Here is a 72,089-nt window from a genome sequence, read left to right on the forward strand (position 1 = left end):
GGGCGCGGGGGGAGACCGTGGGGCTCGGGGGGAGACCGCGGGGCTCGGGGGGAGACCGCGGGGCTCGGGGGGAGACCTCGGGGCTCGGGGGGAGACCGCGGGGCTCGGGGGGAGACCGCGGGGCTCGGGGGGAGACCGCGGGGCTCGGGGGGAGAGACCCCAGGCTCGGGGCGACCGCGGGGTTTGGGGGGACCCCAGGGCTCGGGGGGAGACCGCGGGGCTCGGGGGGGAGAGACCCCAGGCTCGGGGCGGAGACCGCGTGGTTTGGGGGGACCCCAGGGCTCGGGGCGGGGACCCTGGGGTTTGGAGGGACCCCAGGGCTCGAGGGGAGACCACAGGGCTCCGGGGGAGACCGCAGGGCTCCGGGGGAGAGACCCCAGGGCTCGGGGGGAGACCGCAGGGCTCCGGGGGGAGACCCCAGGCTCGGCGGGAGAGACACCAGGCTCGGGGCAGAGACCACGGGGTTTGGGGGGACCCCAGGGCTCGTGGGAGACCGCGGAGCACGGGGGGAGAGACCCAAGGCTCGGGGGGAGACCGCGGGGTTTGGGGTGGAGACCTCGGGGTTTGGGGTGGAGACCGTGGGGCTTGGGGGGAGACCGCGGGGCTCGGGGGGAGACCGTGGGGCTCGGGGTGAGAGACCCCAGGCTCGGGGCGGAGACCGCGGGGCTCGGGGAGAGAGACCCCAGGCTCGGGGCGGAGACCGTGGGGCTCGGGGGGAGACCGTGGGGCTCGGGGTGAGAGACCCCAGGCTCGGGGCGGAGACCGCGGGGCTCGGGGGGAGACCGTGGGGCTCGGGGGGAGAGACCCCAGGCTCGGGGCGGAGACCGCGGGGCTCGGGGGGAGACCGTGGGGCTCGGGGGGAGAGACCCCAGGCTCGGGGCGGAGACCGCGGGGCTCGGGGGGAGACCGTGGGGCTCGGGGGGAGACCGCGGGGCTCGGGGGGAGACCGTGGGGCTCGTGGGGAGACCGCGGGGCTCGGGGGGAGACCGTGGGGCTCGGGGGGAGACCGCGGGGCTCGGGTCGGAGACCGCGGGGCTCGGGGGGAGACCGTGGGGCTCGGGGGGAGAGACCCCAGGCTCGGGGCGGAGACCGCGGGGCTCGGGGGGAGACCATGGGGCTCGGGGGGAGACTGCGGGGCTCGGGGGGAGACCGTGGGGCTCGTGGGGAGACCGCGGGGCTCGGGGGGAGACCGTGGGGCTCGGGGGGAGACCGCGGGGCTCGGGGCGGAGACCGCGGGGCTCGGGGGGAGAGACCCCAGGCTCGGGGCGGAGACCGCGGGGTTTGGGGGGCCCCAGGGCTCGGGGGGAGACCGCGGGGCTCGGGGGGAGACCGCGGGGCTCGGGGGGAGACCGCGGGGCTAGGGGGGGACCGCGGGGCTCGGGGGGAGACCGCGGGGCTCGGGGGGAGACCACGGGGCTCGGGGGGAGACCGCGGGGCTCGGGGGGAGACCGCGGGGCTCGGGGGAGACCGCGGGGCTCGGGGGGAGACCGCGGGGCTCGGGGGGAGACCGCGGGGCTCGGGGGGAGACCGCGGGGCTCGGGGGGAGACCGTGGGGCTCGGGGGAGAGACACCAGGCTCGGGGCGGAGACCGCGGGGCTCGGGGGGAGACTGCGGGGCTCGGGGGGAGACCGCGGGGTTCGGGGGGAGACCCCAGGGCTCGGGCGGAGACCGCGGGGCTCGGGGGAGACCGTGGGGGTCGGGGCGGGGACCCTGGGGCTCGGGGGAGACCGTGGGGCTCGGGGCGGGGACCCTGGGGCTCGGGGCGGAGTCCGCGGGGTTTGGGGTGGAGAGCTCGGGGTTTGGGGTGGAGACCCTGGGGCTCGGGGGGAGACCCCGGGGTTTGGGGTGGAGACCCTGGGGCTCGGGGGAGACCGCGGGGCTCGGGCGGACACCGCGGGGCTCGGTGGAGACCGTGGGGCACGGGGCGGGGACCCTGGGGCTCGGGGGAGACCGTGGGGCTCGGGGCGGGGACCCTGGGGCTCGGGGCGGAGTCCGCGGGGTTTGGGGTGGAGACCTCGGGGTTTTGGGTGGAGAACCCGGGGTTTGGGGTGGAGACCCCGGGGTTTGGGGTGGAGACCCCGGGGTTTGGGGTGGAGACCCCGGGGTTTGGGGTGGAGACCCCGGGGTTTGATGTGGAGACCCCGGGGCTCGGGGAGGAGACCCCGGGGTTTGTGGAGAGACCCCCAGGGCTCGGGTCGGAGGATGACACTGACTTTCTATCCCAGCTGTCTGTAACACCCTCCACCATCCCAGAGACACTCTCCTCAGTCGGCCATGTTAGTGAAGCGGCTCCTGGGACACTCCCTGGTGTGCACCACACAGTTGTTCCGGTATAGCAGATGGAGAAAGAACATTCGAGGAGGCAGATGGTTGGTGGGCAGGCCAACCTGAGGAACTAGCTGCCATCCAGATGGTTCTCGGGCTTCTGGAACAGACAATCCCATCGATTGTGGAGATTCAGTCGCAGAGTCAGGGACTGCACGAGGGGTGGTCGGCGAGCATCCAGCACCTGTAGGCGCAATTGGAGGAGTCCAACCTCATGCAGGAGTAGGAGGTGGTGCCGACCATGCGTGCCACCCAGGCCAACAAGGCATGGGTAGCATTCCCGGTGGAGGCTTTGGGGGGCGGCGATTTTGGTTATGCATGAGCATGTCTAAGCCTTAGGTCATTTTGTGCAGGCGTTGGCCGAGGCCTGTTGCTCATTCTGGTAAGTGTGCTTAACACTCAATTTGGCTCTGTTTCGTTCCTTAGCTCTAGAGTCGCCAGGTATCGTTAAGATACCGCCACAAGTTTCAAGCTCAAGTTCAAACCAATAAATCCATACACCAGTTAGTAAGTTCAAACAAGACACGTTTATTATATTACAGTAATCTACTAATCATGCATATAAAACTATAAGACTAGGCTAATCCTACCACTACTAGGCCAAATACTTATCTGGGTAAGGGGACTGCCAGATCAGGGAACAACGGCCTCTAGCTTTGTCCTGGGTCCGCAGGCGTCCAGTAGTTATGGACTAAAGGGGGTCAGGAGTGTCTACTCTCGTAGCGTGCGTTGTGTGACACTTACTTGTTGGCGGCTGCTGTCCAGACCTCTCCTCCTCAAGGTTCTTCTGCTGCAATGGTGTTCTGCTGGGAGGGCTGGCTTGTCAAGGAGAGGCTAGCAGAGAGAGAGAGCTGGGGTCGCGGTCTCTGTCTTATACTCCTCTCAGGGTCTTGCGCCCACCTGGGCGGACCCTCTGTACACTCGCAATCGATTGGGTCTCTTCCCAATCGATTGATTTGAATTCCCCAATAACGGGGCAATCCCTCGATCACTGGGCGGTTCTTGGGACTTATTGTTTTGGACTTCTCTTGGCGCCGAGAAGTCTGGCCTTCCATTTAATGTATCGATTTGTGTTAACTTGTTTCCATTGTACCTGGGGATCGGCTGGTATCGCCTCATTAGTATGCTAACTTGTTTCCTTTCACAGTGCTGTCTGGTTTCTGCAGCATTCAGAACTGGTTTCTGCAGTAGCCAGAATACACAAGCGCTTTTGCAAGCTGCTTGCTTTTGCAACATGTCCATTTTCCCTGCATTCCTTGTAATCTTCCATTTTGTGTTGGGCAGTGGCCACCCCAGGTGGCTACAGGCCCAGGACATGTCCCACAGTCACCTGCAAGTTCCAGCAGGCTATGGCTGGGAATGTCGGCGGTATTGCCCAGGCACTGGCCGACATGGCACAGACACAGAGGGAGGTGGCCCAGTCCCGGAGGGAGATGGTGCAATCACTGGTTGATGTGCCACAAACACAGAAGGTGGTGGCACAGTGTGATGTGGCGCAGTCCCAGATGGAGATGGTCCACTCCCTGTGCTCCATGGTGCGAGCATGCAGAACTTGGTTGATACCAGAGCAGGCCTCCAGGACTGTCATCACCAGGTGTTGGGGGAGCATCAGGGGAAAGCTCCACCCGCACCCCCGTCTCATGGAATAGCCCGGGGGCCAGCGGGCTCCCCAAGGGAGGATAGGGTGATAGGGTCCATGCTGGTGACCCCATAGGGTAGGTGCTGAGTACCACAAAACTCGGACTCCCCCCTTCCTGTCCCTGGCGCATCTGGTGGGCAGTGGGCAGGACATGGTGGCACCATGCCACCTGGGACACCTGAGCAGCAGCTGAGCCCATCCAGGCCTGGTCAACCCAGAAGACGACCACCAACGGGGACCCATGTCGCAGGGCGGAATCACAGCAGGCCACCTCCACTCCTGCTGTACCTTCTGGGGAACCACCTAGGTATAGTGTTAGGGCCCGTAAGGCCAGAAAAGTAGCCACCAGTTAAGTTGGCACAGGTACAAATAACAGTTTAGTGATAACGGTTCATGCACAAACCTGTATATATTTGTTCACAATAAACACCTGTTAACACCGTTACAACCTGCCTCGGTGCTCAGTTTGATGGATGTGAGAGGTGCGAGGTCTGGACTGACGGGGGGGGGGGATGGGCAGACCCTGTGCGTAGCCCATGCTTCCCTCCCATCGCCAACACCATCACCCCAGGGATCTGTTGAGACTGTGTGATGGAATGGCCAGCTCACATGCAGGGATCTCCCAGGTGGACAGTGGAAAGTGCTACCATGGGCAGGAGTCAGACGTTATCAAACGATGCAGAGCAGCAAAGCTCATCGCAGAGCTGTTTGCCATCATCCTCCATCCCATGGACCAGACCCGGTGTTACTGCCCACCTCCTCGTCGGACAAGGATCCTCCTCCTCCAGTACATTGGCCCTCGATTGTGCGATGTTGTTGAGGACGCAGCAGGCCGCCGCAATGCGGGCGAGCCTCTCAGCATCATACTGGAGGGCCCCTCCAAAGTGGTCCAGGCACCTGAAGCGCATCTTCAGGAGCTCAAGCACCGCTCAATCACAGTCCTGGTCACTGCATGGGCGTCTTTGTATTGGGCATCTGCATCTGTGGCCACCGGACATGCAGCAGCAGCCACGACCGCAGTGGATGACCCCTGTCAGCCAGGAGCCAACCCCTCAGCCGTGGGGGCGGTGGCGGGGGGGGCATCTCGAACATGTCAGGAATCATCGGGTATACCAGGATGAAGTTGTCATGCACACTGCCTGGGTATTGGCACAGGGGTGAATGATGCACAGCTGATGGTCACATATCAGCTGCATGTTAATTAAGTGGAACCCCCTTCGGATGGTGTAGAGTGGCCTGTCATCTGCAGGTGCTCTTAGGGGGATATGCTTCCCGTTGATTACCCTGTGGACGCAGGGCATCCCGTCGTTGCCGGCGGACCCCCACTGCCAAGGCATCCTGGTGGGCTTGGTCCACATTGATATAGATGTATTGATCCGCCTGGGCATATCGGCGGATCAATATGCGGATCAATGGCGCGGATAGGTCCCCACTCGCCGCCTGGACAGACCCTGTCACGTAAAGGTTCAGGGTGACCGTCACCTTGAAGGCCACTGGGAGCGGGTGTCCTCCCCGTACCCCCACGGTGCCAGTTGTGCCATCATCTGGCAGATATGTTGCCCTGTCTCTCTGTTTAGTTGGAGTCCTCGACAGCATGTCTAGTCCTCGAATGACAGGCGGTGGTGGTGGGCGGGGGGGATGGAGAGAGATGAGCACCCATACAGCCAGCGTCACACTGCAGAACCAGGGGTCAAGGTGGGTGGTCAGCAGCATGATGCAGGCAGGTACTGTACTAGTCGATTAAAGCCACAGTTTACATCTACACTCTGTTTCGCATGAATTGATGGTCGCACCAATTTCCACCACAACACCACTATGGAATCTGCCCTCAAACCTGACTGATTGGAACTCGACCCCAGCCAATTTGCCTGTTTCCTCCCCATTCCCCCCCCCCCCCCCCCCCCCCCCCCGCTGCCCCTGGCCCTAGCAAGCCCCCCTCCTACCACAGTCAGTGTCCGGGTCGACAGTCAATCCTCTCTGGGTCCTACCTCCTGTCTCTCTCTCAGCAGCCATCACGCCGCCTCATGATTTTTAAAAGCACAAGTGCACCATGTCATCGGGAACCTGGCCTATCGGAGGCGGAGAATCACAGAGGCCCCAGAGAATACCGGATTGGGCCTGATAATGACATGCAAAAAGGCAGCACGGTGGCGCAGTGGGTTATCCCTGCAGCCTCACGGCGCCGAGGTCCCAGGTTCAATCCCAGCTCTGGGTCACTGTCCGTGTGGAGTTTGCACATTCTCCCCATGTTTGCGTGGGTTTCGCGCCTACAACCCAAAGATGTGCAGGATAGGTGGATTGGCCACGCTAAATTGCCCCTTAATTGGATATTCTAAATTTAAAAAAATAAAATAATGACATGCAAACGGTGTCTACGGTAAGTGCGTTCCGGAACGCATTGACACCGCTGTCAGGGTGTCCGAGAATCGCGATTTGGCGTCAAATTGGTGCCCGTACCAATTCTCCGCCCAATCGCCGTTTCAATTTTGGCGTCGGCCATCAGAGAATCCCGCCCCAGTTGTTTGCTGTAGTCAACGTGAACTCAATGAGAAAGAATCATGGATTGCTTTGTGTGATCTGACTCTTGTCAGATTGTGCAACCTGAGCTCATTAAAAATCAAAGATGATTTTGTGGCTGTTACGACTGATACCTGTGTTTAATATCGCAAAAGAAATTAGAAGAAAAAGCAGCCCATTTGGCCCAAGGTTTCTAACCACGTTTCTTTGTGTGATAGTGCTACACAGATGTTAGGAATGCAGCTGTCTGATCCATCCTGACTGAACTCATAGATTTCAATAGAATAAATAATCAATAATCTGTGCCTCAAAAGGCGATGGGAGTGAGGTCACTGAATATTTTTAAGGCAGAGTTACAGAACAAAGGAGGCCCTTTGGCCCATCATGTCTGCATCAGCCTATCTATTCTAATCCTATTTTACAACATTTGGCTTGTGTGGTGAACGTATTGCAGTAACCATTCACCATGTAACTGTACCACGTTGTTGCCCATGAGGGCTCTACCTGTGGACCATTGTAAGGTATTACCTGTGATGTATCATATTGGTGCCTCTGTGGGCACCGACCCTGGGTCCTCCCCTTGAGGGGAGGTATAAAGAGCCGTAGCCCTGTAGGCTGCTCCCAGTAGCAGAGCAGTCGCAGGCAGGCACTGTTCTCGTCGATTAAAGCCACAGTTTACATCTACACTCTGATTGGCGTGAATTGATGTCACACCAGCTTGTGCACCATGGCATTTCAAGTGCTCATGCAAATGATTGTTAATATTGTGAGGGTTCCTGCCTTTACCACTTTTTCAGGCAGTGAGATCCAGATTCCAACCACCATTCGGGCAAAAAGATTTTCCTCAAATCCCCTCTAAATCTCCTGCCCATTACTTTAAAAACATGCCCCCTGATTATTGACTCCTCTGCTGAGGGGAAAGGTTTCTTCCTATCTCCTCTGTCTTTGTCCTTCATAATTTGATACACCTCAATCAGGCACCCCCATCCTCTCCCACCCCCCCTCCCAGAGCAGCCTTCTCTGCTCTTCGGAAAACAACCACAGGCTAACCAGCCTTTCTTCATAGCTGAAACTCTTCAGCCCTGGCAACATCCTGGTGAATCTCCTCTGCACACGTTCTAGTGCAATCACCTCCTTCCTGTATAGAGTGGTGACCAGAACTGCACACAGGACTCCAGCTGTGGCCTAACGAGCATTTATATAGCTCCATCATAACTTCTCTGCTCTTATATCCTATGCCTCGACTAATATACGATATGTATCACATATAATGGGCAGCACAGTAGCATTGTGGATTGCATAATTGCTTCACAGCTCCAGGGTCCCAGGTTCGATTCCGCCTTGGGTCACTGTCTGTGCGGAGTCTGCACATCCTCCCCGTGTGTGCGTGGGTTTCCTCCGGGTGCTCCGGTTTCCTCCCACAGTCCAAAGATGTGCAGGTTAGGTGGATTGGCCATGATAAATTGCCCTTAGTGTCCAAAATTGCTGTCACTGTTGGGTGGGGTTACTGGGTTATGGGGATAGGGTGGAGGTGTTGACCTCGGGTAGGGTGCTCTTTCCAAGAGCCAGTGCAGACTCGATGTGCCGAGTGGTCTCCTTCTGCACTGTAAATTCTATGACCATATGCCATGTTAACCACCTTATCTAACTGTCCTGTTGTCTTCAGTGACCAATGGGCATGCACCCAAGGTCAAGCTGGTCCTCTGTATTTGCGACAGATAGGTTCTCTGTCAAGGGTAGATGGGAATGTGGAATGCAACACAAACTGACCAGCCATGATCTTATTGAATAGCGGAGCAGGCTGGAGGGGCCAGGTGGCCTACTTCTGCTCTTTTTTGCATGTCTATATGTTTGTATAATGGGAGACATTGGCATCCTCATGCATCAGTCGCTGAAAGTAAGCATGTAGGTACAGAAGGCATTAAAGAAGGCAAATGCTATGTTGGCCTTCATAGCGAGAGGATTTGAGTCTAGGAATAAGGATGTCTTACTGCAATTGTATCGGGAATTAGTGAGGCCACATCTGGAGTATTGTGTGCATATTTGGTGTCCTTATCTGAGGAAGGTTGCTCCTGCTACGGAGGGAGTGCAACGAAGGTTCTCCAGACTGATTCCTGGGATAGCGGGACTGTCATATGAGGAGAGACTAAGCCGGTTAGGATTATATTCATTGGACCTTAGAAGAGTGAGAGGGGATCTCATAGAAACGTATAAAATTCTAACAGGATTAGACAGGGTAGATTGAGAAAGATTGTTCCCGATGGTGGGGGAGCCCAGAACGAGAGGTCGTAGTTCAAAGATAAGGGACAAACCATTTCGGACTGAGGTGAGGAGAAATTTCTTCACCCAGAGAGTGGTGAATCTGTGGTATTCGCTATCACTAAAATTAGTTGAGGCCAAAACATTGTGCCATTTCCAAAAGGAATTCGATATAGTTCTTGGGGCGAAGGGGATCAAGGGTCATGGGAGGGGGAGAGGGGAAACACAGGATCAGGGTGTTGAACTTAATGATCAGCCACGATCGTAATGAATGGTGGATAAGGCTCGAAGGGCCAAATAGCCTCCTCTTAATTCTATTTTCGATGTATGTTTCCATTTATTACGCTGAGCGTGGTTCGTTTATAGAATAATTTACCATGGAGAGCAGGTGAGGCAATTAGCACTTATCAATTAAAAGGGAAGCTGTAAGTACATGGGAGAGGAATAAAAATATATGTTGATGGGGTGAGGAGCAGAGAGTTGGGATGAGGAGCACATGGAGCAGAAATACACTCATGGACCAATTGGTCCGAATGGCCTGGCCTGGTCCTCTGCCACTGGTCCGATATAATTCTATCACCTTCAGTCACGATGACACAGCTCAGGGGAAAAGCAATGCAAGCACTTACTGAGGAAGACAGAAAGAGCCAGTTTGAGAAACAACAATAACCAAAGCCGCAGTGAAAACATCAAACAACAATTCATTTGTCCAAAATGAAAGGCGCTGGCGAACAGTCGGATCAACGGATGGCACTGTCGAGAGTCAGAGCCAGCAGACATTCCACGTTTCTTCTTAAACCAAGACAAATTGGGACAAGTGAATGGCCCTTGGGAAGAAGAAAATTGGCAGGGATTACAAGCATGACAAATACTAAACAGACTGTCAGTCACCGAAAGATTTTATTTCTGTGGATTTACTTTGATCATAAAAATGAAAGGTTTTTTTTTATTGTGTTTTCTGCAAAGAAAATAAAATTGCTGAAAAGGGACAAATCCCTTCATGCCTGGAGATAAGAAATTTTGCTTTGTTACTTGTTAATGTCATTGATCACTCAGCTACCCAAGCTGAACGAGCCAACACAGAAAAATAAATCCCCGAGAAAAGGCTTCTTATAAAGGCACAATCTCCGGAAATGTTCCTCGCGTTGGAATTGAATGAGAGTATTTCCGCAATTTTAAAATGTTAACTATAAAACAGAACTCCGCAGACAAAAGTGAATTGAAATATAGCATAGAAGACAACTATTTACAGTTTTAAACTGCATTTCATGTCACTTGACCGAATGGTTGACATCTCAGGGCTGGTGTCTCTGATGACCCACAATTGGTTACTGCCTGGTGGGATGTGGCTCTCTGAAAGACAGCGCACTTTTTCTAACCAGCTGGGTATTTAGTGAAATGTAAGGTTGCTTCTGAAACAGAGGATGTGATGAAAAGGAATTAAAATTGAAAAAGGCTATTTTGGAGATCAGGGGCGGGATTCTCCGACCCCCCCCGCCAGGTCGGAGAATCGTTGGGGACCGGCGTGAATCCCGCCCCTGCCGTCTCCTGAATTCTCCGGCATCAGAGAATTGGTGGGGGCAGGAATCGCGCCGCGCCAGTCGGCGGGCACCCCCCGGCGATTCTCCGGCCCGCGATGGGCCGCAGTCCCGCTGCTGTCATGCCGGTCCCGCCGGCGGGAATCAAACCACCTACCTTACCGGCGGGACCAGGCGGTGCGAGCGGGATCCGGGGTCGTCGGGGGGGCGCGGGCCGATCTGACGGTGGCCTGGCCCGCGATCGGGGCCCACCGATCGGCGGGCGAACCTGTGCCGTGGGGGCACTCTTTTCCTTCCGCGTTCGCCATAGCCTTCATGGCAGACACGGAAGTGACCCCCTCCCCTGCACAAGCGCGGGGATGGCGTCAGCAGCTGCTGATGCTCCGGCGCATGCGCGGACTTCCGCCGGCCGGCGAAGTCCCTTCGACCCCGGCTGGCATGGCACCAAAGGCCTTTCCCGCCGGTCGGCGGGGCGCCAACCATCCGGCGCAGGCCTAGCCCCTCAAGGTTAGGGCTTGGCCCCTAAAGGTGTGGAGAAATACGGACCTTTGGGGCGGCCCGATGCCGGAGTGGTTCACGCCACTCCATCCCGCCGGGACCCCCCGCCCCGCCGGGTAGGGGAGAATCCCGGCCCTGATGACCACATGGTCAGACGAATGGTTTATCCACCATTATGCCATGACAATAGAGAAAGGAAGAAAGTGTTCTTAAAATGATCCTGGTCATAATATGAGGGCAAGGTATAAGCTCATTTCAGCTGCATGCAGTTAATGGGCAAGTATGTATGGTTAATATAGTTGAAAAATGAAAACACGCATGTTTTCAAAGATTTTTGTCTTGCAGTCAACAGGGCAATTTGCAAGGTTACCAAATTGTAAAGGGGATAACAACTTTTCCATTGTTCGGAATTAAAAACAAATTAAATGAATCTGAATTTATTAAATGGACGAGTGAAATGAATACAAATTCATTAAAAGGGATGATAAGCAATATTCGAGTACAGGAGCAGGGATGTCTTGCTGCAATTATTGCAGTTATTTAGGACTGAGACGAGGAGAAATTTCGGCCTGTGGAATTCAATGCCACAGAATGTAGTTAGAGGCCAGAACACTGTTTTCAAGAAGCAGTTAGATATAGCACTTGGGGGTGAAGGGGATCAAACGATATGGGGGAAGGTGAGATCAGCCTACTGAGTTGGATGATCAGTCTTAATCATAATGAATGATGGAGCAGGCTTGAAGGGCCGAATGGTCTTCACCTGCCCCTATTTTCTGTGTTTCTAGCTGTATGTTTGTGTCAGCAGTCAACATAACATCGTTGAACTTTCAATACACAACAAGCTCATATCAGTAGGATGAGCTTCCCAGATGAACTTTGTACTCTTCACGGTATGAGTAAGAGGAGGTTATTCGGCCCTTTGAGCCTTACCCGCCATTCACTACGATCATGGTTCATTATCAAGTTCAATACCCTGAAGTTAGCGAAACATTCCAATGAAAGGCAGTAGCTGGTTATTGTTGAAGGAACAGATGGTAGATTATTGCAGAAGGAACAGATATCAAGACAGAGATTAGGTGCCGCCTCTGGGAACCTAGGAGACACTCTGCCTGTGAATCATGTGCTACCTGGATCCAGGGATATCTGCTTGGCAGACAGCATTAGAATCTAAACAATGTTCTGTGTATGTGACTGTCAGTGTATAATGGTACTCCAATTCTGTAGAATGGCAGAGTTCTGATTTGGAGATCCCCCTGATGTAATTCTCTCCCAACATATGTTGGAAGAATAAATTATCGTACTGTATCTGTGACATCACCACAAGATCAGCAATACTCAAGTTCTATATATCCAAGTGACTATTTGTTTGGTTAATACATAATTGTGCCAGCAGATGTTTGTATACTTCATCCTCCTGTGCATGTTTACGAGCATTACTAATAGTTTATTGTTCCCTGGGCATTCCTCACCTAAGTGACTTTGCCTTCATATCATTATTTTCTCTCACCATAAAGTCATGAAATAGGAGCCAGAATAGGCCATTCAGCCCATTAAGTCTGCTTTGCCATTCAATACAGTCATGGCTGATCTGAGTGTCGCCTTAACGCCACTTTCCAATCTGTTCCCCATAACCCTTGACCCTCATGTAGATCATAACTTAGTCCACTTAGCCTCCACTCATCTCTGAGGAACAGAACTTCAAAGATGAACCACCTTCTGAGAGAAGAAATTCCTCCTCATCTTTTCCACTACAAAAGGATCCTGAAGGTACGTGCGGTCATAATTTGTTCATTATGAGATAGTAACGGGCGCCTTTGTGGATGAATAGTGAGTGACAATAGATTTGCACGAAAAATATGCTTCCACCTGTATGGAAGCCCAGAGAGGCAGAGAGAAACTAACTTCACTACAGATGCCACCTTTCCACAGGCAATAGGCCTTCTTAAAATGAGGTTCTGAGCTCTGGATGATGCACTATCAATTACGATGAGACGAGAGTAGAATGTAATCGAGGCTTTATTGGACAGAGATGTGTGGCCTCCTACAGCAGCTGATGAAATGGCTGCTGTATGGAGAGCACACACATTTATACTCCGCCTACTGGGCGGAGCCAGCAGGCAGGGATCTACCCCCGTACCTGTAGTGCAGGGGCCTTACCGTAATACCAACATATACAATATCATACAACAGTGGTGACTGCCACACTGGACAGAGCCAGAGCTAGGGCGCCCTGCAATATGCGGCATCAAAAGTCTCACATCTCATTGTGGTACACTGCGCTATGCAGGACCTGGCACTCCAGAAGAGAGTAGCATTGGAGAACAATGACCTTGAGCATGCCACAAGATGGCACAGTAGCATCGTGGTTAGCTCTGCTACTTTACAGCGCCAGGGACCCGGATTTAATTCCAGCCTTGGGCGACGGTGTGGAGTTTGCACTTTCCCCCCCCCCACTGACAATTCTGAAGTTATTACCATCCATCGCCATGGATGAAACAGATGTACCTACGTTGTTTTAAAAAGCCTTGGAGAACATACATTAACACCTCCGTGCAGCGGCATCCGCTGCTTTTGTGCAGTGTCAGCGCACGGAGAATATGTAAAGGAAGTCAGTCAGTTGATAACGATTTTATTTGTCAAGAAATTCGAGAGAGGAAAAGATGGAACAGGAACCCAGTGAGATTGAGGAGGTTAAGGAGACAAAAACCTCAGGAAGATTATTAAAAAAACAGAAACGGGTGCAAAACAACAAGCGACAAATTTGGGCGCATTGAGCCAACCTCTACTAGGCCTTTGGACTCGGGTATACCCAATAAAACAACAATAAGGCTAAAATAATCAGAAAAATACATACCTCTGCCTCAATGGCATACCTGCTGCTTTTTCTGCACTTGTACCTCTTCCTCCTTCCCTCTCCTACGTCGACACTTTTGGCAGCTTTATAATGACTACAGTTCCAGTTTCCAGTCACGTGTTTGCCTCACAAATCCAATTACAAATCATAATTTTCTATTCAATGATGGTGACTGGCTATGACTGGAGCACGTGCGATGTGGGTTGTAAGGATCAGGAAAGAAATAATTATGTTCAGTTGAGTAATGGAGCCAGTGATTGCGAGGGGAGGAATAGAGCCAATGGTCTGGTCACGTGTTCATCGTACATGAAAGAATACATAATAAGACAATTGAATCTCCGCAATCATTTCTCCTTTTGGCATTCAGCAAAAAGCTATAACCCAGTGGGCCACTTTAGCTCAGTTTGAAAGCAGCCTTTGTGCATCTGGGACCATGGTGACTTTACTTTATAACCTAATGAAACCGCACAAATTAGTGGATTTCAGTGAATATTTCTGGCTTCTACTGTATTGTGCTCTCCTAGCGTCTGCAGCTGATGGGGAGACAGGCATCTGCCTTGAGTGCTTTTGTGCATGAAATAGCCCTGGTAGATGGTCTCAGATTGCCTGAGCCCAAGAAAGACCCATCACATTAACAGTCATCTCGATCTGTGCAGGTATTGGTCATCAGAGTTGCATGTAGTCTCAGAGACAGAGGATTCATGATCAATACAAGCAGCACCTTGAAAAGAGTCTCCATAGACTTCAGACAGCACTAGTTTGCCCTTTCAAAGCCCACCTAGCCTCCCCAACTCACCTCAAATGGTTCACCATCTGGCAATGGGTCTGGCAATGGGTGCAGGCATCTCAGCCCCTTCCTGCCTACCCATCGTTAATCATAGGTCATGGATGAGGTCTTTCTGTGGAGATCGACCCTCACTGCATCCACTGGGTGGTCTGTCAAATGTGTCTCTATGAGGACCATCATTCTCTCAGTGGAGGCGGTCATGCCCTCACACGCCAGTGTCATGGCACTACCCATGAACTTCTCTATCCTCTGCGGATGTGTAAGAGCAGCCAGTGAGGACCCTCACTGACACACGTTTTGCACTGCTGCTCCAGGATCTGCCGCTCTGTTGGTGATTCCTGAGACTGGCCACCTGCTTGAAGCTGACCATCGCTGAGTCTTTCCTCAATCCCCTGCTATGCAGTGGCCACAGCTGTCATTACATCTGCTAAGCTTCCTGTCCATGCCTGTCTTCAGAAGAGTTAGAGGCAACTTGATGAAAACCTTTCAGATTCTGAGGTGTTTTGACAGATGAATGTGGGGGCGGATGTTTCCTCTTACGGGAGGGTCACTGTCTAAAAATAAAAGGCCACCCAGTTAAGACTGAGATGAGAAGAAATTCTTCCTCTCAGAGGATGGCGAATCTTTGGAACTCCCTTCAGTTCAACAGCACAAAAAGTAAACAAAGAGCTTATACTGATGCTTACAGCTTTCAAAAACTCTTGTAACGATGCTCAATATACAGCTGATCTTTTCCTATATTATATGAAATGCTGCATTCGATCTCCTGTGGTATAACTAACAGGAACAACTGAAAAGGGGCTGGATTCTCCGAGCCCCCGCCGGGTCGGAGAATCGCCGGGGGCTGGTGTGAATCCCGCTCCCGCCGGCTGCCGAATTCTCCGGCACCGGATATTCGGCGGGGGCAGGAATCGCGCCGTGCCTGTCGGCAGCCACCCCCGGCGATTCTCCAGCTCGCGATGGGCCAAAGTCCCGCAGCTGTTATGCCGGTGCCGCCGGCGTAAATTAAACAAGGTATTTACCGGCGGGACCAGGCGGCGCAGTCGGGTTTCGGGGTCCTGGTGGGGGCGCGGGGCGATCTAGCCCGCGATCGGGGCCCACCGGTCCGCGGGCTGGCCTGTGCCGTGGGGGCACTCTTTTCCTTCCACGTCGGGCATCAGCCTCCGCGATGGCCGACGCGGAGGTGACCACCCCCCTGCGCATGCGCGGGGATGACATCAGCCCCCGCGCATGCGCGGACTTCCGCCGGCCAGCGGCGCGCCAACCACTCCGGCGCGGGCCTAGCCCCTAAAGGTGAGGGCTTGGCCCCTAAAGGTGTGGAGGATTCCTCACCTTTGGGGCGGCCCGATGCCGGAGTGGTTCACGCCACTCCATCCCGCCAGGACCCCCGCCCCGCCGGGTAGGGGAGAATCCAGCCCAAGGTCCTGGTCCTCTCTCCAGGAAAGACACGGTTCAAGGGATCTTTAAAATTGTGAAAGGGTTTGAGAGGGTCGATATCGATAAGACTGTGAGGACCTCAGAACAAAGGGTCATTAACAAAGTGGTGATGTTTTACAGTTCATTCAGGAAGTCTGGGTTGCTGTGGCAACATGCACAGGCATGTTGTAGCCCAGAGCTCTGGATAGTGATGGCAGAGGTTCCTTCACATGGCTGCCCAGGAATCTCTCCCACTCTTATATGTTTGGAAGGATTTGCTGGTTGACACACTCAACCCATTCACGAATGAACCTTCCTTGGCCATCAAGTCCAGGTGTGGGACATGAGCCCAGAGCTTCTGGCTCAGAGACAGGGAAGCTCCCTCACTGCGCCACTCAAGGTCCAAACATAAGGCACTCAGTAGTACATCCAACAAGGAATTCAGGAGAAACTTCCCAGAGAGAGGTTAGAATAAGGAACGCACAATCACATGGCGTAGGTAGTCACTGTGAATAACAGAAATGCATTTAATGAGAGGTTGGTTAAGTACATGATAATAATAATAATCTTTATTAGAGTCACAAGTAGGCTTACATCTTTGGACTGCGGGAGGAAACCGCAGCACCCGGGGGAAACCCACACAGACACGGGGAGAACGTGCAAACTCCTCACAGATAGTGACCCAAGGCTAAAGCTGAGTCTCTGGCGATGTGAAGCAGCAATGCTAACCACTGTGCCACCGTACCACCCATCTTGGGATAGTGCCTTGGGAGTTTTAACATAATAATAATCTTTATTGTTGTCACAAGTAGGCTTACATTGCCACTGCAATGAAGTTACTCTGAAAATCCCCTCGTCGCCACACTCCGGCACCTGTTTGGGTACACAGAGGGAGAATTCAGAATGTCCAATTCACCTAACAGCATGTCTTTCAGGACTAGTGGGAGGAAACCGGAGCATCCGAAGGAAACCACACAGACAGGGAAAAACGTGCAGACTCCGCACAGTGACTGAACCGGGAATCGAACCTGTGACCCTGGCGCTGTGAAGAAACAGTGCTAACCACTGTGCTATCATGCTGTCCTAATGGAGAAAGGAATGGGGGGGGGGATTTGCTGACAGGGATTGATGAGGTGTGATGATTGGAGCATAGACACCCATATTGGTCTGTTGGGCTGAATAACCTATTTCTCTGCCACAAATTCTCTGTAAAAAGCAACGCCAGACTAAAACAGTGCCGAGGAACGACATTAAAAACTCCTGTTTGCCAACACACATCAATGGGATTCCAATTTCAGCTTTCACTGCATATTAATTAGCGTCGTGACATTCAGCTGGTTGAAACGCTGCAAACTACTTCAGAGATGAAAAAGCTGGCAAAATGTGATGATCAGAAACCCTTTGGAACGCAGTTACACAATTGTGGGTCGTAACTTTGAAATCCCGCACTCACTGCAACCTTGAGCCAGAGAATCACAATCAAATGAAGAGATAGAAAGTGGCGACATTCCTTGAGTTGTGAATGAATGAAACGCGAGTTGTAAAGCAGCGAGTGTGCCAAGATCTCTGGCTGAATAAATCACATCCAACACCTCCACTGTTTGCAGTGTATATCCCACCCCCTTTATTATCAGCTTTTGTTTTTAAATATGTCACATGGTCATTAATTAAATATCAAAATTGGCTTCTTGTGCCTGGAGAAGTGTAAAGTGGCATCACTCCAGAGAGGCAGCAAAGTGATTCTATAAATATCCCCAGGAAGGAGGATTTTGGTGTCACATCTCCTGTGTTGTTCACCAAGGCCTGTCAGGATTGTGGAAGAGCTCAACTCCTTCCCTTCCAAACTTTGAATATCACCGCTTTGTTTTGGTTTTGTTTAGCCGCACAAAGGCTGCCCTCAGAAGGCTCCATCGCGCTTTGTTTTGTGATTAAAAAAGGAATTTGAAAATCTTCCAGAATAATTTTCAGCCTGAATAACAAAATGTTCTCTCCTGTCAGAGTTTCCTGATACAAGGTAAGTGATCCTTGTTTTGAATTACATTTACTGAGCCATCTATTCATTGCGTAAGGTGCTCCCATGAAAGTTTTAACTTTCCCTTCCACCATTATTCAATGGTCCCTTTATTTATTTATGCTGCAGGAGATTTTGGTTGAAGGATTTCTTTTGGTTTCATGGATAATTGAAAGAGAGAGTGCCACGTTTGAATTTGGGAAGTTGTTTGGTGTCTGCCGTCTGCTCTATTCCACCTCACTGATGATGAGGAACTTTGCCTGAAAGACAGCACAGTATCAAAAAGGTATGGAGGTGGTGGACGGCTGATTAACTGAGGGGAGTGTTTATGGTGTTTTGAAGGGCTAGCAGTAAGTCTGGGCTCAATATAGAGTCATGGTGACGCACAGAAGGTTTGTAGTGATTTCTGCAGTTGTGCTGCAGATGAGCCATGAACAGAACTGCAAGACATATTTTGAGCGGCTGAATGGCCTATGGTTTCTATTCCGATTGAGACAAATTGAGACAAATTCAAGAGAGCGGTGACTGCTTCAGCATAAGCTGTAGTTCAAGCAGTTCCCTGCAACAGAATCAGTTACATTACAAGGAAGTTAGCCATATAGGCCACAGGTGAAGAATTTACTTTGTACGGTGAGTTTTTGTGTTCTGGAATGCATTGGCAATGGTGGAAGCAGATTCAATTTTGTCAGGGATTCGGGGGATGTCTTCACTATGAACCTTTGAATTCTTTACTCCAGAGGACAGAGAATGCTTCATTATTGAGTAGATTCAAGTCTGAACTTGATGGATATTTAAACACCAAGAGAATCGAGGGATCTGTGGACATGGTGGAAGGGTGTAGCTGAAGTAGAAAATCAGTCATGATCTTATTTAGGGGCTGAATGGTCGACTCCTGCTCCTCTTTCTTCTGTTTCTCGAGAAGAAAAGAGAAGAAAATGCCAGGCTGTTGGATAAATGCAGAGGAGTGGAACTAATTGGAGAGCCAGCATAGATATGATGGGTTGAATGGCCTCCCGGACTCTGATTTGTTAAGTTTCTGCTTTGATAACAAAGTACACCAAATGAAACGTGAGGCCATTTGGCAAAATATTAACGATTAAAGATTTGCAACTGGTTTGGTGCCAGCCTTGTTCTTCTGCCCTTTAAGAATTGAGGTCCTGCTGTTCCGTTAGGTACTGAGGAGAATTCTAAATAATAAGACCCACAGGGATACAGTTAACATCTTGGTATAAAATATTCAGCAATCTCCCAGCCTCGAGCCTCACTTGCTGGCTGCACTCTGGCAAATTTGGTGTGATGTGAATCTTCTACAATTAGGGCACTGCGGCATCTCTGATTCACACAGCCCTGGGAGCCGAGCTTAACCCAGCACTCCTTCTGTGAGGGCCACAAAGAGTCCAGCATGAGTAACTTTTATTTGCAACAATATTTACACAGCACCTGCAGTTCACTACATGTTCTCTCTCTCTCTGCTGCCAGTACCACACTGGCCAACTCGATATGTACAGCTGAAAGTTTAACAATCGCCCCCTCCCCCCTCATTGAGGGAGCTCATATTCTTCAAGCATCCACGGTGGGTGCTGCAGGGGCTGGATTGCTTTATCGACCCTCTAAATCACATTTTGATTTGATGCTTGGCAAGTTCCGTTGCTCTTTGTTTTGTTTGGGCAGTGACCCGACCACGAGTGACTCCTTTTAAGTTATGCCTGAGTTTTTTTCTGTTCATTTATTAAGTTGATCAACCCCAAAAGACCATCGAGGGGTAACCAATTATCCCCAGCCAATAGCATCCAGGCAGGTTATAACAGCTCCTTTGTCAATAACAACAGAACAATGCTGCTTCGTTGGAACCAAGATAGTAACTGATTATCGTTGCAGGGAATGGTGAGTACCCGCTAAGCCATAACTTAAAATCTGTGGAAGAAGTGAGTGCCAGTGTGCTGGCCAAACACGCAAATTTGTTCATGTCAATTTCTGGGACTCGCATTGATCCCATTCTCAATCTTTACATTTGCACTGGCATTCCATAATTTTTAGTATTTACTAAGAGACCATTCAGTCCAATTGCTTTATGCTGGTATTTCTGCTTTGTATGAGCCTCCTACAATGAAACATTAAACTGAAACCTGACTGCTCTCACAGAATTGTTACGGCACAGAAGGAGGCTGTCATTATGTGCAAACATGCAGCTAATGAACACATAGAATAGGACACGACCAATGAGCAGTCAGGACACTCAGGGGTGGTATTTCACTATAAAAGGGATGAGGTACTCACACCCCACCTCTTTCCACAGACCAACATCTACAGAGTGAGACATCGCACCCCAGCACGTGGCTAAGAGCAAGGTTGGTTCAGTTAGACTGAGTTACTACATTATAGATTAGCAGAGAGTCGAACTCATTGAGAACTGTGCTAATAGTTCAATAAACACATTGAACTCAGTTCAAAGTCTGGAGCATCTTTTACTCAAAACTGCATCAAGTGGCAGCTTGTTTTTCCAAATTAAATAGCACATGCCAGGAGTCTGTTCAATCTAGTTAGTTCAATTCAGCAAGATCCGTGACGACCAGCGAATGTATACCGGCACAATGGAAAGGATTCAGGCTCCTCTCCAGCTCAGGACCTCCGGCAATCTCCGTGCCAACTGGCGGACATTCAAGCAGAAATTTTAGCTTTATGTCGAAGCATCAGACCTCAATGATGCATCTGATGCACGGAAGATAGCTCTTTTCCTCACCACAGTGGGTGATCATGCCTCAGAAATATTCAACTCCTTTCACTTTGCCGAAGACCAGGACAAGACGAAGTTTCAGACCATCCTGGACAAGTTTGACAGCCACTGTGAGGTGGACACCAACAAAATCTTAAAGCGCTACATATTCAAGCAGCGATTGCAAGGTAAAGATGAATCCTTCACCTCATATTTAACTAACCTTAGACTGCTAGCGCAATCCTGCAACTTCGGTAATATCACTGACTCTATGATCAGAGACCAAATCATTTTTGGAGTTCACTCTGATCCTCTGAGAGAGCAATTACTGAAGATGAAGCATATGACCCTGCCAGTCATGATTGAAACATGCACCAGTGGGTCTCTGTGGCGCAATCGGTTAGCGCGTTCGGCTGTTAACCGAAAGGTTGGTGGTTCAAGGCCACCCAGGGATGCTTCCTTTATGATTAAAACATGCAGAGTGCATGAGGACGTTAAAAATCGCTGTTCCCAGTACAAGACAGCAGAAAATGATAAACTAGCCTCCCACGAGGCGGAGAATGTGCAGGCCATCTCCCGGATGCAGTGCCTCAACATTGATGAAAGCGGCCATTTTGCGCGCTCTTCCCGGGGCCCGACGCATGTGCGATGCGAATGGGATACAGAAGTGGCCGAAACCCGCACTGTGCAGATGTCTGAGAACCGCACTGCGCATGTGCAATGATACACGGAGCGTCAGGACGCCGATGTCATGACGTGTTTGAACTGTGGTACCGCCCATTTAAAGAAACAATGCCCTGCAAGAGGCAGATGCCGTTTAAGCTGCAGGAAGCCAGGCCACTATGCAGCCCTGTGCAGATCTGCACCACCAATCAGGAGCCAGCGCTCCCAATTCCGACGACGGCACATCCGGAATGTGCAACAACGCCTACTGGGTTCTGATCCTGGCAGTGCAACGGATCCAGGTGATGAATGCCTGGACAACGCCAACCGCGTGGGCATTATTACAACGTGTGAATATGCCACACCAGACACATTGCAAGTCCGATCCATCCTAACTGTAGATTCCGAGGACGAATGGCGAGCAGTGTTGAAGGTCAACCACTGCCTCATTCTGTTTAAGCTGGACCAACCTCCTCTCACAGGCAAACTTCAGATGCATTAAGAAGCCTCCCCATGGTCCTTCCAGCTGTCTGCAAGCTCCTGGATTACAACGGGAATGCCATCACGGCACTGGGATTCTGCCATCTGCACGTATCCAACCGACACACACAAGCACGGTTACACTTTGAAATTGTTAAACCAGACAGGGCATCCCTACTAGGTGTGCACGCCTGCAAGCAGCTGAACCTCATTCAAAGGGTTTACACCAGGGGTGGGCAAACTACGGCCCGCGGGCCGCATGCGGCCCGCCAAAGGTATTTCTGCGGCCCACCAAGTCATTAAAAAAAAAAAAAAAAAATTTTTTTTTTAAAAAAATTTTTTATTTAAAAAAAAACATTTTTTTTTAAGGTTAATGCTTGGGTTACTTACTGGTATAGGGTGGATACGTTGACTTGAGTAGGGTGATCATTGCTCGGCACAACGTCGAGGGCCGAAGGGCATGTTCTGTGCTGTTCTATGTTCTATATGAGGCGCCCAGAATCATAACCGGGTGAAGTAATTATTTTACTTAATATACTATGCGGCCCTTTGTGAATTGTGAATTTCTGAATGTGGCCCTTTCACGGAAAAGTTTGCCCACCCCTGGTTTACACCATGACATCCTCCCATGTGGATCTTCAGGCCGGCATCAGCGACATCCTCGCCTAGTATCCAGATATGTTCAACGGGATGGACATGCTGCCATATCGATACAAGATTCTGCTACGACCTGATGCCAAGCCAGTGGTCCGGCTCAACTCCTGATAAACAGGGACCTGTGGACGACACTTCCAGCCATACACCTGCCCAACCTGGATTACCTCCCGGTGCTGCAGAAGATGCAGCAGCTCAGAGACCGTCAAAAGCAAGGCTATGATGGCCAACAAAACATAAAAAAAGGGAGATGTAATGATATGCAAACATGCAGCTAATGAATACATAGAGTAGGACACGACCAATGAGGAGTCAGTTCACTCAGGGGTAGTATCTCACTGTAAAAGGGATGAGGCACTCACACCCCGCCTCTTTCCACAGACCAACATCTACAGAATGAGACAGGCAGTATCCTCAGCATCACACCCAGCATGTGGCTTAGAGCAAGGCTGGTTCAGTTAGACTGAGTTACTACATTTAGATTAGCAGAGAGTCGAACTCATTGAGAACGGTGCTAATAGTTTAATAAAACACATTGAACTGACTTCAAAGTCTGGAGCATCTTTTACTCAAAGCTGCATCAACTGGCAGCTTGTGCTATTCCAAATTACATAACACAACAGATGCCATTCGGCCCATCGTGACTGCACCGACACTCCAAACGAGCATTGTGACTTAGTGTCATTACCCTGCCTTTTCCCCATACCCCTGCACATTGCTTCTATTCAATAATCATCTAATATCCTCTTGAATGCATCGATTGAACCTGCCTCCACCACACTGCCAGGCAGTTCATTCCTTACCCGAACCAATCACTGTGTGAAAAGGGCTTTTCTCAGATCACATTTACTTCTTTTGAAAATCAAATTAAATCTGTGCCCTCTCGTTCTTGATCCTTTTAGGAGCAGGAACAGTGGGTGGGATTCTCTCAGCCCAGGACCGAGCCGGAAAATCTCCGCGACCAGCGTGAATCGCGCCACGTCGCCCAGACCCAGAGAGCAGAGAATCGGTCTCATTGGCGCCAGCACGGTCAGCGCGGCACCGGCTGGGGGCTGCTCTACAGGGCCCCCCTGGCAATTATCGGCCCTGCATTGGCCAAATGGCCGTGTCAAAAAACCCGAGTCCCGCCAGCGCCGTTCACACCTGCCCTCAGCCGGCGGGGTCACAGCATGGAAGAGTCGGGGGGGCTGCTTGTGGGGGTGGAAGGGGGGTCTGAACCCAGAGGGGGCCTCCGATGTGGTCTGGCCCGCGATCGGGGCCCAACAATCGGCGGGCCGGCCTCTCTGCCTGGGGGCCTCCTTTCTTCCGCACTGGCCCCTGTAGCCCTGCGCCATGTTGCTTCAGGGCCGGCATGGAGAAGGGAAACACTGCGCATGCGTGGGTTGGCGCCGGCCCCACTGCGCATGCGCGGGTTGGCGCTGGCCCCACTATGCATGCGCGGACCCCGCGTCGCCCAGTGCACGTCAGGATCAGCAGCTGGAGCGGCGTGGGCCGCTCCAGTGCCGTGCTGGCCCCATGTAGGGGGTAGAATTGCTGATCCTGAGGCTGTGTTGAAGCCGTCTCCCACAGCACTATTTCGAAGAAGAACATGGGGCGGGATTCTCCAATAATGGGGCTATTTTCACACTCCAGCGTCAAATCGGGGGTGTTTCTTCAAGAAAGTCCAGAGTGATTCTCCCACCTAAAGGGGGCTAGCAGGGCCCCGGAGTACTCCTCGCAGCTCTGCCTGTCGATAGAGGGCCCTGCACTTCTGGTCGGGAGTCCACACATGCACACGGCAGCCACCTTCAGCGGCCACCTCGCGCGATATGGCACACTCACATCGCGGGGTAGCCCCGTAAATATAGCCCCCCCGTGATCGCACACGCCTGTGGATCGGTAGCCCCCGATCGCTAGCCTGGCCATCCCTGAGCCCCCCTCCCAGTGAAGGATCTCCCCATCCCCTACCAGGGCAGCTGTTTCAGGTAGGCAAAACAAACCAAGCCGTTGGGAACTTGGCCAGCTTTCATTGGTGAATCGCGGGGGGCGGCCTCTGTTAATGGCCGTGTAGACAGCGCAGGAGTGGCGTTGCGCCTGTTTTCCGCGTCAACGCCCATTCGCCGCCCGTGCCGATCACGATTTTGGCGCGGAGGTTCAGAGAATCCCGCCCAAGGAAGTTCTCTCTGTTGTCCTGACCAACAATTAGACCCATCAACATCAAAAATGCAGATTATCATGTCGTAATTATGGTCACATTACTTCATTGGCTGGCCATGAAAAGCGTTATAAAAATTCAAGTCATTTTTTCTATTGTTCACCTTCCTTTATCCCATCCGATTAATAGGTTCCAATTTTTCCTATCATATGAACTCATTCAGCTCCCACTCTGCGATGCATTGATGTGATTATATTCACCTACTCTTTGCGATAGCTGGTTCCACATTCAGGATCCTCCACTTTATAAAGAATATGCTCTTTTCATCAACATACATAGGTATTGGAACAATGAAAGTACAGTGCTGCAACCAGGTATTTACACAGTACAGAGATGTGAATGGCACTTACACTCTGACTTCAGGAACATTGGGGCAGCTTGGTGGCACAGTGCCAGGGACTGTGTTCAATTCTGGCCTTGGATGACTGTTTGTGTGGAGTTTGCAAGTTCTCCTCATGTCTGCATGGGGGTGCCCCTGATTACTCCAACAGTCCAAAGATGTGCAGGTTAGGTGGATTGGCCATGATCACTTAGTGTCCAAATGGTTAGGTGAAGTTACGAGGATAGGGTGGGGGCGTGAGCCTATGTAGGGTATCTTTTGGAGGGTTGGTGCAGACTCGATGAGCCGAATGGCCTCCTTTGGCTGTATGATTTCTATTTCTATGTTTCATGCCCCCCTGAATGTACACCTCAACGGGTTCAAGTTTATAAATAGAGGTTTGACGATATGATCAGCCAAGATCTGATTGAATGGCGGAGCAGGCTCGAGGGGCCATATGGCCTACTCCTGCTCCTAGTTCTTATGTTCTTATGTTAACGCTGAAGTCAACAGAAAAACTTCAAGGGATAAAGTCAAATATAGGTGAATATATTTCTAATTTCACCCCTTGACCAACCGACCTTCAGTAGAAAGTTCATGGAAACACAACAGGGTGAACACTGTTTATCCCATTTCTCTGGAGTTCAGGCAAACCGTCCATTGATGTTATGACGGACACAGCAGATGGCTTCAGATTATTTAGGATTTCCCACATCAGCAATCTCAGTGAGATCTGATTGTTTTAATTAGTTTATCAAGTATCTAACTTATCTTAGTGTCTTTATAGCTTTTTTGACCTTACCTTATAAATGTCATTTTACCATGTTAATTTTCTAATATCGACCTTGTAAATAAAAAAATATTTAATACGTCCGCTATTCAGATGTCATTACCTGAAAGTTTGGCGTGTTTACGCACCGTATCCCAATACTGATTTTTCTTTTTCTATTTATGTGTCTGTGGAACAATTTTCCATTTCTTTTAATTTTCCTCGATGATTTACTTATGTAATTTTTCTTTGTTTTTCTTATTGATTTTTTTCCTCTTTTCTTAGGTAAGGACATCAAGGATATGAAGCAAAGGGAATGGTGTTGAGGTGTAAATCAGCCATAGGGAGTGATACCATTCACAGAATCACTCCTTCACCTTATCCCAGCTTCCCGCCCTTCATAAATGTCACATATCCTTCAATATTTAGGTCCCAACCGATGTCATCCTATAGCTATGTCTCTGTCATCCTATAGCTACGTCTCTGTAATGGCTATCAGATCATACTTATTTATTTCGATCTGCGCTGTCAGTTCATCTGAGTTCTTCAGCCGGGAATCTCCCATCTGGTGGGGATGTGAATGTGGAATGTTTCCCGCTGTGGCAGCTGCTGGGAAATCATGCCAAATCTTCCAGTCCCGACCTTATTAATTATCCACTTGGCTGTTTCACGCCATATTCACTGACAGGTGGGGCAGACCTGGGTGTCATTGAGTCCACTGTCCTATCCGGGCACTATATTAAGAAGGCGGCCAAACATCACTGACCCACTATTGAAGAAAGAAGGTGGGCCTCCTGAAAATGAAGGTAGATCTCCAGGAGCTCTCTGAGATTTGCAGGTGGGCCTCCTGAAAATGAAGGTAGATCTCCAGGAGCTCTCTGAGATTAGCAGGTGGGCCTCCTGAAAATGAAGGTCGATCTCCAGGATCTCTCTGAGACTAGAAGGTGGGCCTCCTGAAAATGAAGGTAGATCTCCAGGAGCTCTCTGAGATTAGCAGGTGGGCCTCCTGAAAATGAAGATAGATCTCCGGGAGCTCTCTGAGACTAGAAGATGGCCCTTCCCAGGTCACCTCATGTGGATGGTCCAGCTGTGGATGCTCACCCCACCCAGTGCTGTGATGTTCCAGGTCGAGGGCTTGCAGACTGCCTCCATCCTGAATTCTGGAGACAGCCCAGGCATTGTTCAGATTAGTTCCGATATCTCCACGCTACATCTTCAGAACGCGTTTTCACACTGGTCTCATTGAGAATCTTGCATGGGGAAATTGGACCTTCATCTACATCCCATTAGCGTGAAGGAAATGATGTTCACACTGTCCTCTGGTGGGGTTTCTGACCCGCCATGGGGGGATGGGGAACGGGGGGGGGGGGGGGGGGGGGGGGTCACTAGCAGAAGATCCCGCTGTACATTCACAGCAACATGAATCCAATTTCAGACCATCCTCCCATATTCTCTTCCACCCCTGCCATCGAAAACACTGGCAGGGAATTGGGATGACCGTATCACTAAGGATAACCACAACCCCTCAGAGATTTTAGTTTTGTCATTTTATTATTTTTGGAACATCTAGTCTTAGCTGCTGATTTTCTCTTAGATTTGTCCTCTCTGTCCCTTCCTGTCACGATCTGTTTCTCATTTTGCACATTAGTACCTTTATCCCTTGTGCTGTCTCTACTCTTTGATTTACCACACCTTCCCACATATGATCCTTTGCCCCACTTACTTAATCTACAATGTTCTATATTTCCCTAGTTATAAAACTTGCTGGAACACCAGCCTCAGCACGGTTCAGGTGTGGATTGTTCTAATGGTACAGCCCCAACTTCCCCCAGTGTGATGAATGTAGGAATTTTTATATAGATTGTATTCTATATGTCTGTTATAGTAATGTTATTAAACACCTGGGTTAAAGTATTTTTTTTTCTGTTGCAGCAATATTTTGTTAATATCCTGGTTAATATACAGGCAGACATTGAGTCTGCAAATGTGCAACTAAGCTGTCGTAAAAGTGAGATCATCATTCATTCCAACTATGTATATTGTTTACCTGTATGGGAGGAACTGAACTTTGTTTATACAAAGAAGGTTCCCTGGGGTTTAGATAATTGAGGAGTTGCGATTATCCTCAGTAAGATGGTCATAACTCAGTTAGTGGGATAGACACGATGTTATTAATGGGAGGAGCCAGGTCTGTAGCAGGCTGTTTAGTTTGAATTGTGGCTGGGTGCTTTGAGCTGAGCAACAGTTTTTGCAAATGGCTGTTCTCTCACACAAACGTTTTCTCTATCTCTCTCCTCAAGCAGTATTTCCAAGAAATCTCTATTCAAGTGGATAGCTGGTATCCCTGTGTTTGCTAACTCCATTTACATGTGACCCTTGACCTGTGATGGTTTTACTTAATTGGAGATAGAGAAGGTATCAGTTAGAAGCTAAAGTGTTTCTTTTTATTGTTAAGGATTGTTTTACTGTTAATTGTAAGCTATTTTATGTGATATGACGTACATTAATCCTGTGTTAATAATAATGTTTGTTTAAGATAAGAGGTACCTATTTGTCAGTGGAATCACTGCTGGAGCAAATTATCCTTTCCTCACAATTTAGAAAAAAATAAAGAAGTCTTTGGGGTTCGTATCCTGTTTCCTAAGGAATGTTACGGTCTAGTCTGAGATCATAACACTCTGAGGGTCGTGAGTCTTTGCAACTCGCTTCCTCAAAAGGCGGTGGAAGCAGAGTCTTTGAATATATTTAAGGCAAAGGTAGACAGGTTCTTGATAAGTAAGGGGGTGAAAGGTTATTTGGGGTAGGCAGGAGGTTACAGTCAAATCAGCCATCATCAGTAGAGTGGCCTATACCTGCTCATAATTCTTATATTCATATGTAATAAGTGAATGGTGAAACAGGCTCTGCTGTAATATGCCTTTAAGGGATAGCAGCGTGAGATCGCTTTAAAGACAGAATGTCACATGATCCAGCCTCAATTTCACTGTTGCCTGGAGATAACACACACACCTCTGACGTCATCATGATTTCTGTCCCCGACACTGTTTACATCTCTGGCCCAATTTTTAAGACTTTCTTTTTGTTTGACTTTCCCTCACTTGTTATCGACCCGGTCAACACCCTGGTCACTCGCCCCTCCCCCCGGTCCACACCCTGGTCACTCGCCCCTCCCCCCGGTCCACACCCTGGTCACTCGCCCCTCCCCCCGGCCCACACCCTGGTCACTCGCCTCTCCCCCCGGTCCACACCCTGGTCACTCGCCCCTCCCCCCGGCCCACACCCTGGTCACTCGCCCCTCCCCCCGGTCCACACCCTGATCACTCGCCTCTCCCCCCGGCCCACACCCTGGTCACTCGCCTCTCCCCCCGGTCAACACCCTGGTCACTCGCCCCTCCCCCCGGTCCACACCCTGGTCACTCGCCTCTCCCCCCAGTCCACACCCTGGTCACTCGCCCCTCCCCCCGGTCCACACCCTGGTCACTCGCCCCTCCCCCCGGTCCACACCCTGGTCACTCGCCTCTCCCCCCGGCCCACACCCTGGTCACTCACCTCTCCCCCCGGTCCACACCCTGGTCACTCGCCTCTCCCCCCGGCCCACACCCTGGTCACTCGCCTCTCCCCCCGGTCCACACCCTGGTCACTCGCCTCTCCCCCCGGTCCACACCCTGGTCACTCGCCTCTCCCCCCGGTCCACACCCTGGTCACTCGCCTCTCCCCCCCTGGTCCACACCCTGGTCACTCGCCCCTCCCCCCGGTCCACACCCTGGTCACTCGCCTCTCCCCCCGGCCCACACCCTGGTCACTCGCCTCCCCCCGGTCCACACCCTGGTCACTCACCTCTCCCCCCCTGGTCCACACCCTGGTCACTCGCCTCTCCCCCCGGCCCACACCCTGGTCACTCGCCTCTCCCCCCGGTCCACACCCTGGTCACTCGCCTCTCCCCCCGGTCCACACCCTGGTCACTCGCCTCTCCCCCCGGCCCACACCCTGGTCACTCGCCTCTCTCCCCGGTCCACACCCTGGTCACTCGCCTCTCCCCCCGGTCCACACCCTGGTCACTCGCCTCTCTCCCCGGTCCACACCCTGGTCACTCGCCTCTCCCCCCGGTCCACACCCTGGTCACTCGCCTCTCCCCCCGGTCCACACCCTGGTCACTCGCCTCTCCCCCCGGTCCACACCCTGGTCACTCGCCTCTCCCCCCGGTCCACACCCTGGTCACTCGCCTCTCCCCCCCTGGTCCACACCCTGGTCACTCGCCTCTCCCCCCGGTCCACACCCTGGTCACTCACCTCTCCCCCCCTGGTCCACACCCTGGTCACTCGCCTCTCCCCCCGGTCCACACCCTGGTCACTCGCCTCTCCCCCCGGTCCACACCCTGGTCACTCGCCTCTCCCCCCGGTCCACACCCTGGTCACTCGCCTCTCCCGCCGGTCTACACCCTGGTCACTCGCCTCTCCCCCCGGTCCACACCCTGGTCACTCGCCTCTCCCGCCGGTCTACACCCTGGTCACTCGCCCCTCCCGCCGGTCCACACCCTGGTCACTCGCCTCTCCCCCGGTCTACACCCTGGTCGCTCGCCTCTCCCCCCGGTCCACACCCTGGTCACTCGCCCCTCCCCCCGGTCCACACCCTGGTCACTCGCCCCTCCCCCCGGTCCACACCCTGGTCACTCGCCTCTCCCCCCGGTCTACACCCTGGTCACTCACCTCTCCCGCTGGTCCACACCCTGGTCACTCGCCTCCCCCCCCGGTCCCCACCCTGGTCACTCGCCTCTCCCCCCCTGGTCCACACCCTGGTCACTCGCCTCTCCTCCCGGCCCACACCCTGGTCACTCGCCTCTCCTCCCCGGTCCACACCCTGGTCACTCGCCTCTCCCGCCGGTCTACACCCTGGTCACTCGCCTCTCCCCCCGGTCCACACCCTGGTCACTCGCCTCTCCCCCCCCCGGTCTACACCCTGGTCACTCGCCTCTCCCCCCGGTCCACACCCTGGTCACTCGCCCCACCCGCCGGTCCACACCCTGGTCACTCGCCCCTCCCCCCGGTCCACACCCTGGTCACTCGCCTCTCCTCCCTGGCCCACACCCTGGTCACTCGCCTCTCCTCCCTGGCCCACACCCTGGTCACTCGCCTCTCCCCCCGGTCCACACCCTGGTCACTCACCTCTCCCCCCGGTCCACACCCTGGTCACTCGCCCCTCCCCCCGGTCCACACCCTGGTCACTCACCTCTCCCGCCGGTCCACACCCTGGTCACTCGCCTCTCCCCCCGGTCCACACCCTGGTCACTCGCCTCTCCCCCCGGTCCACACCCTGGTCACTCGCCTCTCCCCCCGGTCCACACCCTGGTCACTCGCCTCTCCCCCTGGTCCACACCCTGGTCACTCGCCTCTCCCCCCCGGCCCACACCCTGGTCACTCGCCTCTCCCCCTGGTCCACACCCTGGTCACTCGCCTCTCCCGCCGGTCCACACCCTGGTCACTCACCTCTCCCGCCGGTCCACACCCTGGTCACTCTCCTCTCCCCCCGGTCCACACCCTGGTCACTCACCTCTCCCCCCGGCCCACACCCTGGTCACTCGCCCCTCCCCCCGGCCCACACCCTGGTCACTCACCTCTCCCCCCGGTCAACACCCTGGTCACTCGCCTCTCCCCCCGGCCCACACACTGGTCACTCGCCCCTCCCCCCAGTCCACACCCTGGTCACTCGCCTCTCCCGCCGGTCCACACCCTGGTCACTCGCCTCTCCCCCCGGTCCACACCCTGGTCACTCGCCTCTCCCCCTGGTCCACACCCTGGTCACTCGCCTCTCCCCCCGGCCCACACCCTGGTCACTCGCCTCTCCCCCTGGTCCACACCCTGGTCACTCGCCTCTCCCGCCGGTCCACACCCTGGTCACTCTCCTCTCCCCCCGGTCCACACCCTGGTCACTCGCCTCTCCCCCCAGTCCACACCCTGGTCACTCGCCTCTCCCGCTGGTCCACACCCTGGTCACTCACCTCTCCCCCGGCCCACACACTGGTCACTCACCTCTCCCCCCCTGGTCCACACCCTGGTCACTCGCCCCTTCCCCCGGTCCACACCCTGGTCACTCGCCTCTCCCCCTGGCCCACACCCTGGTCACTCGCCCCTCCCCCCGGTCCACACCCTGGTCACTCACCTCTCCCGCCGGTCCACACCCTGGTCACTCGCCTCTACCCCCAGCCCACACCCTGGTCACTCGCCTCTACCCCCGGCCCACACCCTGAACACTCGCCCTCCCCCTGGTCCACACCCTGGTCACTCGCCCCTCCCCCCGGTCCACACCCTGGTCACTCGCCCTCCCCCTGGTCCACACCCTGGTCACTCGCCCCTCCCCCCGGTCCACACCCTGGACACTCGCCCTCCCCCTGGTCCACACCCTGGACACTCGCCCTCCCCCTGGTCCACACCCTGGTCACTCGCATCTCCCCCCGGCCCACACCCTGGTCACTCACCTCTCCCCCCGGCCCACATCCTGGTCACTCACCTCTCCCCCCGGCCCACACCCTGGTCACTCACCTCCCCCCGGCCCACACCCTGGTCACTCACCCCTACCCCCGGCGCACACCCTGGTCACTCACCTCTCCCCCCGGCCCACACCCTGGTCACTCCCCTCTCCCCCCGGCCCACACCCTGGTCACTCGCCTCTACCCCCGGCCCACACCCTGGTCACTCGCCTCTCCCGCCGGTCCACACCCTGGTCACTGGCCTCTCCCCCCGGTCCATAAGACCATAAGACATAGGAGCGGAAGTAAGGCCATTCGGCCCATCGAGTCCACTCCACCATTCAATCATGGTTGATTTCAACTCCATTTACCCGCTCTCTCCCCATAGCCCTTAATTCCTCGAGAAATCAAGAATTTATCAATTTCTGTCTTAAAGACACTCAATGTCCCGGCCTCCACCGCCCTCTGTGGCAATGAATTCCACAGACCTACCACTCTCTGGCTGAAGAAATTTCTCCTCATCTCTGTTCTAAAGTGACTCCCTTTTATTCTAAGGCTGTGCCCCCGCGTCCTAGTCTCCCCTACTAATGGAAACAACTTCCCTACGTCCATCCTATCCAAGCCATTCATTATCTTGTACGTTTCTATTAGATCTCCCCTCAACCTCCTAAACTCCAATGAATATAATCCCACGATCCTCAGACGTTCATCGTATGTTAAGCCTACCATTCCTGGGATCATCCGTGTGAATCTCCGCTGGACCCGCTCCAGTGCCAGTATGTCCTTCCTGAGGTGTGGGGCCCAAAATTGCTCACAGTATTCTAAATGGGGCCTAACTAGTGCTTTATAAAGCCTCAGAAGTACATCCCTGCTTTTATATTCCAAGCCTCTTGAGATAAATGACAACATTACATTTGCTTTCTTAATTACGGACTCAACCTGCAAGTTTACCTTTAGAGAATCCTGGACTAGGACTCCCAAGTCCCTTTGCACTTTAGCATTATGAATTTTGTCACCGTTTAGAAAATAGTCCATGCCTCTATTCTTTTTTCCATAGTGCAAGACCTCGCACTTGCCCACGTTGAATTTCATCAGCCACTTCTTGGACCATTCTCCTAAACTGTCTAAATCTTTCTGCAGCCTCCCCACCTCCTCAATACTACCTGCCCCTCCACCTATCTTTGTATCATCGGCAAACTTGGCCAGAATGCCCCCAGTCCCGTCATCTAGATCGTTAATATATAAAGAGAACAGCTGTGGCCCCAACACTGAACCCTGCGGGACACCACTTGTCACCGGTTGCCATTCCGAAAAAGAACCTTTTATCCCAACTCTCTGCCTTCTGTCTGACAGCCTGGTCACTCGCCCCTCCCCCTGGTCCACACCCTGGTCACTCGCCCCTCCCCCCGGTCCACACCCTGGTCACTCGCCCCTCCCCCCGGTCCACACCCTGGTCACTCGCCTCTCCCGCCGGTCCACACCCTGGTCACTCGCCTCTCCTGCCGGTCCACACCCTGGTCACTCGCCTCTCCCGCCGGTCCACACCCTGGTCACTCGCCTCTCCCCCCGGTCCACACCCTGGTCACTCACCTCTCCCCCCGGCCCACACCCTGGTCACTCGCCTCTCCTCCCGGCCCACACCCTGGTCACTCACCTCTCCTGACTGAGCTAAGCCGGTGCTGGTCCGCTCGCTGCGCTGTCCTACTCACAGAATGGCAGGCTCTACGCTGCAGTCTCAACGCCTGAGAACCCTCTGCTTCCTAGCTCTTTCTTTGAACACTATCCAGGCACTGTGCCTTCAAAGCTTTTCCATGCAGCCACCATGTTGTGGCTTCAATGCTCTATGACATTTCAACTCTGCTGCGGACTGACCAGACTGTCGAGGGTTGTCTCGCACCAGTAGCACAATCTAAAACTAGTTGCCATTTGCACCAATAACTAATCCTGGCTGGGCACAGTGCCATTTAGAATGAGCGATTGCTGCACACCATGGTTGCGTGCATTATAATAATATAAAAGGCAATACTGATAGAGATTGTGCAAATGCATTGTGTGTTCATGCATTAAAGAATGGGCACATTGATTGATTGAGTGATTGATTGATGGATATTTATTGTCACTCGTACTGAAGTACAGTGAAAAGTATTTTTCTGCGGCCAAGGGAACGTACACAGTACGTGCAAGATAGACAAAAGAATAATCAACAGAGTACATTGAAAAATGGTACATCGGGCAGCACGGTGGCCTAGTGGTTAGCACAACCGCCTCACGGCGCTGAGGTCCCAGGTTCGATCCCGGCTCTGGGTCACTGTCCGTGTGGAGTTTGCACATTCCCCCCGTGTCTGTGTGGGTTTCGCCCCCACGACCCAAAAACGTGCAAGCTAGGTGGATTGGCCACGCTAAATTGCCCCTTAATTGAAAAAATGATTGGGTACACTAAATTAAAAAAAAAAGAAAAATGGTACATCGACAAAAAATGATTGGTTACAGTGCGAAACAAGGGCAAACAAGAGCAGCATAGGGCGTTGTGAATAGTGTTCTTGCAGAGAACAAATCAGTCCAAGGGGGAGTCGTTGAGGAGTCTTGCAGCTGTGGGGAAGAAACTATTCCTATGTCTGGATGTGCGGGTCTTCAGATTTCTGTACCTTCTGCCTGATGGAAGGGTCTGGAAGAAGGCAATGCCTGTGTGGGAGGGGTCTCTGATAATGCTGTCTGCCTTTCTGAGGCAGCGGGAGGTTTAGACAGAATCAATGTTGGGGTGGCAACCTTGTGTGATACGCTGGGCTGAGTTCACCACAGTCTGCAGTTTCTCGCGACCTTGGACCGAGTAGTTGCCATACCAGGCTGTGATGTAGCCAGATAGGATGCTTTCTGTAGAAGTTTGTGAGAGTCGGTGCAGACATGCTGAATTTCTTTAGCATACGTCGATAGAAAGCTTGAAGGCACCAGAGCTGCAGGGCTGTGTGTGCTGTCTCCTGCTCCAGGCCAAAGTGAACTGAGGCCACATCACATGGCGCACTTCCCGTCAAGTGAGGCCATGTATGAATGGCTACATGTGCCTGTTCTTAATAAGTGATGCCAGAATGTATTTGCACAATCCCTTTTGAATGATTGGTGCCTTTGATATCATTGCAACGCATACAACTAGTCTGCGGGATTGAGTGGCCTCCTCCTGTGCCTAATGTTTCGAAGCTCTTAACGCACACCAAGATCAGAGCCAGTTCTTATCTGCTGAAAATTATACTGCTCGAAAATATCAAACACTTTTTCTGGAAAATCAGTAAAAGCTTTTATCTGACAGTAAGTACAGGATCGTAAGCGATCTGTTTTTGTGCTGCATCGTCCTGTTTCGAATGTAAATTATATATTTCTACCCCTCGCTGACAGGGAGATGTGTTAAATTAGAATGTATGCTTTCAAGATGTCCCTTTATCATTTAGAGTTAATGGGGCCGCTTTTCACCAGGTACTTGTTATCTTGAATTACTTTTCTTCATCAAAGACCAAAAATAACAACAACTTCCTTTTACATAACACCCTTCACACAGAAGGAAAACCAACACAAAGTGCTTCCTGGAGGCATGATAGCAGAAATTCTTTATCCCAGAGGGTTTTTCTCTTATCCGTTTATGGGATGTGGACGTCGCTGGCTGGGGCAGCATTTATGCCCATCCCTGAGAGCATTTAAGAGTCAACCATACTGCTGTGTGTCTGGAGTCACAGCCGCTCCGATGCCGGCTGCCGAATTCTCTAGCGCCTATTTTCGGGTGGGGGCAGGGATCACGCCACGCCAGTCGGGGGCCATTGGCAGCTGCCTCCCAGGCGATTCTCCGGGCCCCGAGGGGCCGAGCAACCACCCGTTTTCGGCCAGTTCTGCCGGCGTGAATAGACATGGTCCATCCCGACGGGACCTGGCTTGGAGGGAGGAGTCCTTGGGGGGCCCCCACAGTGACCTGGCCCGTGATCGGGGCCCACCGATCTGCGGGTGGGCCTGCGCCATGGGGGCACTCTTTTCATCCGCACCGGCCTCTGTAAGGCTCCGCCATGGCCGGTGCGGAGAAGAAACCCCCCTGCGCAGGAAACATGCTGGTGGTTCTGCACATGTGCCAGAACACGTTGGCAGTCCTGTGAATGGGTCAACTTGCGCCAGCCCGCGGCGACCCTTCGGTGCTGGTTGGCGTGGCGCCAACACCTCCTAGGTGTTGGTCCCCGGCCAGCCTAGTCCCCGGAAGGGCAGAGGATTCCGCAACTACCGGGCGGCCCAACGCCAGAGTGGTTCATACTGCTCTTGGCGCTGGTACAGGCCACACCGATTGCGGGAGAATCCTGCCCATGATTCCTGGGGCTGGATTCTCCACACCCCGATGCTAACATCGCGTTCAGCGCTGGGGCAGAGAATCGGCGAACCAGCGCCGGTCCAGATTTCATGCATGAAACTGAATTCTCCACACCCCCCCCCCGAAAAGCGGTGTACTCGGGGAGTATGGCGCGCCGCGTATCCACCACTGGATGCCATTGCCAGAGGCCTGCCCGCTATTTTACGCCCTCGACTGGCCGAATTCCCGACGGCGTGGATCACTCATGGTCCTGCCAGTTGGGATACTAGCATGGCGGCTGCCGACCCAGTCCACGGCCGCCATAGTTGGGGGCGGACCGATCAGAAAGCAGGGGGGCCTCATACGGGACTGGGCCTTCATTGTCCAGGTCAGGCGCACAGCCAATCGGAATCACTATTTCCGCGGTCCAGGTCCGCGGTCTGAGTCCGCCATGGAGTACGGCGCGGCTGCTAGAGGTCGCATCCATGCGCATGCGCGGCCTCTGACCCGGAAGTGCGGGAGGTCGTTTCGGCAGCTGGAGCTGCGAGCTCCACGACAGCTGCCTGCTAGCCGCCCCCCCCCCCCCCCCCCACCCCGTTCTGTGAATCTGTGGCCTTTTGACGCCAGTTTTTCTGGCATAAAAGACTACAGTGTTCACGACGACGTGGGGACATAGTCCCTGAAACGGAGAATCCAGCCCCTGATTTTTTTCATCCTGATTTTTTTCATTGAATTCAATTTTCACTATCTCCCACGGGATTTCAACCTGGGTCCCTGGACCAATGCTCTAGATCTCTGGATTACTAGTCCAGCAAAAATACCACAAAGCCACTGACTCTCCTAATGGATGCTCAATATTTCGATGCATTAAAGTTTGGGATCTTTGGTCTCTCAGGGAATCAAGTAATCTGGGGAGCGGGCAGGAAATTGGAGATCAAACCCAAGATCAACCATGATCGCATTTGTTCATGGGATGTGGGTGTTAAGGGCAACGTCAGCATTTGTTGCCCATCCCTAATTGCCCTGAAGAGCTATTCAGTGTCAACCCCATTGCTGTTGATCTGGAGTTATATCGTCCAGCCTTCTTTGCCTTAAGGACACTCGTGAACCAGATGGGTTTTTAGAACACAGAACATAGAACATTACAGCGCAGTACAGGCCCTTCGGCCCTCGATGTTGTGCAGACCTGTGAAACCACTCTAAAGCCCATCTACACTATTCCCTTATCATCCATATGTTTATCCAATGACAACAATCAATGATAGTTTCATGGTCACCATTACTGAGAATATCTTTCAATTCCAGATTCTTTTTAATTCATTGAATTTATGATATTAATTCAATTTAAGTTCCACCAGCTGCTGTGGTGGGGTTTTAACCCCGCGTCCCCAAAGCATTAGCCTGGGCCTCTGGATTACTCGTCCAGTGACACTGCCACAAGCCTGCTATCTCCTGCTGCTGAATGGCTGAGTAGGCTCAATGAGCTAAATGGCCCTTTCCTGCTCCAATGTTTCTGTCTAATGCAGACAACATTCTCAAAAAGCCACAATAAATAATAGTAGCTTTGACATGACAAGCGAGCCGAAGGAGGGCAAAGGGAATACTTCAAGGGTACCCTCAAATCGTCCTTGAAAAAGTACAACATCCCCAAAGACTCCTGGATATTTCTGGCCCAAGACTGCCTGAGGTGGAGGAAAGGTATCCCGGGAAGGAGCTGAACACCTGGAGCTTCAACGCCAAGAGCAAACTGAAGCCAAGCGTTGCCAGTGAAAGGAGCGGGTAGCAACCTGGGCGCCCCACCCACCCCCACCCACCCACTCCTCCAACCACCATCTGCCCCACCTGTGACAGAGACTGTCGGTCACGCATTGGACCCGTCAGTCGCCTGAGAACTCATTTTTAGTGTGGAAGCAAATCATCCTCGACTCCGAGGGCCTGCCTAAGAAGATAAATATGACTCAAATGCAGCTGTCGTTCTGCCTTCACATCACTGCCACGTCTGATGGATTTACTGCAATGAATCCTGTCCTCTGAATTTATAGATAAAGATTGGTGGAATTTAGGTGACAATATGAATTGAATCGGATTAACATCTTCAAGGAGGACACCTTTAAAAGCCTCCAATTCAGTTTAATAACAGTACAAATCCTTCAACCTCCAGTATCATTATGCTGTTAATGATACTGCTACGTCAAGAGAAACATTGTGTAGTGATATGCATCACTGTATATACACGAGGGGTTAATGCAAATACACTACAACTAAGTAACCACTAGAGGGAGCACCAGAGATGTCATGACATGCAGATGTGCAACCAATGGGTCATTAGAACAGGACACAACCAATGGGTAATCAGGACACCCAGAGGTGGCATTACCACAAGAGGGCACTACACGACCCATATAAAAAGGACAAGGCGCACAGGCTCTGCCTCTTCCACCGGCAGAAACCAAGAGAGCAGGACAGGGTGGATTATCAGCAACATCACATGGTCAAGAGCAAGCTTATATAGTTAGCCGCATAGACTGAGTTACGAGAGGCAGGTTAGTAGAGTGTCGAACTCAATCAAGAGCATTGTTAATTATTCAATAAATACTTTAAACCTATCTCCGAGTCCGAAGCATCTTTCAGCAGAGCCGACATCAAGTGGCAGCTTATGTTACTAGCAATAATATAACACATGGTACAGGAGTGACTGCTCAATCTCCCTAGTTCAACTTAGCAAGGTTAGGGACAACCAGCAACCAAATCCAGGCACGATGGACAAGATTCAGGCTCCTCATCAACTCAGGACCACCTTAGTGCTAGCTGGTGTGCGTTCAAACAAAGATTCCAACTATACATGGAAGCATCCGACCTGAATCGCGTGACCGATGCTCGGAAGATAGCTCTTCTACTCACCATCGCAGGTGAACATGCGATAGAGATCTTCAACTCGTTTCAATACTCAGAAGGGCAGGACAAAACAAAATACCAGACCATCCTGGACAAATTTGACAGCCACTGCGAGGTGGACACTAACAAAATCGGTAAAAATGGTGCGAATACTCACCACGAGGCAGAGGTAGGGTTGAAACAGAAGAAGACGGCAGTTTTGAATGGCAGCCATCTTGCGTGTGTTAAGTCTGACCAGTCTGCACATGCGCACTTCCCTAAAAGACGCATACCAGCAAACCGGTGTTTTGCGCTTGCGCGAGAAGCCGCGCATGCGCAGTTGCGAAAACAGCGCACAGTAAAGGAACCTCGGTGTGCGCATGCACAATTGAGTCCTACGCATGACGTCACGAGTGTCATGATGTCAGAGGCCCCGAACCACGCCCACTTAAAGGGGAAATGTCCGAAAATTAAAAAGAAGAGTTTTAAAGCCACAAAACACAATTATTTCACTACAAAAGACAGAACAATGCCTGAACTTTTACCAGACATTGAAAATAACCTCCGCAGCACCCTGGAACAAGCAATTTGCACCACCCAAAGTGAAGAGCACAATGAAAAATCCGAAACCAAAGAAGATGATTTGTTCACTGAACAAGAAGAAACCGATGCCACACAGCGAGTATTGAATGACTCCGATGGCATCAGAAGTATGCAACACCAAATGCATGACTCTGATCAAGACAATGCTACAGATCCAGACGATGACTACCCGGATAACGCATACCGAGTAGGCATCATCACAAAGTGCGAATATGCCACACCGGGCACATTGCAAGTCCCATCAATCCTTGCCGTGGATTTTGAGGACGAATGGAATGCAGTGATGGATGTCAACCAATGCCCCATCCAGTTCAAACTGGACATCGGTGCCTCCGCAAACTTTATCTCGCAGTCGGACTTCACGAGAATCAAGGAGGCTCCCAAGCTCCCTCCAGCTGCCTGCAAACTCCAGGACTACACTGGCAATGCACTTAAGGCACTGGGGTCTAGCTACCTGACAGTGTCCAACCGACATATACAGACAAGTCTATGCTTCGAGATTGTTCAGCCAAACAGGGCGTCCCTGCTCGGTTTGCAAGCCTGCAAGCAACTGAACCACATCTGACAGGTCTACACCATCACGCCGTCTCATCCGGATCCTCAGGCCAGCATCGACGAATCCTGACCCAGTACCCAGATGTCTTCAGCGGGATGGGCACACTTCCGTACGAGTACAGGATTCTATTGCGGCCTGACGTCAAACCAGTGGTCCACGCACCACGAAGAGTCCCCAACTCCACACAGAGAGCGATGAAAGACTCCACAGCGAGACCACTGCACGTCTCCATAAAGAGAACACAGAAAGACTCCACAGAGAGACCACTGCACGACTCCACACAGAGAGCGATGAAAGACTCCACAGAGAGAGCGATACAAGCCTCCACCGAGAGCTCATTGACAGACTCCACAATGGAAGCAACTCAAGACTCCATAGCTAAGTCCATGCATGAACAAGATCATGAAGGTCTATCAACCTTATCTGAGCAACCAGCAGCAGACTATGAAAGTCTACCCAGCTCATTTAACCAACAAGAAGACACTGAATGTCTACCTACTGTATGTGAGACAAGTGACGAAGGCATCACAATTCTCATACAAGATGTGCAAGATCACAGTGAGACTGACAGATCTCAGCTCGTATGTATAGAGGCACTTGACAATCAAAGTGAAACTACTCAAGTCCAGTGAGACCACGTCAATTAAAACCTCATCCACTCGTGCCTATCCACAAGAAAATGAAGTCTTGAGGCTTTTGACTCCAGACGAGGAGCATCAAGAAACCAATGATGATTCAAGTGAACCAGAAATGACTCCAGATGAGGAGTACCAAGGAATCAAAGAGAAATCACATCAACCACAAAGGAGTGATGTCACCAAGATCAATGCCACATCGGGTCATTCTCACAATCCTCAAGAAGAAACGCTCAATGAAACATCAGATACCACAAAGGACACTGACACAAGTAACTTTGAGAATTATCCACACGGAACAGTAATTGAGCGTGGCAAGCACGACAAAAACAACAAAAACAACAACAATAAAACAACAACTTGTACGACATGTTACAACTCTGCACATGAAGGACAATGTAACAGCACAGCTCAAAACATTGGCAAGAGTACAAACATACCATGGCATGACAACGAATCTCACCAATTCACGTTTGCTCCATTATAAACAAGCAAACCAGCTTTCAAGGCAGAGGACATACAGAATCGCTACCACAAGCATAGAAAAAAAAAAGTCTAAATTAAACAACGAAGTGATTCGATCATTCGAACACCTCATGTTGACTTCTTGGTTACTTAAACACAAGAACGCTGACAACGTTCACAAAGAAATGACACCATCAACATCACCACTTCAACAACAAAAGAAAAAAGCAACTCAACCAAATAAATTCATAAGATTGGACTCATAGATATTAATTGGCATTGTATAATCATCAATATCATCACAACTTGTATATGTCATCATTCATCTACCTGTTTTGTACAATTTTCTTCAACAAAGTACAGAAACTATATAATACGAAAAAAGGGGGATGTAGTGATATGCATCACTGTATACACACAAGGGGTTAATGTAAATACACTACAACTAAGTAACCACCAGAGGGAGCACCAGAGATGTCATGACATGCAGACACGCAACCACTGGGTCATTAGAACAGGACACAACTAGGGCAGCACGGTGGCACAGTGGTTAGCATTGCTGCCTACGGCGCTGAGGACCTGGGTTCGAATCCCGGCCCTGGATCACTGTCCATGTGGAGTTTGCACATTCTCCCATGTCTGCGTGGGTTTCACCCCCACAACCCAAAGATGTGCAGGATAGGTGGATTGGCCATGCTAAATTGCCCCTTAATTGGAAAAAGTAATTGGGTACTCTAAAATTAAAAAAAAAAAGAACAGGACACAACTAATGGGTAATCAGGACACCCAGAGATGGCATTACTACAAGGGGGCACTACACGACCCATATAAAAAGGACAAGGCACACAGGCTCTGCCTCTTCCACCAGTAGAAAGCAAGAGAGCAGGAAGGGTTGATTATCAGCAACATCACACTCTAGCACATGGTCGAGAGCAAGCTTGTATAGTTAGCAGAATAGACTGAGTTACTAAAGGCCGATTAGTAGAGTGTCGAACTCTTTCAAGAGCATTGTTAATCGTTCAATAAATACGTTAAACTTATCTCCGAGTCTGGAGCATCTTTCAGCAGACATCAAGTGGCAGCTTTTGTTACTAACAATAACATTACACAACACTTTGGAAGTGAGCATTTTAATGAAAGACTTTGCCCAGGTCAGAAAGTAAATGGTTATGGATTACTTCAGCCTAAGTATTGAATTTTTTGCAATAATGGGAAATAACCATGCTTCAGCGAGCTCATCCAACAAATCAAAAATAAGCACAAGAACTGAATGAACATCCCAGTATGGAACACGACGATGAAAACCTCAGAGTTGAGTAGAATAATGTTCATGCTTTATTGTTCTCTTCCAGGCATTGGAAGTCAATTCAGCATATTGACTATTTCTGTCAATCATGGTAGAGTTTGTACAATAAGCTGGTAACATAATTAGCTTACTTGCTGCATACTATGGCGTGTTCATGTACATTATTTGGAGATTGAGAAGTTGCTTCTGTCACTCTGATATCTGTTGTAAGATGTGTGTAGCTCAGTAGACCTCACAATAAAGGTTCTGAGTCTCGCACAGTTTAACTGCAATTGTTTATTAACTACTAATGACTATATACATTTACACAGTATAAGGTCTCCGTGCTCGTCTCTACACACATCTTTGTCCAGTACAAGACTGCCCACTAGACGTAGGTCAGGTTCACAATGTTGGAGATACTGTACCGAGTCTCACATTAACCCTTTCCATCTCCTGGCCCTGATGGAATGCATCCCAGAGTGCTAAAAGAGATGGCTAGGGAAATTGCAGATGCACTAGTGATAATTTACCGAAATTCACTAGACTCTGGGGTGGTCCCGGTGGATTGGAAATTAGCAAACGTGACGCCACTGTTTAAAAAAGGAGGTAGGCAGAAAGCAGGAAATTATAGGCCAGTGAGTTTAACTTCGGTAATAGGGAAGATGCTGGAATCTATCATCAAGGAAGAAATTGCGAGGCATCTGGATAGAAATTGTCCCATTGGGCAGACGCAGCATGGGTTCGTAAAAGGCAGGTCGTGCCTAACTAATTTAGTGGAATTTTTTGAGGACATTACCAGTGCAGTAGATAACGGGGAGCCGATGGATGTGGTATATCTGGATTTCCAGAAAGCCTTTGACAAGGTGCCACACAAAAGGTTGCTGCATAAGATAAAGATGCATGGCATTAAGGGTAAAGTAGTAGCATGGATAGAGGATTGGTTAATTAATAGAAAGCAAAGAGTTGGGATAAATGGATGTTTCTCTGGTTGGCAATCAGTAGCTAGTGGTGTCCCTCAGGGATCCGTGTTGGGCCCACAATTGTTCACAATTTACATTGATGATTTGGAGTTGGGGACCAAGGGCAATGTGTCCAAGTTTGCAGATGACACTAAGATGAGTGGTAAAGCGAAAAGTGCAGAGGATACTGGAAGTCTGCAGAGGGATTTGGATAGGTTAAGTGAATGGGCTCGGGTCTGGCAGATGGAATACAATGTTGACAAATGTGAGGTTATCCATTTTGGTAGGAATAACAGCAAACGGGATTATTATTTAAACGATAAAATATTAAAGCATGCCGCTGTTCAGAGAGACTTGGGTGTGCTAGTGCATGAGTCACAGAAGGTTGGTTTACAAGTGCAACAGGTGATTAAGAAGGCAAATGGAATTTTGTCCTTCATTGCTAGAGGGATGGAGTTTAAGACTAGGGAGGTTATGTTGCAATTGTATAAGGTGTTAGTGCGGCCACACCTGGAGTATTGTGTTCAGTTTTGGTCTCCTTACTTGAGAAAGGACGTACTGGCGCTGGAGGGTGTGCAGAGGAGATTCACTAGGTTAATCCCAGAGCTGAAGGGGTTGGATTATGAGGAGAGGTTGAGTAGACTGGGACTGTACTCATTGGAATTTAGAAGGATGAGGGGGGATCTTATAGAAACATTTAAAATTATGAAGGGAATAGATAGGATAGATGCGGGCACGTTGTTTCCACTGGCGGGTGACAGCAGAACTAGGGGGCATAGCCTCAAAATAAGGGGAAGTAGATTTAGAACTGAGTTTAGGAGGAACTTCTTCACCCAAAGGGTTGTGAATCTATGGAATTCCTTGCCCAGTGAAGCAGTTGAGGCTCCTTCATTACATGTTTTTAAGGTAAAGATAGATAGTTTTTTGAAGAATAAAGGGATTAAGGGTTATGGTGTTCGGGCCGGAAAGTGGAGCTGAGTCCACAAAAGATCAGCCATGATCTCATTGAATGGCGGAGCAGGCTCGAGGGGCCAGATGGCCTACTCCTGCTCCTAGTTCTTATGTTCTTATGTTCTTATGTTCTTTCTATGCCAGGCCCTTAAACTACACCTGCCCCCAATTCTCCATCCACAATATTTTCAATGCCTTCCTGTTTACTCAACGTATTTACATTATTTTCACTACCCCTTCTCCATGCCTCCCCCACTCCCCCCCCCCCCCCCCCCCCCACTTCAAGTCTCTATGGTTACAGCTTCTGGGGAGCAGGAGGCTTTACAGTTCATCGGATATTGTCCTTACAACAGTTGGAGGAGTTGTGGACTCGGTTGAACCAGGGAAACGGTGATGGATAGGAGATTGTTTTTGATGTGGTCGTTCTGCTATCTGGTTGGTTTCTCATTCAGTGTTATTTGTATTGGGCAATGGTGCTCTCATTGGTTAACTTCCTTGCCTTACTGAAGTGTGCTGCGCACATTTGATGTCTGCGTCTCTGTTCCAGCATCATCTGGCGAATGGTTGTACTGGGCGGAGATTGAGATGTGTTGTGGTGGCTTGAGGTGCCTTGCCAACAGGTGTCAGAGCTGGAGGTTGAAGTTCTTCTTATTGCTGGATCATCTCTTGGTTGTCTTCCATTCAAGGTGCTGCGGTAACCATCTGAATGATGGTCCGGCCAACGAATAATAATACAAATAATAAGTAAAATGATAAGAGTGTTTGTTGCAGGTGATTGTCTTTAAGCGCACATTCCTTCAAACCAAATCAGTTTGAGATTTCTATTTCCAGTCTGTAATGGTTTTCAGTGTAGATTTATTTATGCAAGTTTTCTGTGGTTTTTCTGGAGAGAGATAGAAAAGGCAGAGAGAGAGAGAGAGAGAGAGAGAAAGAGAGAGTTTACAGCTCCTTATTCCTTGAGTATCCAGGACCCAACTTTCCTTTCCTTAGGTCTCTCAAAATCATGCCACTTGGTTGGACCCAATCACTACCTGTTACCAGGCGGAATACGGCCTTTTGGCCAATTCATTGGGCACCAGCAAACCAATTGAACCGAATCCCACCCCATCTCCCGAGTGCCAGAAAGTCCAACCTTTGTTGCTCGAAAACTAGCACCATATACTATGTGGCAACTTTTTGAATTCCTCGGGCAGGATTCTCCGATAATGGGGCTAAGTGTTGACGGCACCATAAACGCCAGAGCGTTTCACAGCGGTATCATCTGGCCGCTAGGAGCAGCGATCTTGCAACGCATAATGGGCCAGCACGGTGCTGGGATGCTTCACGCAGCTCCAGCTGACAATATGTGCCCCAGCACGGCCGGCGCATGTGTGCCACGGCTGGTGGGGGTCCGTGCGTGCGCGTGGATTGCCGTCTCCGCGCCGGCCCCCACACATCATGGCAGAGCCCTACAGGGGCCCGGCGTGGAGGAACATAGGCTCCCCAGCCTGCCCGCCGATCGGTAGCCCCGGATGCAGACCTAACCACCGTGGAGGATCCCCCTCCCCTCCCACCAGGACGAATGCGGAGGTCCTGCCGGGCGACCAGAGAATCGGCGGCACGGCGCCAGAGCGATGTCGCGGGATTCTCGCCCCCCTCCCCCCCACACCCGGTGTGGGATCGGAGAATCCCGCTCCTCATTATCTCTGTTGCTTGAATTAAAGCTATATGCCCATTAAGTATCCATGGGTCAAAATGATAATGGCAAAAACAATAAAGAAAGGGAATCATCAGGAGGGACCCTTACACTATCTTAATGATTCCAAAATCTTGCCTATAACCAGAAGTTAGATTCCTGCAGGCCACAGAATGGTATATCTATCACTTCTAGCCAGAGACCTCAGAGTTATGGTTCCTTGTCTGAGAGAGCGGTAACACCTGGCCAATTAAAATATTTTGATATGACTATTAACCAAGATGTTCGCAGTCCTAAATGAAACTTTCCAAACTGTCCTGTGCAGTTGCAATTAAAACACTACTATGACTGCCAGACTGTATTGGCCGCTTGGCTCCACACGTTGGCCTGATTGTTCACCCTCTAGTGGTTGGTTAGGGTATTGTTTCCCCTGGCCTGGAGTATCCCTGCTCCTCTGCTGTTTTACTAGCTGAATGGTGAGGCTTCCTCTGTAACAAGGCTTGCCGTCATCCCTTAAAATGGATCATGTAAATTATTTCAGATTGCTTGGAAATCTGAATGGCCTCTTAAAGGGTCAAATGTTGCTTGACTTGAAGCTTGTCTGAGAGTGCATCGTCCACCATTCCTTCAGCAAGTCGGTCCCTGATTAGCTCTGATTTCAGGTCACCCATAGTCACATCCTTCAACCATTCTGTATAAATCATTGATGAAGGAGTCAATAACTTCTCCTGGCTGCTGTTTCAAGGATATTTTTATTGCTCAGATTAAAACATGTGTTAATTGATTTTAAAACAAATTTTACTGAGGATTCACTGATTCCTTTTCCAGCTATTATGTCATTGGCTATTGGACCTACAGAATAAAGCAATGTGTTAATCTGTTCAGCTTCATTCTTGTCCATATCCCTCTATTCCCATCTTGTTCATGTATTTGTCAAGACGCCCCTTAAATGTCACTATCGTCCCTGCTTCCACCACCTCCTCCGGCAATGAGTTCCAGGCACCCAGTACCCTCTGTGTAAAAAACTTGCCTCGTACATCTACTCTAAACCTTGTCCCTCGCACCTTAAACCTATGTACCCTAGTAATTGACCCTGGGGAAAAGCCTCTGACTATCCACTCTGTCTATGCCCCTCATAATCCGTTGTTCCAGTGAGAACAAACCGAGTTTATTCAACCACTCCTCATAGCTAATGCCCTCCATACCAGGCAACATCCTGGTAAATCTCTTCTGCACCCTCTCTAAAGCCTCCACATCCTTCTGGTAGTGTGGCGACCAGAATTGAACACTATACTCCAAGTGTGGCCTAACTAAGATTCTGTACAGCTGCAACATGACTTGCCAATTCTTATACTCAATGGCCTGGCCAATGAAGGCAAGCATGCCGTATGCCTTCTTGACTACCTTCTCCACCTGTGTTGCCCCTTTCAATGACCTGTGGACCTGTACACCAAGATCTCTCTGACTTTCAATACTCCTTAGGGTTCTATCATTCACTGTATATTCCTTACCAGCATTAGACCTTCCAAAATGCATTACCGCACATTTGTCCGGATTAAACTCCATCTGCCATCTCTCCGCCCAAGCCTCCAAATGATCTAAATCCTGCTGTATCCTCTGACAGTCCTCATCGCTATCCACAATTCCACCAACCTTTGTGTCGTCTGCAAACTTACGAATCAGACCAGTTACATTTTCCTCCAAATCATTTATATATACTACAAACAGCAAAGGGCCCGGCACTGATCCCTGCGGAATACCACTAGTCACAGCCCTCCAATTATAAAAGCACCCTTCCATTGCTACTCTCTGCCTTCTATGACCTAGCCAGTTCTGTATCCACCTTGCCAGCTCACCCCTGATCCCGTGTGACTTCACCTTTTGTACCTGTCTACCATGAGGAACCTTGTCAAAGGCCTTACTGAAGTCTATATAGACAACATCCACTGCCCTACCTGCATCAATCATCTTTGTGACCTCTTCGAAAAACTCTATCAAGTTAGTGAGACACGACATCCCCTTCACAAAACCTTCCTGCCTCTCACTAATACGTCCATTTGCTTCCAAATGGGAGTAGATCCTGTCTCGATGAATTCTCTCCAGTAATTTCCATACCACTGACGTAAGGCAGTGTCCTTGCTACCCTTCTTAAACGAAGGAGCAACATTGGCTATTCTCCAGTCCTCCGGGACATCCACTGAAGACAGTGACGATCCAAAGATTTCTGTCAAGGCCTCAGCAATTTCCTCTCTAGCCTCCTTCAGTATTCTGGGGTAGATCTCATCAGGCCCTGGGGACTTATCTACCTTAATATTTTTCAAGATACCCAACACCTTGTCTTTTTGGATCTCAATGTGACCCAGGCGATCTACACACCCTTCTCCAGACTCAACATCTACCAATTCCTTCTCTTTGGTGCATTCTGATGCAATGTATTCATTTAGTACTTTGCCCATTTCCTCTGGCTCTACACATAGATTCCCTTGCCTATCCTTCAGTGGGCCAACCCTTTCCCTGGCTACCCTCTTGCTTGGATGGAAAGTATATGGCCTGGATGTCAGTGACCTGTGATGTTCCGCAAAGATCTGGTCTGGGACCTCTGCTCTTTGTGGTTTTTATAAATGACTTGGGTGAGGAAGTGGAAGGGTGGGTTAGTAAGTTTGCCGATGACACGAAGATTGGGGGAGTTGTAGATAGTGTTGAGGGTTGTTGCAGGTTACAGCAGGACATTGACTGGATGCAGAGCTGGGCTGAGAAGTGGCAGATCGAGTTCAACCTTGATAAATGTGAAGTGATTCATTTTGGAAGGTCGAATTTGAATGCTGAATGCAGGGTTAAAGGCAGGATTCTTGGAAGTGTGGAGGAACAGAGGGATCTTGGGGTCCACGTATATAGATCTCTCAAAGTTGCCACCCAGGTTGATAGGGTTGTTAAGAAGGCGTATGGTATGTTTGCTTTCATTAACAGGGAGATTGAGTTTAAGAGCCGTGAGGTTTTGCTGCAGCTTTATAAAACCCTAGTTAGACCACACTTGGAATATTGTGTCCAGTTCTGGTCTCCTCATTATAGGAAGGATGTGGATGCTTTGGAGAGGGTGCAGAGAAGATTTACCAGGATGCTGCCTGGACTGGAGGGCATGGTTCTGAAGAAAGGTTGAGGGAGCTAGGGCTTTTCTCACTGGAGCGAAGAAGGCAGAGAGGTGACTTGATAGAGGTGTACAAGGTGATGAGAGGCATGGATAGAGTGGATGGCCAGAGACTTTTCCCTGTAATGAGGAGGACATAATTTTAAGGTGATTGGAGGAAGGTATAGGGGAGATGTCAGAGGCCGGTTCTTTACACAGAGAGTGGTGGGTGTTTGGAATGCACTGCCAGCAGAGGTGGTGATGTCAGTCATTAGGGACATTTAAGTGACTCTTAGACAGGCACATGGTAAATTGAAGGGGTGTAGGTTAGGTTGATCTTAGACTAGGATAAATGTTCGGCACAATCGTGGGCTGAAGGGCCTGTACTGTGCTGTAATGTTCTATGTGCTATCTCCATGCTTGCCTCTCCACACGTCTCTGTCCAGTTCAAGACTACTCTCTGGATTAAGGCCATGTGTTCCTTTGCATCACACTGTGGGTGATACTGTACCTAGTCCTACGTTAACCCTTTGTATACCTGATCCTTGCACTACAATATTCTCTCACACCAACAATGAGGCCACAAATGATCTCCCCAAAATCTGTTTAGTTGATCCAAAAGCAAAAACTGCAGATGCTGGAAATCTGAAATAAAAACAGAAATGCAAGGAAACTCAGCAGATCTGCCAGCATCTGTGAAGAGAGAAACAGTTAATCTTTCAGGCCAATGGCATTTCAGTGTTCTGACGTAAGCTCACAGACTTGAAAGGTTGGCGTGAATTCTCCGCCTCCCCAGCCGTGTGTTTTTTGGCGGTTCACCGTCCACCGCTGGCAGTGGGATTCTCTGTTCGAGCGACTGGCCAATATGAATTCTCATTTTATCAACCACACAGCACCGGGAAACCCATGAGTAGGTGTGCGTGCCGGCGGAATGGAGAATTCCGCCAGCGGAGAATCACCCTGTTCACTCTATTTCTCACTCCACGGGTGTTTTCTGTTTTATTTCATTTTTATGCAGTGCCTATCCATAGAATACATTCCAGGTTATTTAACAACGAAAGTGGGCAGTGGAGATAAGAAATCAAGCAGGCAATGGGAGAATTCTGGGAGATGGTTGAAAAAATGTCCAAAGGTTGGCTTTTGATTTTGGTGGCAAGGCAGTGCAGTGCTTCGCACTGTTGCTTCACAGCGGCAGGTTCGATTCCCGGGTTGGGTCACTGTCTGTGTGGAGTCTGCACGTTCTCCCCGTGTCTGTATGGGTTTACTCCGGGTGCTCCAGTTTCTTCCCACAACTCCCGAAAGACGTGCTTGTGAGGTAATTTGGACATTCTGAATTCTCCCTCTGTGTACCCGAACAGGTGCCGGAATGTGGAGACCAGGAGCTTTTCACAGTAACTGCCTTGCAGTGTTGATGTAAGTCGACTTGTGACAATAAGGATTATTATTATTGTATTGTTATTTGAGGAAGGTTTTAGTGAGGGAGCGAGAGGTGGAGGAAGAGGAGGTTTTGGGAAAAGGACTCTCAAGATTGGGAAAAGGTGATTGGTTTCCATTGATTCCCGACGTCTGAGCTCTCTACCTTGGAAGGCGGCGGAGGCGGGGTCAATGAATATTTTTATGATAAGAGGCAGATAAATTCTTGTTAAGCAAGGGAATCAAAAGTGGCACAACCATCAACAGTGGATCTAAAGTGGGGCTGCCAGGAGCTGACAACCACTAAGGCCAGAGGGACAGAGAACATCCATTGGAATGCAGAACTGGAGACGATTACAGCCGCAAGTGACAATGGGGTTAATGAACAAATGGCATTAAATAAGCTGACAGTACAAAAATGAGTAGTTGTGTTTGGAGTAGGCTCGGGTTTATGGAAGTTGGAGGAAGAAGGACATTGGAGTCATATTTTCCGGAGATGAGCAAAGCAGGGATGGAGATTCTCAGTAGCGGTATGGCCAAGGTGGGCAGTATTGCGAAGCCAGAAAAGTAGTCTCAGTTAAAAGTAGGATAGAACAAACAGTAACATTCCACTTGTAGTAGCTTTGCCCCTTTAACGGATGTTCTCTGCTGGAGGGGGTCACGTGACCCACTGGTCCAATAAGGAACTGGAATTGGGAATTCACTGGGATGTGTCCCAACAGTTGGATCCTGGAGCCGATTATGGAAAGACAGTTTTAAAGCACTCTGCAAATAGTTATTCCTATTGGAATAAAAAGCTGTTCCTTCTCAGCTAACTGGTGGAGTCAATTCTTGAGGTTATTACGTTGGCGATGAGATAAAGTCCAGCGACTCAGATTAAAAGAATTTGTGGGAATAGTCCGATTGCAAGAGTTGCAGAACAAGTCCAGACAAGTCCATCCTCCAAGGAATGGAGTAGTCGAAATGCCTCTTTTTGGAAAACTAGAGCCATTCGATCCAGCTCCAGAAGAAATCATAGAATCACTGCAATACAGATGAAGGGCATTCAGGCCATCGTTTCTGTACTGACCCTCTGAAAGAACACCTCCTCTAGGTCCACTCCCACACGCTATGCCCATAACCCTTTAACCCCACCTCACCGTTTGGACACTAAGGGCAATTTGGCCTGGCCAATCCACCTAACCTACACATCTTTGGACTTTGGCAGGAAGCCGGAGCACCCGGAGGAATCCCATGCAGACTTGGGGAGAAAGTGCAAACTCCACACAGACAGTGACCCAAGGCCGGAATTGAACCTGGGACCCTGGAGCTATGAGGCAGCAGTGCAAACCACTACGCCACCGTGCCGCCCCGAAGCTGAGAGTAATTTTGTGAACTGTGTATGGGGCACAAGCATACAGTCTGATTCAAAGTTTGACATCCCCGGATGACCACAGTACCACAACAGTCGCAGAGACTATAGAGCTACTCAAAGCGCCCTACCACCCGAGCCCCAGTAATATTACAGTGTTACAAATTGAATTCAACCAGGAGAGCTCCAGGGGAAACATTGCTGCCTTCATGGTGAGGCTCAAGAAGATTGCAGAGCATTGTGATTTCGGGGTTATGCTAAAAGAGATGCTAATAGCTCGTTTAGTATGTGGCAATAATAATGAAGCCACACAAAAGAAGCTTTTGGCCGAATCAGAAGTAGATTGAAAAAGGGCGCTGAGGTTGCATCATCCACAGAGAGTGTGGAGGAGGGCACCCAGGAGTTACAAAGTGCTCTGAACAGCGCAGTCCACCAGTTATGGTGGGAAACCTCAAGCAGCTGTAGCACCGGGAGGGAAGGCGCTGGTCCAAGCAACGACAGGAATATGGGAACTGGAAGAGCCAGAAAGTATCAATCCACAGCCTCGGATGGACCCAGAGTGCGCAGAGTGTTACAGATGTGGGGAAAGCCAACCCCCAGATGTATGTAGATGTCAGGAAGCTGAAGCTGAATGCTTCAGGTGCAGAAACAAAAAGGACATTTGAGACGTAAATGCAAGTATAAGCAAGTATAAATGTACATTCCCTTGGCCACAGAAAAATACTTTTCACTGTACTTTGGTACATGTGACAATAAATATTAATCAAGCAATCAATTAATTGATCAATCAACCTGCCTAACAAGCATCGATTGAACAGTACAACACCAGCACACCGTATGGAAGGCAGTCCTGAGGAAGAGTGGAAAGTTATGTCTGTCAATGTAGAAACGGGCAAAGTGGCCCCAATCACTGGAATTATTGGTGAATGGACAGTGAAACAGACTGTGAACAGTCCAGGCTGAGCGATCCATACATGTAAAACATAGGACATACAATAGATACACAATGTAAATACATAGACACAGACATCGGGTGAACCATCCGGAATATAGCAGACAAGCTGCGTAGAGAGATCAGTTCAGTCCATAAGAGGATCATTCAGGAGTCTGGTAACAGCGGGGATGAAGCTATTTAAAATCTGTTAGTGCGTGTGCTCGTTCTTAGAGTTTTGTATCTTCTGCCCGATGGAAGAAATTGGAAGAGAGAGTAACCCGGGTGGGAAGGGTCTTTGATTATGCTGCCCACTTTCCCAAGGCAGTGGGAGGTGTAGACAGAGTCAATGGATGGGAAGCGGGTTTGTGTGATGGACTGGGCTGTGTTCACGATGCTCAGTAGTTTCTTATAGTCTTGGACTGAGCAGTTGCCATACCAGGCTGTGATGCAGCCAGTTAGGATGCTTCCTATGGTGCATCTGTAAAAATTGGAAGAGTCATGTGGACATGCTGAATTTCCTTAGTTTCCTGAGGAGAAATCAACGCTGTTGTGCTTTCCTGGTCGTAGCGTCGACGTAGGTGGACCAGGACAGATTGTTAATGTGCACACCTAGGAATTTGAAGCTGTCAGTCATCTCCACCTTGGCACTATTGGTGCAGACAGTGGTATGTATGATACTTTGCTTCCTGAAATCAATGACCAGCTCCATAGGTTTGTTGACGTTGAGGGAGAGATTGATGTTGTTACTCCATGTCACGAGTTCTCTATCTCCCTCCTGTACTCTGACTCATTGTTGTTTGACATCCGACCCACGACAGTTGTGTCATCAGAAAACTTGTTGATGGAGTTTGAGCCACGTTGTGCCACACAGTCATGTGTGTATAGGGAGTATAGTGGGGGACTAAGTAAGCAGCATTACAGAGCCCGATAATGCGGACTATCATGGAGGAGGTGTTGTTTATCCTTACTGATTGTGGTCTATGGGTCAGGAAGTAGAGGATCCAGTTGCAGAGGGAGGAACCATGTCCTAGGTTTTGGAGTTTGGATATGAGCTTGGCTGGGATTATGGTGTTGAAGTCAGACCTGTAGCCAATTAATAGGAGTCTGACGTAGGAGTCCTTGTTGTCAAGATGCTCCAGGAATGAGTGTAGGGCCAGTGAGATGGCATCTTCTGTGGATCGGTTGTGGTGGTATGCGAATTACAGTGGATCAAGGCGTCCTGGGAATATGCAGTTGATGTTTCTCATGGCCAACCTCTCGAAGCACTTCATAATGATAGATGTCAAGGCCACTGGACGGTAGTCAATGAGGCACGTTGCCTGGTTCTTCTTTGGTACCGGTATGATTGTGGTCTTCTTGAAGCAGGTGTGAACCTTGGAACGGATTAGGAAGACGTTAAAGATGTCCATGAATACAGAAGATCCAGAAGACGAATCACAATTTGTTTAAAAGTGCAAGAGCATTTGAGATAGAGGATCCAGTGTTTGTGAAGAATTTCGGTAACAAACCAAAATGGGTTCCAGTAGTTGTTGTAGCCAGAACAGGTTATGCCCGATGAGGTTACAGTATAGGACAAGATTTTAATAACTTAGGTGGGTAAGATCCAGTGCTACGACTTGATCCAATTGTGCCAGCAGGAAGCCTTGTGGATTGCCCGAGGGTTGAACTGTCGTGCAACTAGTGACAGACCAGAGTGAAACAGTGGGTACAGAGGAAGGTGAAACGTGGGAAGGAGTGAGTCCTTGTGAAATACTGCCAACAGTAACTACCTCAATAGAAGAATCTCAGTCACTGGAGCTATGTCCCTCTACGAGAAAGAAGAGGTCACCCGACTCATGTAAAATGTGCTCATGATCATTACTCTTTTGGCAATTGTGTAATTTAATTATTCCCAAGTGTAAAGAATGATTTAAAGGGGCAGGGATGTACCAGCTAGACCCTTTAATGATGTTCTTTGAGGGAGGTCATGTGATCCAGTTGTGCAATCAGGGATGGATTTGGGATCTCACTGGGACATGTTGGGATTTATCCCCCCAGCTGGTCCCTCAAGCGGAGTATGGAAAGTTTTAAAAGCTCTCTGTAAATAGTTGTTTGTGGTTGGAATAAATCATTGTTTCCCTTAACTGAACTGGTGGAGCCAATTCTTGAAATTATTACACAACTGAATCTCAAATAAGCAATTTTGTTGACCAACATCATTCCTCATGTTGACCTTCAGAATCCTTTAAATGTACTCAGCAAAGATACAACGTTCTTGTGGTTCGTTCCTTAGCAACAGTCCTGATGGGAGTGCATAACTTGGAAAACTGCCAGGAAAACATAATCCTTCCCTGCAGCAGAACACATCCCTCATCAATCTGAATGGATGATTCTTTCACTCCATTGAAAACAACATTGAGTTGCATTCTCCACTGTTGGGATTCTCCACTGTCTGGATTCTCCATTGCACCGGCAGTCCGGGGATTTCCCGACGGCGTTCGGCTGGCCACAATGGGAAACCCCTTTGGCCGGCTAGCGAGACGGTGAATCCTGGAGGCACGCTGCACCAGAAATCTGATGTGGCAGGATGGAAAATCCGGCACATGATTCTTGCGAAACCAATGGCTGCAGATTGCATCTTTGATTAGTGATAGGGTAAGTCTGGATTAGGCATAGTTAACTCCAATGGAATTGTGCCCATGATTAACTGGAGTAAAGTGGGGTTCATGGGCTCACTGACCAACATTGACAGTGCCTCCATTTTAAACATTCATCCTCTTTTCAAAATCTCTCCCTGCCTCCATCCTCCCTATCTCTATAATCTCCTCCAGGCGTATTGCCCTCTGAGATATCTATACTCCTCCAATACCAATCTGTTGAACATCCCTGGCTTTAATCACATGGTTGGTGGTGGTGCAGTGGTATTGTCGCTGGACGAGGAATCCAGAGACCCAAAGCACAGCTCCGGGTACTTGGGTTCGAATCCCACCACGGCAGTTGGTGAAATTGGATTTCAATAAAAATCTGGAATTAAAGGCCTAATGATGACCATGAAACCATTGTTGATTGTTATGAAAACCAGGATGTGATTCTCCGGTTCCCCAGCTGCATGTTGTTTGCTAGTGGTGGGATTCTATCTTCCCACCACTTGTCATTGGGATTTCCCATTGTAACCACCTGACACCGCTGGGAACCTTCAGGTCCTCTGGTGGCAGGAAAAATGAATCGCAGCGACGGGAGAATTCCAACCCTATCTGGTTCACTATTCCCGCCGGCCGGAGAATCTTCAGAAATTAAAAGCATCGAACCCATTTGGAAAGTGCCCTCTAGACATTCTTGCACTCAATTCCCTGGAGGAACAAAGGAAAGGTAATCCACAGCGGTCAGGGTCCCTCAACCTCAGCCTGTTCTTATGATTTCTGCATGTAGGGACCCCCACCCCCCCACCCACCCCCCCCCACCCCCCCCCCCCCCCACCCACCCACCCCCTCCCCCCCCCACCCCCCCCCACCCACCCACCCCCTCCCCTCCCGCCACCCCCCCCACCCCACCTTCCCCCCCCCCCCCCCCCCCCCCCCCCCGTGTAAAATTCAGCCTCAGGTTTCTGGTGTGGGCCTTGAATCCACTGCCTGCTAGTTCAGAGGCTAGAGTGCTCACTCTGAGCTAAAGATGACACCTGCTAGTCAGGACGCATCTCATCCATTTCCAATAAATACCACTATTGTTTGTAGGGACTAAGGATAAATAAATTGACATTTGGCACACACAAGAGACATGTTACAATGGTCATGTCGCAAGGTGCAAAATTCCATTGAACCTATTCCAGAAACAGCCCATAGGATGTGAGAAACAAGGCAAGACAGATATCGATGCACAATGCAAGGGAACCTGGTGATAAACCTACCATGATGAGGTCTCCCACCACCCAACATCCCCCCCCCCCCCCCGCACCATACCCCATCCCAGCCCCAACCCATTCCAGCAAAAGTTGGATTCTTCAGTTATCAAAATGCATGTATATTTCTAACATTTCCTTCAATAACAAAGTATATAGTTTGGAGTCGGAGGGAGGTTTAACTCAGTTGACTAGACAGCTGGTTCATGATGCAGAATGAGGACAGCAGTACTGGTTCTGGGGCTCGTTTAGCACAGTGGGCAAAATAGCTGGCTTCCAATGCAGAACAATGCCAGCAGCGTGGGTTCAATTCCCGTACCGGCCTCCACGAACAGGCGCCGGAATGTGGTGATTAGGGGCTTTTCACAGTAACTTAATTGAAGCCTACGTGTGACAATAGCAATTATTATTATCATCAACTCCTGTACCTTATTAACCTTGCCCTTCGCCTCGGGTGTGGTGATCCTCAGGTTAAATCACCAGCAGCTAGCTATCCACCTCAAAGTGGAAAGCAGCCTACGGGACTATGCCGACTTTACTTAGTTTAGAGTGTCATGGACAGAATTTATGTGTTTTACTATTGTCCATGATCAAGGTGTTTGTATGCAAGGTGTGTGTTCTTTCTCACCATTGGCAAGCCTGTCCCAATTGAAATTTTGCCAGCAGCAAGCATTATGTGAGTTTTAAAATAGGGAAGCTTGTTTATTACACCACACTTGCCCCAAAGGTGAAAAATGTGACATATCATACATACTATCACTCCTATCAAATGGTTTATACACAGATAAAGAAAAGGTTCATTCAGCTACAGAGTATAATTGTTTCAATGTTTGTTTTTTGGCAGGTCTATTTCTTAGTTGAGTTGATGCTTTGACTGGAGTGAAGGTCTTTAAAGCAGAAATTTCTTCATAAGATGCAAGGCTTCTGATAGTTGAATTGACAGAATGTTGGTTTTCAGGGGGACTTAAAATCAGATTTGAAAGCGTACCTTAAAACCTTTCAAGGTATGGTGTTTATTACCTTGGCTGCTCAGTTGACTTCAGCTTTTTTTAATGGGCTTCTGCTGGTTTGTCCGCTCTGCAGAGCCGATTGTTGATGTTTTAAAAGCGGGCAACAAACATAACCGTCTCCCCGATCTGACCTGCTACACGTTCAAAGTCCTTTTCCAAATATGGTGAAGTATTGGGCCACTAAACATCCTGTATAGCGGCTGTTCACACTTTGAGAGGTTGAGATAGCTAATGTTCATTGTGTTTGGATGAGGGGCTATCACAATTCAATGAAAGATTGATGGAATGCTTTTACATTTACCTGATACCTACTGAATTTCGATGTCCCTGGTGAAACATGGAGATGAGGGCCGGGATTCTCCGACCCCTCTACTGGGTCGGAGAATCCCCTAGGGGGAGGCACGATTACAGCAGGACCTGTCCATAAGACCATAAGACCATAAGACATAGGAGCGGAAGTAAGGCCATTCGGCCCATCGAGTCCCTCCACCATTCAATCATGGTTGATTTCAACTCCATTTACCCGCTCTCTCCCCATAGCCCTTAATTCCTCGAGAAATCAAGAATTTATCAATTTCTGTCTTAAAGACACTCACGTCCCGGCCTCCACCGCCCTCTGTGGCAATGAATTCCACAGACCTACCACTCTCTGGCTGAAGAAATTTCTCCTCATCTCTGTTCTAAAGTGACTCCCTTTTATTCTAAGGCTGTGCCCCCGCGTCCTAGTCTCCCCTGCTAATGGAAACAACTTCCCTACGTCCATCCTATCCAAGCCATTCATTATCTTGTAAGTTTCTATTAGATCTCCCCTCAACCTCCTAAACTCCAATGAATATAATCCCACGATCCTCAGACGTTCATCGTATGTTAGGCCTACCATTCCTGGGATCATCCGTGTGAATCTCCGCTGGACCCGCTCCAGTGCCAGTATGTCCTTCCTGAGGTGTGGGGCCCAAAATTGCTCACAGTATTCTAAATGGGGCCTAACTAGTGCTTTATAAAGCCTCAGAAGTACATCCCTGCTTTTATATTCCAAGCCTCTTGAGATAAATGACAACATTACATTTGCTTTCTTAATTACGGACTCAACCTGCAAGTTTACCTTTAGAGAATCCTGGACTAGGACTCCCAAGTCCCTTTGCACTTTAGCATTATGAATTTTGTCACCGTTTAGAAAATAGTCCATGCCTCTATTCTTTTTTCCATAGTGCAAGACCTCGCACTTGCCCACGTTGAATTTCATCAGCCACTTCTTGGACCATTCTCCTAAACTGTCTAAATCTTTCTGCAGCCTCCCCACCTCCTCAATACTACCTGCCCCTCCACCTATCTTTGTATCATCGGCAAACTTGGCCAGAATGCCCCCAGTCCCGTCATCTAGATCGTTAATATATAAAGAGAACAGCTGTGGCCCCAACACTGAACCCTGCGGGACACCACTTGTCACCGGTTGCCATTCCGAAAAAGAACCTTTTATCCCAACTCTCTGCCTTCTGTCTGACAGCCAATCGTCAATCCATGTTAGTACCTTGCCTCGAATACCATGGGCCCTTATTTTACTCAGCAGTCTCCCGTGAGGCACCTTGTCAAAGGCCTTTTGGAAGTCAAGATAGATAACATCCATTGGCTCTCCTTGGTCTAACCTATTTGTTATCTCTTCAAAGAACTCTAACAGGTTTGTCAGGCACGACCTCCCCTTACTAAATCCATGCTGACTTGTCCTAATCCGACCCTGCACTTCCAAGAATTTAGAAATCTCATCCTTAACGATGGATTCTAGAATTTTGCCAACAACCGAGGTTAGGCTAATTGGCCTATAATTTTCCATCTTTTTTCTTGTTCCCTTCTTGAACAGGGGGGTTACAACAGCGATTTTCCAATCCTCTGGGACTTTCCCTGATTCCAGTGACTTTTGAAAGATCATAACTAACGCCTCCACTATTTCTTCAGCTATCTCCTTTAGGACTCTAGGATGTAGCCCATCTGGGCCCGGAGATTTATCAATTTTCAGACCTTTTAGTTTCTCTAGCACCTTCTCCTTTGTGATGGCAACCATATTCAACTCTGCCCCCTGACTTTCCTGAATTGTTGGGATATTACTCATCAGGTGAGTCAGGTGACTATGCGCGGGCAGTCCTCGGGGGGGGGGGGGGGGGATCTGACCCGGGGGGGGGCACGGTGCCCTCGCCTGCGATTGAGGCCCACCATGAGGGCACTTCATTCTTCCGCGCCGGGCCCCTTTAAGGCTCGTGCAGAAGAGAACGCCCTGCGCATTCACGAAAATACACCGGCCAGTCTGCGCATGCGCGAGATCACGCCAGCCGTTCCGCGCATGGGCGAACTCGCGCCGGCTCTCAGCGCCGGCTGGAGTGGCACCAAGTCCTCCGGCATTCACCTAGCCCCCAAAAATGCAGAGAATTCCGCACTTTCGGGGGCTGTGGACACCAGAGTGGTTGATGCCGGTTTTCCCGCCGACGTGGGTTCTTAGTTCCCAGAAGGGAGAATCCCGGCACCGATATCTGAAAATCCAATTGTCTGCAGATTTTGGTCTGTAATTAATCAGGTATTGGCCGCAGACTTTATTGCATACAATTCAATTGCCAAAAATCACATGCTATACTGCGGCCATCTTAGCAGCCTTTATGTTCAGTTTCTAAAATATAGCTTTAAAATTTGTATTATCGGTATGCCCATAGCGGGCAATATTAACCCACTGAGTTATGCACCTTAAGGAATTTCAGCTCTCGGGGTCTGTCAATCTTTCACATCAAAAATGGCCTTTACATTTCCTGCACTGTGTAGTATTAATTTTAATCCAAGGCAAGTCGCTGGTCATTGACCGTCAAAATGCAATACAGCTACTCTTTGTTCTCATGTTAGAACAGACACAACAATGACATAGCTCCTTCAGTCTGCAAATCAAAATCCTCTAATGATGAATTAGCAATTCAGGTAGAAATGGAGGGAAGTTTGCAATAAAGGAGAATCATGCGTATCGGGGGAGGGAAGGATGGGGTTTGGAGGAACGCGTCAAGGTCTCAAAGGAACAGAGAGGTGAAGTCCAATTCTGCCGTGGGCTTACCAAACCATTGAGCATTTACCTGTCCTTTAGACGTGCCTTGGGTGTAATACTGAGCACTGGTCCACTCTGCTGCCTCCCTCCATGCTTATTGACTGTTTTTCTTGCTATCTGTCGGCTATCAGAAGGCTCAAGTATCTCTTGAAGTTATTCACTTTGGTCGAAAAAACAGAAAGGCAGAATATTTCTTCAATGGTTAGATGTTGGAAGTGCTGGTCTCCTTGTACATGAATTACCAAAAGCTGGCATGTAGGTCAGCAAGCATATTAGGAAGGCAAATGGTCTGATGACCTTCATCACGAGGGGATTTGAGTAAAGGGGTAATGATGTCTTGCTGCAGTTGCATAAGGCCTTGGTGAGAAGACATCGGAAATATTGTGCACAATTTAGGTCTCCTTATCCAAGGTAGCACATACTTGCCATGGAGGGAGTGCAGCAGATGTTTACCAGATTAATCCTCGGGATGGTGGGATTGCTTTATGAGGAGACGTCGGGGAGACTGGGACACCAATCGCTAGAGTTTTGAAGAACTGAAAATTGGAAAATTCTTACAGTGTGTGACAGGGTAAATGTAGATGTTTGTCCTGCTTCGTAAGTCTAGAACCAGAGGGCGCAGTCTCAGAATAAGGGATAGATCATTTAGGACTGAGATGCGGAGGAATTTCTTCTCTCAGAGTGTGGAGAATGTTTGGAATTCTCTGTCCCAGAGGGCTGCAGAAGCTCAATCATTGAGTATGTTCAAGACAGAAATCGATAGAGTTCTGGGGACTAACGACACCGAGGGATATGTAGATAGCATGGGAAAGTAACTTTGTGGTAAATGGTCAGCCAAAATCCAATGAAATGGTGGTGCAGGCATGACAGATTGAATTGCCTACTCTTGTTCCTATGTTCTGATGTCAGTAAAATGGCAGCCCTGGAGGTCTAAATTCTTCTCAGAAGTATTTAAAAGCCTTCCACAACTAGTACTGAAAAACGCACCTCCCTTGAAGAGGCGTTTTGCAATCTGTATCAGGTCTACCTGATACCCAGCCCTGTCAATGAGCCGCTGCTCCTCAGTAACAGCTGTAAGTGAGGCTGAACCATTAGAATGCTTCATCCCCTCACCAAGAATACTCAACTTATACCAGTTTAGTAGGCTACTCAACTGATATAAGTTCAAATCACATGGCTCAAAGCCCACCTAAAATCATCCCCAACGTTCTGGTATGGATTCCAGAACACCACTTAATGACAATGGATTTGAAACAATGCCAGCTCAGCAAAAATCTGTTGCCCCGATGTGTTCTCCTACATGGTATAAACCCTCCTCACTGGTATATATGGAAAGGTATACTGTGGGTATTTTAAATTGTGAGGACTCAGGACAGAGTAGATAGGACAAAAGAGACTCCACAGGAGAGTTGCTGAGAACCAATATGCTAATAGTCTACTTATTTGCTTTCCAGATGTTGTTAATAATCACACTTTAATTTTGGAAAGATCAGAAATGTTTAATTTTGCTCTGATTGTCTGGAACTTGTCTGAAAAGAACTGGGTTGAACTGGTTGTGTCTACATTGCTTCAATCTCTAGTGCAACTGTGAAGTGTAACCCCTGGAACACTTACATCTGACATATCTGTCCCATCCAAGTAGTTCCTCGCTATTTAAAGATAACACAACAACATATAACACAGTGGTCACCAATTTAAGACGATGGGCAAAGAAACCAACGGCAACAGGAGGACAAATATTTTTATGGAGTTAACAGTTGGGGTCCGGAACACATTGCCTCAGGATATGGTGGAGAGAGGGTCAATCATGGCTTTCAAGAGGATATTGGAGGAACACCTGGAGAGAAAAAGATTGTGGTGCTAAGGGGAAAGGCTGGAGCAATGAGTTGCTCTTGCAGAGACCCCACATGAATACCACAGACCAAATTAACTCCTTCTGTGCTATAACCTTTCTATTTTGTGATGATGCTGTTGCTCTAAAACTGAATCTTCTAACCAGCATGAGCATTTCTACAGGAGCACTGCCAGTCCACACAGCATGTCCAATGTAGGGAAATCTGCATAATCAGACATCAATCAAGTCTCGTCCCATCTCACTGCACAGCAATTTCAGTCATTTAATCTGCATGATTAACACACACAGAATGAATAATCTCCCACTCTTCTGCTACACTTCGAGTGTTTCTGCATGAGCTGTTGCCACAACATAACATGCTGTAATAATGCAGCGAAACATTTGGTCCATCAACCTCCTGGCTGTTTCCTTCATATTACCCACCCACTGAGCCACCCTGCCAGGCTGTGGTATAGCCTGGCTCTAAAGGGATATCTTAAGATTTCAAGCGTGGGATTTCTACCAACTGAATATAACTAATTACTTTCTTGCATCAAGCCCTGCATTATGTCTCAATGTTCATGTTGGGTATTCATGTATCTGCCTCAGGTCTCACCCTGCTGAGTAAAACATACAATTCTCCTCATCTCCCTTTGAATCCTTTGCCAAGTACCTCAAACCTGTGTCATAAGGTTCCCGAGCTTCCTGTCACCTTAGGGTGCCTCCTTACATTATCAACCACCACCACGACACAGTGGTTAGCACTGCTGCCTCACAGCGCTAGGAACCTGGGTTTGATTCCGGCCTTGGGTGACTGTCTGTGTGGAGCTTACATGATTCCTTCCCCCCCCCCCCCCCCCCCCCCCCGCCCGCCCGTGTCTGTGTGGGATTCCTCTGGATCCTCAGGTTTCCTCCTACAATTCAAAGTTAAGCAGGTAAGGTGGATTTGCCAAGCTAAATTAAAATAATAATCTTTATTAGTGCCACAAGTAGCTTACATTAACAGTGCAATGAAGTTACTGTGAAAGTCCCTTAGTTACTGCGCCTATTCGGTACACTGAAGGAAAATTCAGAATGTCCAATTCAGCTACCAAGCTCGTCTTTCGGGACTTGTGGAAGGAAATTGGAGCACCCGGAGGAGACCCAGGCAGACACGGGGAGAATGTGCAGAATCCACACAGACAGTGATCCAAGCCAGGAATTGAACCTGGGTACCTGGCGCTTGAAGCAACAATGCCGCCCATACCCCTTAGTGTCCAAAGGTACACGTTAGCTGGATTGGCCATGATCATGCACAGGGTTACAGGCATAAGGCAAGAGAGTGGGTCTATATAGAGTGCTCTTTCGGAGTGTCAGTGCTGACTCAATGGGCTGAATGGTCTCCTTCTGCACTGTAGGGATTCTATGCATTCTATGGACCACTGCTCCGCAATAACTTTAATCACCGCTACTAAATTCCTCCTTAACCTTCTGTCCTTTGGGGAGAAGAACCTCACTTCTGTACTCCCTCCACATACCTGAATTCCCTTATATCTGCGACAATCTAACTGGAAAGAAATTTTGTTCAAAATCTGCCCCTATTTTAAGAATGAATGCAGTAATGAGAGAAAATTTCATTCAGCTTTTTCAGGTAAGAGTTGTGAGTGCTCATCAACACTCGCCTCCAATTTTGACCTCATTCCATCATCCTGGGGAACTATGCTACAAGTCCCTCAGTGCATAAAAAGGCAAGCATAGTAATTCTACTCCAATGGAAAATTATAGACAAGGAAAGTAGTTTTTCAGGGATGGGGATTCACCTGCATTTTTCCAGGGTCCCAAGAAGTCCCTCTTTTCCTTTTCAACAACCAACCCGAACCGCCTTTAGCTCACTCACATCAAGACCGAAGAACTCTTAAATGCATGAGGGGGCTACCCAGAGACTCTTTGCACAGCCCTGAGGAAGCAGAATTCTGGAAATGGACCATCTTGTTCCCAGCAACACATGGGCCCTTATGAGAGTCGATTCGACCAATCAGTGGGGAAACTGGAGCATCCACCAAATTCAGGGTTAGGCCCGAATTCACAACGCAAATTGAGATCGATGATGTTGCATCACAACCCCACTGACATTTTAGACCTTAAATGGACAGAGAGCCTGCCACTTATTCTTTAATATTCGTTCACGGGTTAAGGGCATCGCTGGCCAGAGCAGCATTTATTACCCATCCTGAATTACCCTTGAAAAGGTGGTGGTAAGCCATCTCTTGAACCACTGCAGTCCATGTGGTGTAGGTACACCCACAGTGCTGTTAGGGAGGGAGTTCTAGGATGTTGACCCAGTAACCGTGAAGGAACAGCGATATATTTCCAAGTCAGCGTAGTGAGTGACTTCGAGGGGAACTTGTGGCTGGTGATGACCCCATTTATCCTTCCAAGTGACAGAGTCATGAGATAGAAGGTGCTTTAGAAGGAACCTTGCTTAGTTTCTTCAGTGCCTCTTGATAATGATACACACTGCTGTCACTGTGCGTCGGTGATGGCGAGAGTGAGTGTTTGTGGATAGGTGTCAATCAAGCGGATAGCTTTGTCTTGGATGGTGTCGAGCTTCTTCAGTGTTGTTGGAGCTGCACTCATCCAGGCAATTGGACAGTATTCCATCACACTCCTGACTTGTGCCTGGTGATCAGGTTTTGTACCACGTCCAACCACCCCCCACCCCTGCACCACACAGTAGCCTCCCCCCACCCCTGGATTGCCTGGGTACCCCCCTTTAAGTGAAGTATGGCGGGGTGACCCAACCTGCCCTCCTCCAGGGACTCCCTAATGTGGTAGGCCCCCCAAAGACCCCTGTTATAGGGTAATCCTCCAGGGTCCCCTGTAATAGGGAGGCCTCCCTCAGGGTCCTATGGTAAATCGCGCCGGGATCTCCTGACTGAAGGGACACCTCTGTGGGACTCCCTTTTGTCATGGGGTCCCTGTAGGGGGTTCCTTTAGTCAGGGGGTCTCTGTCAGGGGCTTCCTTCAGTTAGGGAGTCTCTCTGTGGGGGGGGGGGGGTTCCTTAAATTAGGGGGTCTCTGTGCAGGGTTAATTTAGGCAAGGGGGTCTCTGTGCGGGGTTGATTCAGTTAGAGGGTCTCTGTGCACGGCCTCTTCAGTTACAATCATAGAATTTACAGTGCAGAAGGAGGCCATTCGGCCCATCGAGTCTGCACCGGCTCTTGGAAAGAGCACCCTACCCAAGCCCACACCTACACCCTATCCCCATAACCCAGTAACCCCACCCAACACTAAGGGCAATTTTGGACACTACGGGCAATTTAGCATGGCCAATCCACCTAACCTGCACATCTTTGGACTGTGGGAGGAAACCGGAGCACGCGGAGGAAACCCACGCACACACGGGGAAAACGTCCAGACTCCGCATAGACAGCGGCCCAAGCCGGGAATCAAACCAGGGACCCTGGAGCTGTGAAGCAATTGTCCTGGAAGGGGTCTCCCTATTAAGGAGGTCTCTGGAGGGTCCCCCTATTAAAGAGACCTGGGGGTGTGTGAGGGAGAGTCTGGTCGGCAGGTAGTGCAATTTGTTGGGGGGGGGGGGGGATCAGCCCTCGCATTGACTTTCGATTTACCCCAAAAGAGTTACCCCCTTGGCCCACTGTCAGGTCCACCATGTCAGGGTCACATTGGTAAATATCAGATGATCCATGTCCACATGACCCCCAGCCCAGGGGACTGGAGAATCATGTAGGGCCAGAGAATAGGGTGTTGCACCTGCTAAATTGATGCAAATGGGTCATTAAGACCCATTTATATTCATTTACATCCTCCGATTGGTGCAGGGTCACGAAGCCCGGTACCGCTGCCTGTGGGGAGGGGAGGGGCATCGCATTCGGACCAGCACCGATCCGGATATAGTTTCTCCATCCCATTAGGAAACAGATTCTGGGCATCACGGTGCAGAGAATTCAGTCCAATTTCTATAATTATCTACTTCCCAGAAATCATCACAAAAATTATGCTTGTCCTTATAGAAATAAGCGTGGATTGAAATAAGGATGACCTCATTTTTACAATGCTTATTTATGCCTTCTGTAGCCACAGTTTCTGCCTGACTTTTATCTAGGATTTTAAAACCCTCACTGCACCAGATACATTTAATACAATATATATCTGAAATTCCTACATTCATCACAATGATAATCCCATCAATATCAATAGTTGAGCATTCAGCAAGAGTAAAGCCATTGAATGAGAGGAAGTGATGATTAAATACTCTCTTGTTGGCGAAGTCATTACCTGGCACTTGTGTGGTTCAAATGTTATTTACCACTTGTCAGCTCAAGCCTGCATATTGCAGAATTTTGCCATGGACTGTTTCAGTGTCTGAGGAGTTGCGAATGGTGCTGAACATTGTGCAATCTTCAGCGAACATCCCCACTTCTAATCTTGTGATGGAGGGAATATCATTAATGAAGCAACCAGAGATGGTTGAACCTGAGGAACTCCTGAGGTGATGTCCTGAAACTGAGATGATTTACCTCCAATAACCACAGCCATTTTCTTTGTGCTAAGTATGACTCCAACCAGTGGAGAGTTTTCTTCTTGATTTCCATTGACTCCAAGTGTTGCTCAAGCACCTTGGTGCCATACTAGGGCAAATGCTGCCTTGACGTCAAGGACAATCACTCGCACCTCACTTCCTGAGTTCTGTTCTTTTGTTGATCATTGGACAAAGGCTGTAATGAGGTCAGGAGCTGAGTGACCCTGGTAGTTCCATAATTATTCGAATAAGAATTGTTCAACCTTACTCTGCATAACATTAACAGATGGCCCAGTTGACCAGTGGTTGGAGACCAAGTTTTAATTAATTTTCATTGTGCCAGGAGGAATAACAGTGGATTCCAAAATATCCAATTGGGCCTCTGATCTCCCACTCCCCAGAATGGTCCTCCCGGATTTATGACTTTTCAGGCCAAACATTTGTCTTTGTTTTTGAGGGAAAAGTGAAGGTGCATCAGAAAGAACCGCAAGTTGAGGGAAAAGTGAAGGAGCATCAGAACGATCCGCAGGTTGATTCTCAACCCATTCACCTGAGCCATGAGCACCTCTTCCATATCCATCCAGTCCTGGACTGGGACTAAAACCTGGAGCATTCAGGCTCAACAGCCCATGCACTACCCGACTGAGCCACACACAGCTCCTCCATGTTAATCACTAATTGGAAATGAACTACCATTGTTCATGGAAGGATAGGAGGCCTTGTGGCACTGTGGTAGCCCCCCTACTCTGGACCAAAAGTGTTGGGTCCAATTCCAACGTACGGACTTGTTGGCCCCAGAATGAGCATTTATAACGCAATTCAGCAGGTTGACAATCAGCTCAGGAATCCTTCCCTCACTATTCCCCAAAGGGAGTAATCAGAGTGAAGATACGTCACAAAAAAATTGAGAAAATCACAAACTCCTATATTCTACTGGAGTAGCATTATAATAATAATAATAATCACGTATTGTCACAAGTAGGCTTCAATGAAGTTACTGGGAAAAGCCCCCAGTCGCCACATTCCGGTGCCTGTTTGGGGAGGCCGGTACAGAATTCCAGAATTTCCTCCTACTTGGTCGAAGGCAGCAGCCAAAGTTTCAGTGTCCAACGGTTGAGAGAATTCCCAGTGAATCTCTCTCATTAAAAATGCCATCAATTGGGGCAGCACGGTGGCGCAGTGGGTTAGCCCTGTTGCCTCACGGTGCTGAGGTCCCAGGCCGGCTCTGGATCACTGTCCGTGTGGACTGTGCACTTTTTCCCCGTGTTTGCGTGGGTTTCGCCCCCACAACCCAAAGATGAGCCAGTTAGGTGGATTGAGCACACTAAATTGCCCCTTAATTGAAAATGAAAATTGCTTATTGTCACGAGTAGGCTTCAATGAAGTTACTGTGAAAAGCCCCTAGTCGCCACATTCCGGCGCCTGTCCGGGGAGGCTGGTACGGGAATCGAACCATGCTGCTGGCCTGCCTTGATCTGATTTCAAAGCCAGCGATTTAGCTCAGTGAGCTAAACCAGCCCCTAATTGGAAAAAAATTAATTGGGTACACTAAATTTTTTTTTAAAAATGCCATCAATAAATGATTTTAATGGTTAGTTTGTCCTGGGAGCTGTCGGCCATCTTTTCGTTCCTGTTAATGTGACACTCATTTACTTGCTGCAGCCTCTCGGAGTGAGTATGTTATCCTCATCCATACCCAGCAAATGACCTGTCAGACAGCCGGAGCCGGGACTGAGTTACCTCATCACCGGCCAGCAACACAGTGGCCTGAATCTACAATTCAAAGCTGATGTGGGGGAAAAAAAGAACTTCTGACGTTCATGAATGCAAATGCTGGGTGTGGTGGAAGCGGATCAGCTTATTGAAATGGGCAAGCTGCAGAGGAGGGCATGTCACTCAATGACTGGGGAGGCGGAAATTGAATAAGTTAGTCAGTGTCATCTCACTTGATAGTTTGCAATGATTGGTTCCAGTCATGTACTTCCAAATGCCTGCTCAAATCTTTCATAATTCAAATGACCACCGTGATGACAACTTACAATCTCCCTTTATTAATGTCAGAAATGATATAAATGGAGTAGTGACACTTATTCAATATGCATTTATCTTGATCCGCTCTCCGAGTAAAATACAAAGGCCTGTTCATAACCAGCTTTGCTTCAGTCATCCCATTTACATGGCAGTATTGGCGTTTCATTTGTCTCAGTATCAATCATGTACGTGATACCACCATTTTATCGGTGGCAATCAAGAGAAAATTAATTTTCATTTCCTCAATTTTCTCCAGTTACAGTAGCAAACTAAACTGTTGTTCATCCAGTTTGATTTCACTGTAACATCACAGCTGAACAGATTTGATTTCGTTTTCAGAGGCTGTTCTAGCCGTATTACAAAGAACTTCCATTTGAATTGTAATATTAACATTTACACTAACATTCAGTTGAAGATGACCAGCCAAGCTCATTTGCATTTCCTCGAGGTGACACACATTCATACACAGGGACCAATTCTCCGCAAACAAAAGGAATATGTTCAAGCCTTGTGCCTTTTTCGAATTACCCCTGGAGTTTGGGACGACACTCCTTCCCCATTGCTGTCTCCATGGCCACACCTCGGCCAATTTGAGATGACTTTCCGGCCAATCAGCACCCATTTCTCCTCTGGATGATTGTTTGAAATTTGGCATTCTCCTGTTCTTTCTCTGAGTCCGAAGCAAAAAGCTTCGGTAACAAGTCACTTTTCAACTCCTTAAGATCTACCTCTCTCACCAAGCAGCTGGCCTATTCTCTCCTCATTTAGCCTGGTGTTAAGTGCTCCTGTGGAATAATTTGGGAAATTTATTGCACTAAAAGGTGCCACATAAATATAACAAGCTGTCGTGGGCATGGCCAACTTGCACGCAGCAAGGTTCCCCAAAGAGCAACCATCTGAATGATTAATTCATCTGGGTTTTTTTTTGGTCTTGTTAAGACAGGAAGGTTGGCCAGGAGACCAGAAACTAAGACACGGGAGAACCTCACACAGGATCGCCCCATGTGACACAGTCCCACCTCCTGTGGACAGGCCAACCACACTGGCAGACAGAGATCGTGGGATTTGCAAGTCCCAAGCTGTAAGTATCTCGATCAGATCAACAACACGTGTGCGTCCAACATACTCTTTTCATGCACAAATCGGGCAGACGAGTCACCTTCAAAACACATCGCATCTGAAACTTAAATCAATTAATTCTAGTTGATGTTATGGTCTTCTTCCATTATGAAGGACAAGCACATATTTTATATTTGCTGTATCCTGTTTATTAATATCCAATTTAAAGAACAAGGCAGTATTGTGGCTGTAACTGCCGGCAAGTGGCGGGAAACCATGGGCCGCCGATTCTGAAAGGGAAAAACGCTCACTTACCTGCGGTCGGATATCACGCCAAAACTTCCTCTCCATTCAGCAGCCTCCAGCAGGCTCCAGTGCAGGAGGAGCACAGCCCGTCCCTGATGATGGGGCCAGCTATGGAATGCCCAATGAGGACAGACATTTAAACAATAGATTTATATTGAAGACAACAGACAACATACTTAACAAGTATTTTAAAGATATGTATAAGTTTTTCTAACAGTTTGTTTTGCACTTTCTTTCATACAGGCATAGCTGTTATTGGTTCTTATCAAGTAATTAAAAAAATTATGATTAAAGAGAATTATTTATTTGTTTTAAATCTCTGAAACTATTTAAATTTGCATTAGATTGTTATATAACTTCAGAGTGGCAAGCTTAAACGTGTTTGTATGTTTGAATTTATATTATGGTCATAAGATTTAAAAGTGCCCCAGGGCTTTTTGCTGTCACTGTCCTTGTAACATATGGAGTTTCATTAACTCTGGGCAAGATTCTCTGGTCACGTCTGCCTGGCGACCGGAGAATCCTGCCCGAGGTCAATGGACTTCTCCATTATCTGTCTCTCGCCCGTGGTGTTCTTGCGGCAGCGGGGCGGAAAAATCCAGCCCAGACAGCCCAGACAGGACGGTTTGCACCTGAACCAGAGGGGCACCGATATCCAGGGAGGGAAATTTGCTACGGCTCTTCAGTGGGGTTTAAACTAATTTGTCAGGGGGATGGGAAAATTAGCTGTAGTCCAGAAGCCAGTGTTCAGAGTAGTGAGGTACTGAGGAGGATATCAAGGTCGCTGGAGTGTACTGGCAGACAGGAAGGTGGGCTGAAGTGTGTCTACTTCAATGTAAGGAGCATCCGGAATAAAGTAGGTAAACTTGGAGCGTGGATTGGTACTTGGGACTACGATGTGTGGCCATTACGGGGACATGGTTAGAACAGGGACAGGAATAGTTATTGGAAGCTCCCGGGTATAGATGTTTCAGTAAGAGTGGAAAAGGTGGTAAAAGAGGTGGAGGAGCAGCATTATTAATTAAGGATAGTTTAACAGCTGCAGAAATGCAGTTCGAAGGGGATCTGCCGACTGAGGTAATATGGGCTGAAGTTAGAAATAGGAAAGGAGCGGTCACGTTGTTAGGGGGTTTCTATA

General features: G+C 49.5%; 1 non-coding gene across 1 annotated transcript; it reads left to right on the forward strand.

Annotated features, from left to right (window-relative positions):
- Positions 1–20,938: 20,938 nt before the first annotated feature.
- Positions 20,939–21,012, forward strand: trnan-guu. The gene has a single exon. It is a non-coding gene; the product is annotated as a tRNA-Asn (tRNA).
- Positions 21,013–72,089: the final 51,077 nt, after the last annotated feature.

Source organism: Scyliorhinus canicula, chromosome 16 (genome assembly GCF_902713615.1).
Source record: "Scyliorhinus canicula chromosome 16, sScyCan1.1, whole genome shotgun sequence".
Lineage (NCBI taxonomy): Eukaryota > Metazoa > Chordata > Chondrichthyes > Carcharhiniformes > Scyliorhinidae > Scyliorhinus > Scyliorhinus canicula.